The following is a 72,089-nucleotide window of genomic DNA, read 5'->3' on the forward strand; positions in this document are numbered from 1 at the left end:
ACGTAATAGCCTGCTCAATGGCAGTACCTTGGCCTCCTCACACTCTGAACCCGCCCAGCTTGTCCAATTATGCATCTCCTGCTGATTTCCGTCTGAACTATATGGAGACCAGGTCCGCCTCTAATTTGATAGAACCACGTGCCCACTAGTTTCATCTCTAAACTGTGTTCCACAGAATAAAACCAAAGCTTTCCCTCCCGGTATTACATTTCCTTTGATGAATGTCAATGAGAATATTTTCCATTGATTAATTTGCAATTCTGGACTATGGTCCGCATGAGGGTTTTACCTATTCTGGTTTGTTCCCATAGTCTTTTATTTCTTGTATTTGACGAACGGTGAGCTGCTGTGCAAGTGAATATGAATAGATATCGCAACACTTGGGCAGATGAAACGCTCACAAAGGGCAGCCCTGCACGCCTAAATAAACACAGGATTTCACACTGAGCAAATCACATATAGGTTTTGCTCTTCATTCGTCAAATGTATGCTTGAGTTTACATCAACATTAACATCAGACTTGACAGAGATTCACTCAGCAACAAGACGTCACCTTCACCCTTGAGGGATTTAAGGATAGTGGATGAACTGGGGAGCATCACAGAAGCACTTCGGTATCACAATTAGGAGATAAAATCATCTAGCATTTCCTTGAAGCTAAATTCGCCGTGACAGGAGTGTGTTGTGTGTAGTCTGTAGTGTGTAGCAGGCTGGGAAGACGCCGAGGCATGGGCCTTGTGTGTTTAAAGCGGCAATAGTGCTGTGAAGTCAAGTCAGCCTGAAGCATCCCCATTGATTTTCCCCAGTCCCCACACGCCTTCTCTCACAGCCCTGGTGTAGAGGAGCGTTATGCCCCATGACATCTGATGCTTCTCTGCATCAGTATGTTCAGTACAGATTGTGTTCCTATGGCGGCTATTAGTAAAATCAACTGCAGAGCAATTACAACCCTCAGTAGCTTGTGGTGTAGCTTAGATTTACACTGTTTTGTCTAATGCGCTGATCCCCCTTGTTCCTACCGCCATCTAACCTTATTAATTAATATTCATTTCACGAGACAGCAGGGGGAGAGAAGCCCCTTTTTAATTATGCTTAAGCACCTCATTCACAGGCAGAACCTTCATTAGCGAAGTAGCAGGCTGTGGAGACGCCTGTTAATTTGGACTATTCAAAACAATTTGCAGACGTCAACAGTTGTTACTGTTTCACTTTGTGGCATCTCCAGGAAATCACAATAACATACTGGCTATGTCTTTTGAAGTGCCAGCATTCTGTCTCAATAACATGAAACCTATTGGGGCCATACTTGGGAACATTAGAAAAAGTTTTTCTCCGTCTCAAAATGCGCATCAGCCAATAACAAACGTCAGTCATACACACGTGATCTAGTTACTTTGGTTGTCCGAGCATGCTGTTGGACTTAAGGATGCTTTCAGGAAGTGTTGCATCAAGTCCAACGCCGTCAACGATTTTAATTGGCTGATACAGAATTTGAACCCAATATAATCACGGCCAGCTGTGCAGGTTAGCACAGGTCTAAGCCTGTCAGGTTATCTGATGGGAACAGCTAACATATCGCGTTTGTTCACTCACAACTATGTAAATGATTTTACAGTTTTTTTCAAATGCTTACACACGTTTTCAAAACTGTCTCCTTATTTTCATAACTCCACACACAATTCCCAAAACTGCACACACAAAATGCAAAATGCCTCACATCTCCTTCAAAATGTAACACTGCATTCAAAATGCCATAAACACATGTCAGAATGAAGCATTTGCATCAAATGGCAAACACTGCTTTCATAATAGTTCATTTTTGTATATACCATGTAAACACTGTTCTACATCTAAAGCTCTTTGGTCTTTCATAGGCTTATATCTACATGTCAATACACTGTTCTACATCTAAAGCTCTTTGGTCTTTCATAGGCTTATATCTACATGTCAATACAATGTTCTACATCTAAAGCTCTTTGGTCTTTCATAGGCTTATATCTACATGTCAATACACTGTTCTACATCTAAAGCTCTTTGGTCTTTCATAGGCTTATATCTACATGTCAATACACTGTTCTACATCTAAAGCTCTTTGGTCTTTCATAGGCTTATATCTACATGTCAATACACTGTTCTACATCTAAAGCTCTTTGGTCTTTCATAGGCTTATATCTACATGTCAATACACTGTTCTACATCTAAAGCTCTTTGGTCTTTCATAGGCTTATATCTACATGTCAATACACTGTTCTACATCTAAAGCTCTTTGGTCTTTCATAGGCTTATATCTACATGTCAATACAATGTTCTACATCTAAAGCTCTTTGGTCTTTCATAGGCTTATATCTACATTTCAATACAATGTTCTACAGTGAAAGTCATCTGCTGAGAGGGGTAACAAGTACACTGTAAACACCAATGCAATGTAGAAACAGAAAATATTTATTAGGCCAAACATTACTGTTGTATACAGTAGCATACAACAAAACCATAAACATATGTAAACCAAAAGTATATTCTTTAGAATACAGTAAAGAACACAATTGTGTGTGTGGGGTCCTGGGGGGGGCAGTCCAGGAATTGGTAAGGGAGGAGCGGTCACCAGTGCTAAGCTATGCTTCATCTCTTCTCTGGCCTGGGTCTGGACACAATACTTCGTCCACATCACAAGATACGTTTTCTTTTGACAAACATGGAGGGAAGTATCTCCTAGCGTGGCGTATCCAACCTTGGACAGAGGCAACCTCTATGTTCCCACATGCGTCCTCCATTGCCTGGAGAAGCGGCATGCGGGCATAGGGTTAGCAATCATACACTTTCTAGCGCCAGGCTGAGAAGAATTCCTCTATGGTATTTAGAAAAGGTGAATATGGGGGTAGGTACAAAACTACAAATTGTGGATGGGTGGCAAACCAGTTTTGGACCAGAACAGCCCGGTGAAAACTAACATTGTTCCATAAAACCAGAAATCTATCAGGCTCCTGATCTGGATCAGGGACAAGCATTGTGTGAATTGCATCCAGAAAAGTGAGCATATGGCCGGTGTTGTACGGACCCAGTGTGGCATTGTGATGGAGGACCCCGTTTTGAGTGATGGCAGCACACATAGTTATATTACCCCCCACGCTGTCCGGGGACATTGGTAAATGCCCTCTGTCCTATTACATTTCTTCCGTGGCGCTTCCGTCGACAGGCTTACAGCATTGATGTTGTTACTGTAAATATGGTGTCATTATTCAAGATATGCTCTCTTATCTCTCGAATCCTAATTGCATTGTTGGCCAAAACCATATTTATAATTGCAGTCTCTTGTACATCTGTAAACAAGCGTCCTCGTCCTCCATGATGTCTTTGCCTTTCCACTCTGTACAGAATTCAAACACAGTATGTGTTCAGCATAGGAACTGTAAACAATGTACAAAAAAATGTAGTACAGCATGATAACCAACCTAATTCATTCAATGCAGTGCAGTAAATGGATGGCTTAGAGTTACAAATGTTTATGCAATACTATGCAGTCATACGTATTTTACAGTACATTGCTGTAATGCTAAAATAGTCATTAGATAGTTACATACTTGTTCTCATTTCTGAAGGTTCGAATTATGGACGCCACTGTAAATCGACTCAAGTTGGGCTGGACTCTCAGTCCAGCCTCTCTCATGGTCAAACCGTGGTTGATCACATGACTGACAAGTGTTGCCCTAATCTTATCAGAGATGGCTCTCCTTCCTTCTCTTCTTTGCCCTCGTCCTCTTCTTCCTCTTCCTCTCCCTCCTACTCCTCTTGCTCTCTGTCCATTGTTGGCATCCATTGTTAAAAACAGGTAATCTGACCTTTGACCTATTTATAGGCCTATACTACAGTAAAGCAGTGATTGGTTAGTGATCAGTTAAGCTATTAGTGTTTGCACATGTGAGGAGCGTGTGTGTGACCTGGTGAATAAGTATAGGATTTTGATTGGTTGTGTTTGGAAAAGGAAAGCAAGTCACTTCCTGTTAGATTTTTGTGTTTTAGGTAGAGAATTGTGTGTAGTGTTTTGAAAAAAGTGTTTTATGCAATTGACAACTGAGTCAAACGCTGAGAAATAGCTTATGGTTTTGGATATTTGGTGTGTAGTTTTTCACTTTGAGTGAGAGGTTTCAAAAATCGTGTGACATGAAAAGATTTTGTGTGTAAGCAGTTGGAAAAAAAATGTAATTAGCCAATGCGCATTTTGACACAGAGAAAATAGCGTAAAACTTTTTCTAATGTTCGGGAAGTACAGCCCCGGCAGGTTCTTCCTGGTTCACTGAAGAGGGACATTTTTCAGGAGACCTGACTGTGCCTATTATTCATACTAGATTATTTTATTCAATTTATTCAACCAGTTATTCTCAAGGAGTTATTCTCAAATCCCTTGAGAGTAAACATAACTTCACAAGAGAACTGGCAGAAGTAAGTGAACCAAAGTTGCCCTTTCCCCTGTAAATCAGATACAGCTGGAGGACTTGAATCCTTAGGGAGATGATTCTGTTTGTTTCAGTCAAATAGTGATAGGGAAGAAATCACCTCGGAGCGCTCAGAATTCCCTTAGAGTGAGCAAGTTGCTTAAAAAGACCAAAGAGTTCAGAGCTTTATGTGTGTGTGTGTGTGTGTGTGTGTGTGTGTGTGTGTGTGTGTGTGTGTGTGTGTGTGTGTGTGTGTGTGTGTGTGTGTGTGTGTGTGTGTGTGTGTGTGAGAGAGAGAGACAGACAGAGAGAGAGAGAGAGACCTAGAGAAGAGTCCCCTAAGCTAGTCCTGGGGCTCTGTTCACAAACATAAACAGACCCCACAGAGCCTCAGGACAGGAACAGCATCTCAATTAGACCCAACCAAATCATGAAAAACCTAAAAGATATTTACTTGACACGTTGGAAATAATTTACCAAAAAAACTGAGCAAACTGGAATGATATTTGGCCCTAAACTAAGAATACACAGTGGCAGAATACCTGACCATTGTGACTGACCCAAATGTAAGGAAATCTTTGACTATGTTCAGACACAGTGAGCATAGCCTTGCTATTGAGAAAGGCCGCTGTAGGCAGACCTGGCTCTCAAGAGAAAACAAACTATGTGCACACTGCCCACAAAAGTAGGTGGAAAGTGAGCTGCACTTCCTAACCTACTGCCAAATGTATGACCATATTAGAGACACATATTTTCTCAGATTACACAGACCCACAAATTTTGATAAACTCCCATATGTAACACAGTGCGCCATCACAGCAGTACATAGTACTTAGTCATAATATGACATTTGAAAAGTGTCTATTCCTTTGAAACTTTGAGTGTAATATTTACTGTTAATTTTTATAGATAATTAACAAAAGTGAAATAATAAATTTCACTTGCATTGGCAATGTAAACATATGTTTCCCGTGCCAGTAAAGCCCTTTGAATTGAATTTAATTGAGAGATTGAGACAGAGAGAGACAGAGAGAGATAACCTAACCACTTCTGGGAAATTTGGAAAACTCTAAACAAAACAACAACACGAAGAGTTATCTATCCAAAATGATGTGTGGATAATCCACTTCTCCAATCTTTTTGGCTCGATAACAAGAAACAAACAGCAAAAACATATCCATGATCAAATACAAATCTTAGAATCAACTATTAAAGACTAACAGATTAAATTAGCTTTTTACCAAATTACCATATGACAGACCCTGCACACCCTAATTGACAAACACAACAAATCAAAGGTAGAGTCTTCTCATGATAGAGAGAGAGAGAGAGAGAGAGAGAGAGAGAGAGAGAGACGGAGAGAGAGAGATGGAGAGAGAGAGACGGAGAGAGAGAGGCGGAGAGAGAGAGAGAGAGAGAGAGAGAGAGAGAGAGAGAGAGAGAGATGTATATGTACGTATATAAACAAATTACTTTATTTGTTTGGAACTTTTGTGAGTGTAATGTTTACTGTTCATTTTTAAATTGTTTATTTCACATTTGTTATTATCTATTTCAAATCAATTCAAATTGTATTTGTCACATGCGCCGAATACAACAGGTACAGTACCTTGCGAAAGTATTCATCCCCCTTGTCATTTTTCCCCCTTATTTTGTTGCATTACAACCTGTCATTTAAATAGACTTTGATTTGGATTTCATGTAATGGATAAACACAAAATAGTCCACATTGGTGAAGTGAAATATAAAACTAAAAAAATCTTTCACCCCTTTGCTATTAAGCCCCTAAATAAAATCTGGTGCAACCAATTACCTTCAGAAGTCACATAATTAGTTAAATGAAGTTCACCTGTGTGCAATCTAAGTGTCAGATGATCTGTCACATGATTTCAGTATATATACACCTCTTCTGAAAGGACACAGAGTCTGCAACACCACCAAGCAAGCGGCACCATGAAGACCAAAGACCTCTCCAAACAGGTCAAGGACAAAGTTGTGAAGTACAGATCAGGGTTGGGTTATAGAAAAATCTCAGAAACTTTGAACATCCTTCAGAGCACCATTAAATCCATTATTAAAAAATTGAAAGAATATGGCACCACAACAAACCTGCCAAGAGAGGGCTGCCCACAAAAACTCACGGACCAGGCAAGGAGGGCATTAACCAGAGAGGCAACAAAGAGACCAAAGATAACCCTGAAGGAGCTTCAAAGCTTCACAGCGGAGATTGGAGTATCTGTCCATAGGATCACTTTCAACTGTACACTCCACAGAGCTGGGCTTTACGGAAGTGTGGCCAGAAAAAGCCATTGCTTCTAGAAAAAAAAAGCAAACATGTGTGGTGGTCGCCAAAAGGCATGTGGGAGACTCCCCAAACATATGGAAGAAGCTACTCTGGCCAGATGAGACAGAAATTTAGCCTTTTGGCCATCAAGGAAAATGCTGTGTCTGGCGCAAACCCAACACCTCTCATCACCGCGAGAATACCAACCCCACAGTGAAGCATGGTGTTGGCAGCATCAAGATGTGGGGATGTTTTTCATCGGCAGGGACTGGGAAACTGGTCAGAATAGAAGGAATGATGGATGGAGCTACGTAAATACAGGGGAATTCTTGAGGGAAACCTGTTTCAGTCTTCCAGAGATCTGTGACTGGGACAGAGGTTCACCTTCCAGCAGGACAATGACCCTAAGCATACTGCTAAAGCAACACTCAAGTGGTTTTAGGGGAAACATTTAAATGTCTTGGAATGGCTTAGTCAAAGCCCAGACATCAGTCCAATTGAGAATCTGTGGTATGACTTAAAGATTTCTGAAGGAGCTGGAACAGTTTTTCCTTAAAATGGGCAAAATTCCCAGTGGCTAGATGTGCCAAGGTTATAGAGACATACCCCAAGAGACTTGCAGCTGTAATTGCTGCAAAAGGTGGATCTACAAAGTATTGACCTTGGGGGGTGAATAGTTTTTTTTCAAATTGCATATTTGTTTCACAATGAAAAATATTTTGCATCTTCAAAGTGGTAGGCATGTTGTGTAAATCAAATGATACAAACCCCCCCCAAAATCGATTTTAATTCCAGGTTGTAGGGCAACAAAATAGGAAAAATACCAAGGGGCGTAAATACTTTCACAAACCACTGTACAGACCTTACTATGAAATGCTTACTTACAAGCCCTTAACCAACAATGCAGTTCAGGAAATAGAGTTAATAAAATATTTACAAAAAAAATAAAGTGAATAAATAAATAATAATAATAAAATATAAACAAAATCAAAAAGTAACACAAGAAAAACAACTGCATTGGCAATGTAAACATATGTTTCCCATGTCCTTTGAATTGAATTGAGAGAGAGAGAGAAAGAGAGAGAGAGAGAGTAGAGTGTTTTTGAGCACAAGTGTTATGTGACTGTGCACAGTGTGTAATGAAAAAAGCTCTTGACAGACTACGAACAGGTGAGAACGCTCTTATATACACTAATGGAAAGAAAGGTAGGAAATTGTGGGTCAAAGCTATCATGGCTTACAGGTTTCAGTGTGAATATTCCCCACACACCATGCTCTATGTTTAAAGAGAAGAGAGGGCCAGCCATATGATTAAAATGTACCAAAGAGCTGTCAATAGACCGTAATGGAAAAATATGTCGCCCAAGCAGACAAATAAACATCTTAGAAGCACAGGCTGATTTTCACATTGAGGCAAATGTCCTACTGCATATTTCAGTGGAGTAGCTGAGTGACTGAAATGAGAGAGATACTGAATGTTCCAAAACGATCCTCCACTGAGTGACGCTCAAGCTGTGAAGTTAGACGAGGCAGGTGGGACGGGAGCGGGAACTAAACATCCATTAACACCAACACAGCCCTCGGCCGTGATGCTCACATAATGAACAGCCGCTGACATAGCCTCAGCTGGTGTAGCAACACGAGGAAGCAAGGCAAAGATCAAAAGGCTAATGTTCCCATGACAACATAATGCCTGTCATCAAGGAAAGGGATTATGATTTCAAATGCACAGGTGGCTAGCCCCTTGTTGTTGACTGGAGTCCAGATCTTGGTTTTTGGGACTTACCCTGGCTAAGTTACACTGTCCACATAAGAATACCTGCCCAATACATTGCTTCATTCTAAGTAGTGTACTAATGTTGATATGCCTCTCTGCTAGGTGCAAGGCAGTTCATGTGTAGTGAATTCTGAGCTGAGATATAAACAAGTCCTGTCTTTACTTACTAATAAAACAAATTGGTTGATTTTTAATTCAGGATGTTGTTTAACCACAACAGAGTTCCTTGGCAGAGCTTCATATTGGCGCCAAAACAACTTGACGTAAACAACTGCAGCGTTCGCACGATTAACAAATCCCACACAGGTTCCCTCAAAAATCCATTACATCGCTTTTCAGCTCAGGCCTATAATACTCTGTAACTAGAACGTTAATCGGGAGACCTAAGTAGACTAGCTTACGCTAGCTTACAAAGCTAGTGTGTGAGAGCGTTTGTTTCTCGCCAGGATTTCAACTGACAACCCTCGGGTGATGTGCCAAGTTCCTCATCTCCTGCTGCAGACAATTGGCCATTATATTACTGAGGTGAGCTGATGCCATCACTTTCGTGCATTACACAGTAAAGGCTGTGAGGAGATACTTCCCTCCGCTCTGCTGAGACAATGAGAGAGAGGGGCTGAGGGCGAGAGAAAGAGAGAGAGAGAGATGAGTGAGCGGACATAGTGATTCTACAGCATCAGACAGGTGTATGAAGTGGAAGCATCACCCAGGGGCAGATTCAGAGTGACATGGAAAATCTCCCAATGGAATTAGCTAGTTCTTTTATAACTGCTGGAGAGGAAAGTGTTTTCTTGGGGGAAGCCCAACTCTCAGCAGCTCCAAACCAGGCAATATGTGCACTAAGTCGTATGCAACAGGATTTGGTCAATTAGGCATAAAGGGGTGTGAAGATGCTGTTTGATAATCAAGCACAGGCCGGGAAAAAAGCCTCCATCGATCGAAGCAAAAACAATCAATATAAGGACAGCTTCACCTGTATATCACATGGACCTACAAAATCAAGAAACACAGCAACCACATAAGAAATGACCCTAAGTACCAGGGGCTGGTCTAGTGGTCATGCTGCCACCCCTGGACCACATATGCCCCTAGAGGCAACGGCTTCATCCCCCTTTCCACCACTCAATTTCACTCATATTCCTCTCTTATAAATGCCCTGCCAATAACACAAAATCTCCCCCAGTCCCCTGAAAAAAAAAGAAAGCACTCTAAAACAATTAACAAAATTATGAAATGGCTACAACCTTTTTCACACCTGACTAAAACAGACTGTTGTTATTAACTGGGGTTACCATCATTGTCTGTAACAGGCTTAGACACCATTTACCAGAAGTCCCGCTACCATTGCTAATATAATGCGACATAATCACATTCAGAAAGTGCTAATCATATTTCATGCTCCCACAGACTTTAGTGGGTAGTGTCCTCAGCCTGAGAGACCTTTTCCTGCCAGAGCAGGATCAACTGAGAGTATAATCAGCTATGCTTACAGCCACAGTACGCAATTGCCGTGAGCAATTACAGAAGTGGATTCCCTGAGGGGATGTGAAAGTGTGGAACAAACTAAAGGGAAATCATTCGACATTTAGCTCTTATCAAATGGTCTACCAAGGCTTTACATACGCAACACATAAACCTCGGTGACAAAGTTTGATAGATTTCTTCAGGTATTGTTAGTGCATAAGAGTGGACACCAAACACGCTCAACCACTTGGATGTGTGGAGGAATACCCTTCTCAGGCAAATGTGTGCAGCCATGCCCAGGACCAGGAACAGAAACATGCACATTGATGCTTCATGTATGTGACATCAGGAAGTGCTCTACTAGAACCACATCAGAGGAGGCTGGTGTGAGGAGCTATAGGAGGACGGGCTTCAAGCCATTCCAATGAGCTTGTCCTCCTATAGTTCGTCCCACCAGCCTCCTCTGGACCACATATTGTTTTGTGACATGTTGACCTCTTACCATTACAATAACAGGGGAGGTTAGCATATTTGGAGGGAGTATGATATTTCTGCCTCTGTAACCTTCTCACTCATCATTATTTACGATTCATTCAGGACTATCCGTAATCATGGTAGCATCCACATGAATGTAGAAGTGTTTAGAAACATATTCTATTCTTATTTACAATAAAAGTGTCTCCAAAATGACAACATGCATTATTTACCCTTCATTTCTATTGGGCACAAAATAATCTGAAACACAACCAAAACAAACAGCAAATGCATTCAACAAGTTTATAGAGTCACAAGCTTGATGTAGTCATAGCGTGCTGGGAACATGGAATCAAATACTAAACTTTTGACTACTTTAATACACATAAGAGAGTTTGCCCCAATACGTTTGGTCCCCTAAAATGAATGGACTATGTACAAAAAGTGTTGTAACTTCAAAACGGTTCACTTGATCTGGATGAAAATACCCTCAAACTAAAGCCGACAGTATGCACTTTAAATCAAATCCAAAGTGCTGGAGTACAGATCCAAAACAACCCAAAAATATGTCACTCACTGTCCCAATACTTTAGGAGCTTATTATCTGTTTCCACATTCATGCCTGCTTCATGTGCTTACACAGCCATCTTTATGCATCGCCATCTAGCCATGAGCCACCATCATGAATCTCACTGTATGTGGCTAGTGGCTACAGTTTAGACTGCTGTAGACTAACAGTTCAAATTGCAGAGACAGATTAATGATCTAATGTAAGGTGCATGTTTTACAAAAACTTTTCCTAAAACACTTTATGGATGTGACATTGCCCTTCCCAATCACAGCCCCTATGTTGTAAAGCATGTGAATACGCCCTCGATTGGGCCTACATTAACAAAATACTTAATTGCACAGAAACAAATTGTTCATAACCCCATGTTGCTCCTCAGGGTTAGGGGAGGGACACAGTTGAACCACTATCACATTTAATTGAGACAAAAACATTTTACATTTTCATCAAGAGCTTGATAGGGTTGTGGGAAAGTTCATTTGACTACAAATGTCTTCATTGGCTCATTAAACTCTCTGAATTCCTCTCTAATTATCCAAGTCCAAGATCTAGCAGCAGGCAGTATTTACTGTTTGTCAAAGTAATAACTTCAAACATGTTCTCACTGTCTTACTCAGTGTGAAAAGCTGTGGTAGCAAGCATCTAACATGTATTGACTTTAAACTTATTGGTTTCCCTCCTTGTCTACAGGGCTGCCACATTTAAACACATCACCAACAATTTTCTTTGCAAAAGCTACATTCTATCCAGGGCCGGCGCCAGAACATTTCCATAGGCAGGCACGTTGATTTCCATAGGCAGGCACGTTGATTTCCATAGGCAGGCACGTTGATTTCCATAGGCAGGCACGTTGATTTCCATAGGCAGGCACGTTGATTTCCATAGGCAGGCACGTTGATTTCCATGGGCAGGCACGTTGATTTCCATAGGTAGGCACGTTGATTTCCATAGGCAGGCACGTTGATTTCCATGGGCAGGCACGTTGATTTCCATAGGCAGGCACGTTGATTTCCATGGGCAGGCACGCTGATTTCCATAGGCAGGCACGTTGATTTCCATAGGCAGGCACGTATAATTTCCATAGGCAGGCACGTTTGATTTCCATAGGCAGGCACGTTTGATTTCAATAGGCAGGCACGTTTGTCCCGGGACCTCCTATGTGTGCACGTGAACAAGCTTGTGGAGTTTCAAGTTTATCCTACCATTTCTACCCATCTGCATGCCAGTTCTTATTTTTGTGGAACAGTTTAATTTAAGGTTTTTCGCTTCTCAAAATCATTGTCATGTGTCATGCTGGTATAAAGGATTTGGAGAAAGGTGCAGGAATACATAATAGGGGTTTTTAATATATCCATAACACTTATACAAAACACTGGGATGGTACCCAAACAAAAGAGCAAGGATAAACCTCATAGAACAACGCGGGACGAGACCCGTAATGCACAAAAACACGCAGCACTGAAGCTGAAAACTCTCATAGGTCCTCACACGACCAACGGACATGGGAACAATAACCGACAAGGACATTGGGGAACAGAGGGCAAATATATAACATACTAGCAGGGAGGTAAGAGGCGCGACCACCGTGCTGAAACCCCGGACGAACCTCTGAATATAGTTGGCGAACCCCAGGAATCGCTGGATTGCTTAAACAGAATTGGTAATGGGCCATGACCTGACTGCGCTGACGCATTGCTCCTCCATCTCCACTCCCTCCGTGGAGATGAAATAGCCCAAGAAGGACACGGACCACTGGAAAAACAAACATTTCTCCTGTTTAACATATAGACCATGCTCCATCAGTCTTCTCAACACAGACCTGACTAATGAGACATGCTGGATGTGGTCAGCAGAATAGACCAAAATGTTGTCTATGTAGACCACTACGCCCCGTCCCAGCATGTCCCAAAACACTTTGCTGATGAAGGCCTGGAAGACTGAAGGAGCATTAGACAGGCCAAAGGGCATTACGAGATACTCGTAATGACCCGTGGTCGTGGAAAAAGCTGTCTTCCATTCAACGCCTGCACGAATGCACACCAGATTGTAGGCGCTCCTCAAGTCCCGCCTCGTGAAGTACTGCACCCCATGCATTTGTTCGATGATGGTTGGGTACAGGATAGCTGAACTTGTTCAGCCTTGTTCAGTGTTTGATAATCAATGCAGGGGTGCAGTCCCCCATCTTTCCTCTTAACAAATAAGAAGCTTGAGGAGGCTGGAGACTTCGAGGGGCGGATAAAACCCTGCTGGAGACTCTCCTGTACATAGGTCTCCATGGCCTCGGTCTCCGCATAGGAGAGGGGATAGATGTGTCCTCCCAGGAGGACTGCGTCAGACAACAGGTCAATGGCACAGTCCCAGGGGCGATTAGGAGGCAGGCGTGTAGCCTGGGTCTTAGAGAAAACCCGGTGCAGAACCTGGTGCTCCTCCGGTGAATCCACTTGAGGACCACAGTCCGGACTTTCCACCGTAGTGGTGTTGACAGACACTGCGATAAACCTCCCCTGACACTCCTGCGACCAACCCAGCAGTCTCCTTTCGGACCAGTAAACTCAACCAAGGGAGACCTAAAACAACGGGGTGTGTGGGGGTGTCTATAATCAAGAAGGTGATCTGTTCTGAATGAGTGTCCTGGGTCAGCAAAGAAACAGGAACAGCAATGTGATGTACGAACCCTGTCCCTATTGGACAATTATCCAAGGCTTGAACTGAAATGGGTGACTGTAGGGGAACCAAAGGGATGCGTAATGCAGTGGCCATCTAAAATTCCTGGCAGCTCTGGAATCAATCAGATCTAACGGGATTGAAGGGCGGGGGTACACAGGGAATTTAACGGGAAAACACGCTGCTTGATTTGACAGACAAGGAGAGGAGACCTTGCCTCTTACCTGGGTTGGTGCAGGGGATTTCCCTGGCTTGTCACATCCTCGCCTCATAGGGGAAAGAGAGCAGGTCGGGTAGAAATGACCCCTTTCCCCCACAATAGAAGCAGAGGCCCAGATTCCTCCTTCTCCTATGCTCTGCCTCGGGCAAACGTGCCAAGCCTACCTCCATCGGCTCTGGCCATGGAGTAGGTGTAGCCATGGGCTCCGGATTCCACGCAGGTTTACTTCAGGATCACAGGACCAGTTCACCATGCTGATGAGCTGGTCGAGTGACAGGTTGTCATCACGGCAGGTTAACTCCAGCTGTACCTCCTCCTGCAGTCCGCTGAGAGCCAACTCGTTCCGTGGAAGCCGCAATGATCTTGAACTCCAGGGCGAACTCCGAGGTGGTCCTAGCTCCTTGGCGTAGTTGGAGTAGACACTCACCGCCCTCTGCCCTCCACAGGATGATCAATATGATGATAATGAATCCAGTTCAGTGAAGCCTAGAAGGCCGGTGACATCAACCTCCGGTATTGGGGTGATCCGTGACATCATACATAGAAATCATACAAATCTGAAGGAAAATGCTAAAAATCTGAAAGTTAAAATGTATCTATGGCGAGAGCACCAGCCTCTGGACACATTGATACGCTGTGATCCATTGGTGGCTTTGTTGACTTGTGTGAGGTGAAGAAAATATTGACTGAGAAGCTCAGCTTATTAGTGGTGTTTGTGATGAGTGAAGACAATCAGAAATCAGACATTGCCAAATGGGCTCTTCCCTACATACTGTATGCATTCAGGAGAGAGACACACCATATCTTTGCCACACAAAAACTCCCGTTCTTCTTGATGCAACATTTTAAATTATACCCAAGAGACATTATCTTCACATACTTTTAGACACTTTCACTGATTGCCACAACTCAATCAGCTAGACCTATCTTCACTTGCACTTCCCAAATTGAAGGCTTCCCAAATAGGCATAGGCCTACACACAGCTATTTCTTCAAAAGAGCCTAATGATCCTCTGTGGCTGAGTCATCCTCGCAGGTGAAGTATTTTGAATGATTTTATTTAGACAGGTGTAATTATATAATTTTCTCAAAACATTACTCTACTTCAGGGCAATCCAGCATCGTAACAGTGCACTGTGCACCTGCCAACATTCCTTTCCAATCCTGAAACCAGAGATTTGTATATAATAATTAAATGCTCATGTCTCCGTCCTAACAATGGAACTCTTTGTCCCAAAAGCGGGAAGGCAAGCGCATTGGGCTTACGCATTGGACTTATTCTAGACAGATTTTGGTGAGAGTGAGCCCTCTTGCTTCGGCCTCTTCCTCTCTGCTGAAACTATTTCACTGGAGAAAGCATCAGAGCGAGCTAAACAGCGCCCCTCGGTCTAACTATATGTAGCCCATGTATTTGAAGCTGTCTGGACAGAAATACTATGACATGCCATACTCTTTTGGTCCAGACAGCATCTGATACATGGTCAAAACATACAGAGACAGAGGACAGCTGTTTAGCTCGCTCAGCTGCTTTAACTGAGGTTGATGTGTCTTTCTCTCGGTCAAATAAGTGATCAATATTTCAATATTTTATTTGGACTGGCAAGGAGGTACGGTAGGGCGGCCCCATAACGCGGCCCCATCTCCTGCTGTCAGCCATAACTGACCGTGTGGGGAGTTAAGAAAGTGGTCATTACTCTACATTTGAAGTAGAGAAACTCCACAGAGAAATAAATAGATTGCTTCTGTCCCCTGATGTCGTGGGCACTCAGCACCTGTATGCCCTGCTGTAAGACTCCTGTCATTGGCACTCAGAACCTATATGCACTGCAGCAAGAGCATAGCCACCAGGAGATGTTTGGAGTTGGGGGTGCTGCGTCAATAATTGCATTTGCAAAGTGGCATACTGTTGAGCAGACAGGTTTTTAGAATTTCCACAAATGGGGATTTTTTGGTTACAGGATCTGGAAAAAAATTTAGCTTTTTATAAATGGATTTCATGCAATTCTATGTAATTTACATGATAGAAGACGTTAGCAGAATATTTTTTCATACGACACAAATGGCCAAATGCAGCAGGCTACTGTGCAACTCACTATTCAGGTTGGATGCAATTGTGGAACTATATTTCGTTTTTCTTTGGCCAACTTAAGTTCCAACTGTAATGTTGTGTTTGCCTGTGATATAATGTCCTGCTCATATTTTCACTTGATTGGGAACTTCATGAAATGGGTTTCCATGGCCAAGCAGCCGCACACAACCCTAAGATCACCATGTGCAATGCCAAGCGTCGATTGGAGTGGAGTAAAGCTCGGCGCCATTGGACTCTCGAGCAGTGGAAACGCATTCTCTGGAGTGATGAATTACGCTTCACCATCTGGCAGTCCTATGGACGAATCTGGGTTTGGCGGATGCCAGGAGAATGCTACCTGCCTGAATGCATAGTGCCAACTTTAAAGTTTGGTGGAGGATGAATAATGGTCTGGGGCTGTTTTCATGGTTCTGGCTAGGCCCCTTAGTTCCAGTGAAGGGAAATCAATGCTACAGCATACAATGACATTCTACATGATTCTGTGCTTCCAACTTTGTGGCAACAGTTTGGGGGAGGCGCTTTCCTATTTCAGCATGACAATGCCCCCGTTCACAAAGTGAGTTCCATACAGAAATGGTTTATCGAGATCGGTGTGGAAGAACGTGACTGGCCTGCACAGAGCCTTGACCTCAACCCCATCGAACACCTTTGGGATGAATTGGAACACCGACTGCGAGTCAGGTCTAATTGCCCAGTATTAGTGCCCGACTTCACTAATGCTCTTGTGTCTGAATGGAAGTCCCACCAGCAAGGTTCTAACATCTAGTGGAAAGCCTTCCCAGAAGAGTGGAGGCTGTTATAACAGCAAATGGGGGACCAACTCCATATTAATGCCCATGATTTTGGAATAAGATGTTCGACGAGCAGGTGTCCATATACTTTTGGTCATGTAGTGTATGACCCTTCTGTTGTGCATTCCAGTGAAAGTCAACAAAATTGCAAGGTGAAATTGTCTGCTTCGAGAGACGTCTGTGTAATCTTTTGACACTACATGACACAAACAGTGATTTATAGCTTATTAGGGTGGTGCCTTCCTTTTGCGATTTCTCAAACAATGATCTTTAGGTCTGACAGAGTAGGGCCTTCCCTCCTCTTTCAAATATTATATCCATGTGTTTTAAAATGATAACCCTTAACAGCTGATTTTAGCTGGTGGAATCTCCACTTTTGTCGCCTGCCTAAAACCTTCATGTGATTTGAATGTCTCCAAGTGTTGCATGAACTACTTAAGGTACATACCTTGACTGTTGCGCTTCGAAATCACAGTGGATTCTGCAGGCTCAAAGATTGCTCAAAGAAAAGTTACTCAAATAAACTTTTAATGCTCAAAGAAAAGTTGTGCGGTGAAATACTTGGGTGCTGTCTACTAATACTACAACTCTACCTGAAAAGACTTACATTTGTACAGAAATAGAGAAGAAAAAAACCCGTCAGGAAACCTTTAAAAAAAAGGTGTCCATACGAAACATCAACACTAAAAAAAGGTATCCATTCAATTGTCTCGTCTTTGTTTCTCAGCAGTACACAGCACGGGGGATGTCTGTACACAGGCATGCTGATAACTGCTTTATCATTTCTGTGCAGAACACCATGGACTTCACTGTTGGGCCGGAGGGAGGATGTGTAACTGTTTTTTATTTATTTATCTCTAATCCAAATTCTAGCCCAATTCTATTCAATGCCCGCCTACAGCTTGCAACTGTTCAGCGAGTGAGAACTGCAGGCAGCCCCAAACTGCTGTGAGACTTCCTATCCAGCTGGTTCATCTGCTGCTGTCTCACTCCAAGTCCTCTTTCCATTGTGCACAGAACAATTAGTGCAGAGGAAAAAATGCATGAGATTGCTTGACTCCACCTCCATTCTTCCTCCAGAAGGAACAAAACATTCATGCTCCAATAAAAATGGCCCATCGGAAGCCATTAAGTATTCACACATCACACGCACACATAACAGGCACACACACACACACACACTTTCTAGACTCCAGTCTAAAAGATGTGTCAGGCGTAATTAAGTATATAACTAGCACCTTAATTAAGATTTAGCAAATGTCGTGTTGTGGACGGAAACATTCAGCGCACTGGTTCTAGGGAGAGAGAGACACCTAGTAAAGGTCATTAGGGGAGCACAGACCATTAACACAACACAATACACAGCACAGACCATTAACACAAGACAATACACAGCATGGCCCATTAACACAAGACAATACACAGCATAGCCCATAAACACAACACAATACACAGCACAGACCATTAACACAAGACAATACACAGCATGGCCCATAAACACAACACAATACACAGCACAGATCATTAACACAAGACAATACACAGCATAGCCCATAAACACAACACAATACACAGCATGGCCCATAAACACAACACAATACACAGCATGGCCCATAAACACAACACAATACACAGCATAGCCCATAAACACAACACAATACACAGCATAGCCCATAAACACAACACAATACACAGCATAGCCCATAAACACAAGACAATACACAGCATAGCCCATAAACACAAGACAATACACAGCATAGCCCATAAACACAACACAATACACAGCATGGCCCATAAACACAAGACAATACACAGCATAGCCCACAATACACAGCATGGCCCATAAACACAAGACAATACACAGCATAGCCCATAAACACAAGACAATACACAGCATAGCCCATAAACACAACACAATACACAGCATAGCCCATAAACACAACACAATACACAGCATAGCCCATAAACACTACACAATACACAGCATGGCCCATAAACACAACACAATACACAGCATGGCCCATAAACACAACACAATACACAGCATAGCCCATAAACACAACACAATACACAGCATGGCCCATAAACACAAGACAATACACAGCATAGCCCACAATACACAGCATGGCCCATAAACACAAGACAATACACAGCATAACCCATAAACACAAGACAATACACAGCATAGCCCATAAACACAACACAATACACAGCACAGACCATTAACACAAGACAATACACAGCATGGCCCATAAACACAACACAATACACAGCACAGATCATTAACACAAGACAATACACAGCATGGCCCATAAACACAACACAATACACAGCATAGCCCATAAACACAACACAATACACAGCATGGCCCATAAACACAACACAATACACAGCATAGCCCATAAACACAACACAATACACAGCATGGCCCATAAACACAACACAATACACAGCATAGCCCATAAACACAACACAATACACAGCATAGCCCATAAACACAAGACAATACACAGCATAGCCCATAAACACAAGACAATACACAGCATAGCCCATAAACACAAGACAATACACAGCATGGCCCATAAACACAACACAATACACAGCACAGATCATTAACACAAGACAATACACAGCATAGCCCACAATACACAGCATGGCCCATAAACACAAGACAATACACAGCATAGCCCATAAACACAAGACAATACACAGCATAGCCCATAAACACAACACAATACACAGCATAGCCCATAAACACAACACAATACACAGCATAGCCCATAAACACTACACAATACACAGCATGGCCCATAAACACAACACAATACACAGCATGGCCCATAAACACAACACAATACACAGCATAGCCCATAAACACAACACAATACACAGCATGGCCCATAAACACAAGACAATACACAGCATAGCCCACAATACACAGCATGGCCCATAAACACAACACAATACACAGCATAGCCCATAAACACAACACAATACACAGCATGGCCCATAAACACAAGACAATACACAGCATAGCCCACAATACACAGCATGGCCCATAAACACAAGACAATACACAGCATAGCCCATAAACACAACACAATACACAGCATAGCCCATAAACACAAGACAATACACAGCACACTCTGATTTCTCCTGCCTCCTTTCTAAAGACTGGATTGCTCCCTAAAGCCAGTCTGCTAAGTTCTGAGGTGTTAGTTCCCTCATGTTCCCTGTCTCCCTCTGGAGCGAAGGAAGTGGACTGACTGAAAGCGAGTATTAGTTCCATCACGTTCCCCGTCTCCCTCGGGAGCGAAGGAAGTGGACTGACTGAAAGCGAGTATTAGTTCCATCACGTTCCCCGTCTCCCTCGGGAGCGAAGGAAGTGGACTGACTGAAAGCGAGTATTAGTTCCATCACGTTCCCCGTCTCCCTCGGGAGCGAAGGGAGTGGACTGACTGAAAGCGAGTATTAGTTCCATCACGTTCCCCGTCTCCCTCGGGAGCGAAGGAAGTGGACTGACTGAAAGCGAGTATTAGTTCCCTCCCGTTCCCCGTCTCCCTCGGGAGCGAAGGAAGTGGACTGACTGAAAGCGAGTATTAGTTCCATCACATTCCCCGTCTCACTCGGGAGCGAAGGAAGTGGACTGACTGAAAGCGAGTATTAGTTCCATCACGTTCCCCGTCTCCCTCGGGAGCGAAGGAAGTGGACTGACTGAAAGCGAGTATTAGTTCCATCACGTTCCCCGTCTCCCTCGGGAGCGAAGGAACTGAACTGACTGAAAGCGAAGACTCTTAATTTTTTATTTCCACTTTAAACAGAATCCCAGCTTGTGGATGAGGGGTGCAACATGATGCAATTGATCCCCTTATTAACATTTATATGACATTAAGAGGTGATTAATTAGCTTTTCATTCAGACCTCATACTGGTTCAATTAGAGATAAAGTAAAGCCGGGTGGGAAAAACACAATTCTGATCCAAGTGTTTAATGAACTACCTCGAAGAAAAAGAAACGCACACCTATTAAGACGAGGTGCTGGCTAGCGGAGTAGAAACTTGAAAATAAAAGAGAGCCGCAACCTCTAGGAGCTCAGATGCAAAAATGTAATACCAACGTTTCGACAGCCAAGCTGTCTTCATCAGGGTATAAATAATGAACTACCTCACCTCTCCTTTCTTAGAACAGATCATTTAGACAAGTTTGAAAAAGCTGTTTTAAAGCTCAACCACTTGGGACATAAAAAGCTATATTCATATTTGTTATGCTGAAGTCTGCATGGAAACTGTTCTATCACAGGACAACATCACTAACACCTGAACTGTGGATGCTATGGAAGAAGCTTAGTGCAGCTCAACAAGGAATAAAACAAAAACATAATCTGTAGATGAAAGTCAACACCAACCAGAGGTGAAGTATGCCCTATTCGCTGTTTCAGGTCATCAATCATCCCTGTCAGGTTTGACACCCACATGGTTACTGTTTAGGCTGCAGTAGCCTACAATGTCAAATAGTACGTGATACAATTGAGAGATTTAACATATTTATTGGTAACATAGGTTAATAATGTATTATAACCATGGTAATCCAGTTTGACAACCCTATCAGCATACCCTCTATACCCTCCAGTAATGGTATAGTACCGACTAACCTACCGACATCAGCATCAATATACAACTACATATAATCATCACCAGTGACGCAAAAGACAGCGTCGCGAGTTTGTGTCGAGTTCGGCCACTCAAAAGTAGAAGTATGAACAAACCTGTGGGTGAACGCACACGCACAGATCTTTGATGCATCATTTTCTTCAAGGCTGCATGGATACACTTTATCATGAAACTCGTTGAGGTTTTACTAATTTACGCGAGAGCAATGAATCAATCCACCGCGCATCAGCACAGGGGTTGGTAATCCCTCGTCCGAATGGGAGCGTCGACAACTCATACTGTAGACTCTGTGGCATGTACTGTAGCTCGTATTGGTAAATAAAACAGTACGGGACGAAGAGACTGGTGCTATATTTCTCAATTTGGAAAGTGTAGCTTCAGTCGGTTTGTTTGGGGAGTTATTCAAGCCGAGAAGTGTTTTTATTGGAAAGTATTCGTATACTACTTTTTCTGAGGTTTGAAGGGGAAAGATATCGAAATATCTGTCAATGGGTTTCAGTTCGAAAAAGAGGATGCTTCGCTATACATGAACTACAAACATTGGGACCACTCTAAAGTCTTGTAACTATACGTGAACTACAAAACATTGGGACCACTCTAAAGTATTGTGAAACGTAGTATGGACACCTTTGGAAACACCACAACATTTAGATGCCTGCTGTTATCTTTCAGCACAACAAAATCTTTCAATTTTCGAATTGGACGTGCGTAAATGGACATTTCGCGTGTAACTTTGTAGGGATCTGGAGACTCATTTGTTAGATTACCATTCACTGCTCATATGAGGGCGAAAATAGGAAATTATCCTTGTGGCAAAATTGAAAACCATGGTAAGTAGACTATATACAGTTGTGAATGCATTTTCCCTTTTAGGCTATATTGTGCAGCCGTGCGGTCTCCGTTGCCATTGCGCGCTGGTCATTCAATATACACTGGTTCTGAGTACCTAAAATAAGATCTGGTCAGCTACTTGAATTTACACGATAGAGCTTTTCAAGAAATGAAATACTAAGCATGAATTTGCATGAAGTTGTGACAGTTTTGTAAAACCACATCAGTTAGTAGTCAGGGCCATGCAGATGCAGTGTTCCAATTCTGTCTCAAAGAGCAAACAACGCAAAACACATTAAGTTAAATAGGTGCGTTCAATTCAGTCATGTGGAGGTGCAGTGAATTTACCATAGAAACATTTCTCAACAAAATGTGGGTCGTGTAGGTCCGGTGGGCAAGGTGTAGCCGTTTGCGCGAGAGTATGTGGTCGGTTGCGCAGGTTGCGCGTGTGGGGGAACTTGGCCAAGGGCTGTTGTATTTACTCGGCTCACCCAAGGACGAAGTATTATCTAAACTGGACAGTTTCGTTAAATGTGTCTTGGGGATATACAATAGCAAATCCGACAAGATATAAGCAGAATTAGGTTTATAGGGTTAGGGGTTGGCAGTTCAACACCAATTACGGTTCACAACTTCAGATCTGATCTAATGTTGGTCTGGCTGGCGTCAAGAGGTCTTTGTACACAAATTGCTGCCATGGGCTGGGTCCATGAGCAATGTTGACTGTGACCTTCAGGGGCCAGGAAAAGGACAATGGCCACTGTCTGTAAGGAGGGGATTGCTTTAGTGCCTTCATGTCATAAGGGGATTGATGGTGAATGGTGATTTGTTCGGACTCCATTAGTCCATTTGTTTGGACTTCATTAGTGTTTCATACCAGGTCTTAGTGTGGTGGAGGAGCATTTTGTAACCGAGTTACATCACTGATGTAGAGAGCTAGTCAAGGGCAATTCCATGGCAACAGGTCAAATGTATGTCAAACAAAACCAATGATTGCAAAGTTAAACAAACCATACAACTTTATCTACAGCACAAGGACTACCTTTAACAATTTCCACAGAAAATTTGACAAAAACACATTTACTTGAAGAACAGTGCAAATGCAAAGTTTGGTAACAGAATGAAGTTATGTGCTGTTCTTACCATTCTTCTTTTACCAAACTTTGCATCTCCTTTGTTCTTCAAGTAAACGTTTTTTCTTTTTTTTTTCTTTGGAAAAAATATTCCTTGAGCATATAGTTGTATTGTTTGTTTAACTTTGCAATTATTGGTTTTTGTTTGACATACATTTTAAAGTAAAACATCTGAGTCTCAGCATCACTCTGTTAACATGGAATTGCCCCCTCAAATCATCGAGAGTGAAGAGCAGACATCCAATTACTCTCATTAAATATTTTCCAGGGAGCGTGGCATGTCCCCCCCCCCACACACCTCTCTTTCTTGTCTGGTCTTCTTTAATCTCATATATCTCTCTCTCCCACACCATCCTCCGTTCCATGTTCTTTGGTGACTGAAGTGTGTGAAAGCATTAATGGCATCTCAGTGCATTCATAACTATAATACAACTAATAATAGCAATGTGCCATTTTAGCAGATGCCTTTATCCAAAGCGATTTACCATCTTGAGTTCATACCATTGGACCATTGTGATAAAATAACCAATATAATTACCCCTTGATAGTATAGGGCAGCAGGTAGCCAAGCAGTAGGGGTGTTGGGCCAGTAACCAAAAGGTTGCTGGTTTGAATACCTGAGCCGACACGGTGAAACAATCTGTTGATGTGTACTTGAGCAAGGCACTTAACCCTAATTTGCTCCAGGGGTGCCGTACGACTATGGCTGACCCTATAAAACAGCAGATTTCACTGCACCTATCTGGTGTATGTGACAATAAAACATATTTTTTTATATAGTGGTGAAATTAGGAGACGTCTATATTGAAAGCGTTGGATATATTCCTAATGCACGAGGAAACATCTTAGGATGAGCCCCATCATTGGGAAAAGTATCAAATCTTTCTTTGATAATTAGTGTGGGAACAGAGTGTTAATGATTTAGAGGGCACATATCGGGCCAAGACACCTGCCTCTTCCTACTAACAGAACATGTGGAGAGAAATAGAGATCGTTTCCCAGACCCTCATTTGGAGACTTGAATGAATTTAATGACAAAACCTTTCTTCCATATTTCTCTGGAGCTATCATGGCATGTTAAGGTCTGCTGGAGAGCTGTTTTCAGTGTGACAGAAAGACACTGTCCAGCTGAGATGTGCTTCCTTCCTGTTTGTAGGACAGGACAGCTGCGCCACCAGGCAGTAGCAAAGTGACATAAATTGTTTGATATTGTCAGATTAAAGAGATATTGTCAAGTGCATGAGATGTGGGGGATTGTGAATTTGAGGGGAGGAGAGGCAGATCATCCCCCCCCTGCTCTCTTCCACCCATACACACACGTGCCCACACGCACATGCACACCATGGGTGTCTTCACATTGTCTCATGAGATGTGAAATGTTACTGCTCAGTAACAGCAGAAACCTTTTCACCGTGGTCTGTTACTCTGACCCAAGGCTCCTCTCTATACTGGCTGTATAATAGATAACCTGTCTTATACAAGCACTCTGCTGTGGAGAACAAATTCACCAAATGTCATCTTCATTTCAATTCACAGTACAGGCATACATATGAATAATAGGCCTACATTTTGCATGCGAATGTATGTTGAATATAATTAATATTTACTTGAGTCTGTGATGCATGGAAGAATTTGGGTATGACTTGGTCAGATGCAAGACCTGGAAGTAATTGTATTGGAACTAGCTGAAAGTGATGAAATGAGAAACAGATATGGAGATAAATAAGCCACTCATCACCCCAGAAGTGGGCCTATGTAGAATCTTTGCTTAATATACCTGACGTGAGGATAAATTAGCCAAGTCCTCTGTCTCAATACAGTGATGGTAAAAAAACAAACATAAAAATGATTATGACCACCGGGCTAAAATAATTGTAATCTTTAAACACGCCTGAATCAAACAGCCCCTGAAAATGGAGACAAAATCGCTAATCCCATTGGGTCTTAATCCAGGATTTCATTGCCATGACAAACACACAATTTCTCAGTCACAGATTTAACGCTTTCTCCCCTTCTCTCTGTTCATCTCCCTTCATCTCTTTTCTGGTTTTAGTCTCGCTTTCTCTGTTTCCATCTCTCCTTTTTTCGAATCCCCTCATCCTTTTGAATCCCCTGCCATCCATTCCAATTCTTCCTATCTCCGTACCCATATCTCTCAGGACAATTTATCAATCACAGGGGGGGAATGACAAAAAAACATAAGCAGCCATAGTTGCCATATGTTGCAGCAATTCTATAAAACCAATAGTGGTTAATGGTGACTAGAATGCCTGCTGTGCGTTGATAGATTCATCCATTTCTTAAAGTCACTTCCTGGGAGACATCCCATCACTTTTATGAAAACTCCTCCAACCTGTGATTCGACAATCACTGCCTGTCACTGCGGAGGCATCAGGCATCTTGCAATATCGGATAGGTAGCTAAAGGCACTCAACGTGAGTTCCAATAGTTTCAAAGCCATATATCGAACAAACACAAACCTACTTCAAAAGACATTCTGTGGGGCTCCCTCTGCTGCTGTCTGAGCGTCTCGCAGTGACAGACAAGGGAAGACTGGGTCTCAGTCTGTCTGTCTCCTGCTCTCCCAGTGTTAATCAAATGTACAGTTATATCAGTGCGTGATAACCAGAGCTGGGGTGATAAACACAGGAGAAACATACTCTCAGTTATCCTGAGTGTTATTGTAGTCAGATATTATCCTGAGTGTTACTGTAGTCAGATCTCATTGTGAGTGTTACTGTAGTCAAACCTTATCCTGAGTGTTACTGTAGTCAGATATTATCCTGAGTGTTACTGTAGTCAGATCTCATTGTGAGTGTTACTGTAGTCAAACCTTATCCTGAGTGTTACTGTAGTCAGATATTATCCTGAGTGTTACTGTAGGCAGATCTCATTGTGAGTGTTACTGTAGTCAAACCTTATCCTGAGTGTTACTGTAGTCAGATATTATCCTGAGTGTTACTGTAGTCAGATCTCATTGTGAGTGTTACTGTAGTCAAACCTTATCCTGAGTGTTACTGTAGTCAGATCTATTCCTGAGTGTTACTGTAGTCAGATCTAATCCTGAGTGTTACTGTAGTCAGATCTAATCCTGAGTGTTACTGTAGTCAGATATTATCCTGGGTGTTACTGTAGTCAGATCTTATACTGAGTGTTACTGTAGTCAGACCTTATCCTGAGTGTTACTGTAGTCAGATCTAATCCTGAGTGTTACTGTAGTCAGATCTAATCCTGAGTGTTACTGTAGTCAGATATTATCCTGAGTGTTACTGTAGTCAGATCTAATCCTGAGTGTTACTGTCGTCAGATCTAATCCTGAGTGTTACTGTAGTCAGACCTCATCCTGAGTGTTACTGTAGTCAGATCTGATCCTGAGTGTTACTGTAGTCAGATATTATCCTGAGTGTTACTGTAGTCAGATCTAATCCTGAGTGTTACTGTAAACAGATCTAATCCTGAGTGTTACTGTTGTCAGACCTCATCCTGAGTGTTACTGTAGACAGATCTAATCCTGAGTGTTACTGTAGTCAGATCTATTCCTGAGTGTGACTGTAGTCAGACCTCATCCTGAGTGTTACTGTATTCAGATCTATTCCTGAGTGTTACTGTAGTCAGATCTAATCCTGAGTGTTACTGTAGACAGATTTTAAATTTTAGCCATTTAGCAGATGCTCTTAACCAGAGCAACTTACAGGAGTAATTAGGGTTAAGTGCCTTGCCCAAGGGCATGTCGGCAGATGTTTCACCTAGTTGGTTCGAGGATTCTAAACCAGCAACCTTTTGGTTACTGTCCCAACGCTCTTAACCACTAAGCTATCTGCTGCCCTATTATCCTAATTGTTACTGTAGTCAGATGAATTATTGGAGCTTCCACTGTTAGTCTGAAGAGGATAAAATATCTAAACACACTGGCAATCGCAGCCCACTCCTACTCTCACATCCTCTAGTCTACACAATGGTAAAAATAGACCTACTTCAGAGTTATAACTGATTCAATTCCAACTTCCATGATACACTGAGACAGATTACTACGCTGAATAATTTCTTATATAAAAAGAACATAAATAATCGCATATCATGGTGGGCTGGAGAGCCTTTCTTTTGTAGGCCCAGATGGCATCAGATGGAACACCCCATGGCCCCCTCTTCCACCTGGGGCAGTTGTGACTGAGATACAGCCCACATCAGCATACAGTATATCGTCTCCATTCTCTATGGAAGGAACTCAGGTGGCCTAGATTTCTCTGGACTCATCCCAATTTCCCCAGGTAGTGAGCAGCATATTGTACAATAGCAGGGAGAGAATGTGTTTGAATGGTCAGTGTCAGGTTCCAAACAATAGAGTGGACTGGTTTGATTAAGTCGACTGGTTCTACTGTACGTGAATGTTTGAGCCAAGTTCTGGATAAGGACAAGGTTCTGAAGGTGTAGCAGAGGAAAGTGGTCTGAGGGATGACGATAGCAATATAGTGGACATATACTAGGAAGAGACAGATAGATAGCTACAGACAGACTGACGAAGTGAAAAACTATACATATAGTGTCCCAGACAGACAGACAAATTGTCTTCTTGTCTCTTGTGTTCTGTCTCCTCATATCCGCTTACGGACACAGAAGCAGAGATTATTTTCCCCAAACTCTCCGATCTGTCTGGTGGTTTGTGCCCAGAGGTTGGGATTACAGCATTGTCACTGCACCATCTGCACCTCCCACTACTGCAGTCATAATCAACACATGAAGCTTTCTCAGTCCTCCAAGTCCTCCAGCAGCATTGATGGGACAAACTTTCTGTGGTGGCTCAATAGCTGCAGCCCGGCTGTTGAATAGGTAGCTCCCCCACGGAATGTCAAGATATTAGAATGCTATGTAGGGCCTATCCCACAGAGTATAACAACAGCCTATAATCTCCAAAATCCTATTCTCCACCCCCCCTAGCTCTCTCAACATTTCAAGACTCGGTCTATGGACCATTTTCAGGCTTAAACTCTCTACCTTCAAAGTCATGTAATAGAATTTTAATTGACTTAGGAAAGTTGATCTAATCCCCAAAATCTGTATTCCTGCATTTTTTTGCAGCCCTCCCAATTATAGACCATTGATCCACAACCCTAAACTCTGAATGTTCATGTAGTTGCATGAAACTGTTTAGATACAAGGTCAAACTTTGCTGTCTATATTCTTATCTAATATATTATTCACAGTTTTGTTAGCCTATACCGCACACACAGCTACCAGATCAATAATTCATATCTACAGACCTCAAGAGTATGAGATATTTATTGCCCACCAACGTGTGGTGAATCAGAATCAATATCTCTTCTGCGAAGTCAAACATAATGTACTGGTCTTTATTTAATAATGTTGGTGTGTAAGGGTTAAACATTCTTCTTTGTGCACAGAAGAATTCCCTGGAAACCAAGACAAAAATACAGTAGCTATATTTTCAGAACACATTATGTCCAAAGTGAGTGAAGGGTCTATGATGTAGCAGCCTACGATAGTTCAGTGTGTTTGTAATTTTGTATATTTGTATTCTATTATATTTAGTAAATTGTGTGCATGCAGGGCTCCCTTGCGAAAGAGACATTGGCCTCAATGGGACTCCCTGTTAAAATAAAGGTAAAATAATCCTGCTGTTTCCATGGAGGAATGCATCAGTGTAACACACCTGAATTGTGCTATTCCAGACCTCCTTTCCCCCCTTTTTCTGCACATGCACCTGACCTCTGACAGGGTAGGGGGTCATTTCTTCCTGGTACCTCCTATTATGTGCATAGGCTTAAAAAAAAAAAAATTACATATAGAATCCCTATGACTTTAATAGGATCACTATGGGTTTAATAGTAAAGGTTTGTCATTTAACTTTTAAAAGGGGAAAGGGGGATACCTAGTCAGTTGCACAACTGAATGCATTGAACAGAAATGTGTCTTCTGCATAACCCAACCTCTCTGAATCAGAGAGCTGTGGGAGGCTGCCTTAATCGACATCCACGTCATCAGTGCCCGGGAAGCAGTTTTTGTTGGAGGTTAACTGATTTGCTTAATGAGGCATGAACACAACCAGTCATGTTTTCGTCTGATTGTCAAACAATTACGTCAACTAGCTCTCACAGTCTCACATCAGAATTAGATGTCCATGTTCCTCAAATGTCAAATTTCGAAACATCACATTTTGAAGTGCTTAATGGTTAAGTTTAGGCATTAACTCTTAATTTAAGGTTAGGGTTAAGTTCTGGGATAATCTTGAAACAAAAATCTCAAAAACAACTTTCTATTGCCGGATTCGATCTTGAAACCAAAACCTACTTGAAGGTAACAGTGCTCACTGTTGCCCCTAGTGGACATGGATGGACATCAAATATTGACTTGTATAACGGATAACCTGGCTGCATATACAGTAGGCTACCTGAGCCTTGCTCTGTCATGCTGGTATAACGGATTTTGGAGACAGGCGCAGGAATACACAGTAGGGTTTTATAATACACCCAAAACAAACATGTACACAAAAACACTGGGCTGAACCCAAACAAAAGTTCCAGGGTAAACCTCGTTGACCGACACGGGACGATACCCGTAATACACAATATATATAGCATGCAGCATAACAGCTGCACCAACGCAAAGGTACTCACACCACCAACGGACATGGGAACAATCATCGACAGCACCATGGTGAACAAAGGACACATATATACAAATACAATCAGGGGGAATAGGGGCCAGGTGTGTGCAATGAAAGTTCCAGAGGGGTCTGTGACATGCTCACCAGAATGGGGTCATAAATCGATGAAATTATCAATGCATCCACAACAATTTAGTTGACTCCGGGTGAAGTTTTCACTTTCATTTCTACTTCTCTCACGGAGTGAAGAAGTTGAGGGACCAGAGAGATTTCCAAATTACATCAGTTTGATCAGTTTTAAGGAAACTTAAAAATAAAAAAAATAAAAAAAGTTTCTGATAGTATTTCATTTAGTCTTGAATGCATAGTTTATTTGATTGAAGATGAAATACTGTCAGCTTTTATGTCACTGAAAGAAATGGCACATGTAGGATACACAACAGGTCCTTAAGTGCACATTTGCATTCTCTCAAGATGCTCAAAGAAATAAATTATATTTCTCTACTCCTGTCCCAGAGCAAAAAATGTACATTTGTGCTCTCATTTTAATGAGAGGAACACTTAATTCTGCAAGATTTAACCTTTTACTGCAGTGGGCTAAATCAGGGTCACACAGAGTGTTTCTTGGTAGTCTTAAACACATCTACTTTGAAACCAAAGTATACACTTCACGTACATGGTTATGGGCTTAAAAAAAGAAGATACCTGTACCAATGTCAGATAAAGAGTTGAAATGTATTACATTTTGAGTTTGCAACACATTATATACATCACAGAAGACTGAAATATAACAAAACTGTTTGACATAAAAACACCAGATTTTCAGCAGTTTTTAAAAATGTGTTTATTAATTATTGAAAATGTTAAAAACATTCCACCCATGAGGCCACTAGTCATTTGACTGCAGGATAGGGCTAGTATTATAATAGGTTACATGTGAGGCCTACAGTCAGTGTCCAGACTTCAGTTACTATTCCAACCATTAGGCTACTCCACTCTAAAATAATTCTGACATCCTTATGGTACCATTTAATAAGTGCAAATAGACATCACATACAAAACACCAGAAAGGGTTATGAATTACATTCAGTGATGGTCATTTATTAGGCCTACACAAGTCATGTAACCTGAATTGATGTGTACACTGCTGTCCGTGCGCATCTCGTTTTCGGCCACTCATCTCTGCCTTGGCAACATTTCTGTAAAGTTATCATCGAACCACAATGGATTTTGGAGCATATTCCACAATTGTGATGATGATAAATAATGTAATAGCCTACAGTTTACTTGAAATCTACACTGAGTGTATAAAACATTAAGGAAACCTGCTCTTCCCATGACATAGGCTGCAGTCCAAATACGTTAATTTTACCCCTTCAGCACTCACGCTAGCCACTTTCCCCCTGGGGAATCCCCATCGAAATCGAAAGCAGTTTGATTGCCATCTTAAGTGGAGGTCCAATTCCCAAAAGTTGCCCCCTCGGCCCTCGTTCCACTCGAGGGAGCGAGTGAAGAACTTTGATCACCTGTGGGGTTGATGTGACCAACAATTCAATGCAAAGTGTCGTCACGTGTCAAACTCTGGTAGCAGCAAAGTGTAAAATTTAATCAACGCGACTGCATTTTTGACATGTCAGACAAAATTATGACACTAGCATGCTAAAATAAGTATATACAGTACCAGTCAGAAGTTTGGACATACCTACTCACTCAAGGGTTTTTCTTTATTTTTGCTATTTTCTACATTTTAAGACATCAAAACTATGAAAAAACACATATGGAATCATGTAGTAAACAAAAAAGTGTTAAACAAATCAAAATAGATTTTAGATTTTAGATTCTTCAAAGTTGCCACCCTTTGCCTTGATGACAGCTTTGCGCCCACTCTTGGAATTCTCCAAACCAGCTTCACCTGAAATGCTTTTCTAACAGTCTTGAAGGAGTTCCCACACATGCTGAGCACTTGTTGGCTGCTTTTCCTTCACTCTGCGGTCCAACTCATCCCAAACCATCTCAATTGGGTTGAGGTCAGTTGATTGTGGAGGCCAGGTCATCTGATGCAGCACTCCATCACTCTCCTTCTTGTTTAAATAGCCCTTTAGTAGTGGTTTCTTTGCAGCAATTCGACCATGAAAGCCTAATTCACGTAGTCTCCTCTGAACAGTTGATGTTGAGATGTGTCTGTTACTTTAACTCTGTGAAGCATTTATTTGGGTTGCAATTTCTGATTTCATTTCCAATGAACTTATGCTCTGCATCAAAGGTAACTCTGGGTCTTCCTTTCCTGTGGCGGTCCTCATGAGAGCCAGTTTCATCATAGCGCTTGATGGTTTTTGCAAGTACACTTTAAGACATTTTCCAGATTGACTGACCTTCATGTCTTAAAGTCATAATGAACTGTCATCTGTCTTTGCTTATTTGAGCTGTTCTTGCCATAATATGGACTTGGTCTTTTATCAAAGGGCTATCTTCTGTATACCACCCCTACCTTGTCACAACACAACTGATTGGCTCAAACTCATTAAGAAGGAAAGAAATTCCACAAATTAACTTTTAACAAGGCACTTTTAAATGCATTCCAGGTTACTACCTCATGAAGAAGCTGGTTGAGAGAATGCCAAGAGTATGCAAAGCTGTCATCAAGGCAAAGGGTGGCTACTTTGAAGAATCTCAAATGTAAAATATATTTTGACGTGTTAAACACTTTTTTGATTACTACATGATTTCATGTGTTCTGTAATAGTTTTGATGTCTTCACTATTGTTCTACAATGCAGAAAATAGTCAAAATAAAGAAAAACCCTTGAATGAGTAGGTGTGTCCAAACTTTTGACTGGTTTCTGTAGCGTTGGCAAATAGGAATGATGCTTAAAGTGGCTTAGTCTCGTAGTGAGGAGTCTATAAAACGTAGCTAGCTTCATAAACATACTTTTGGGTAATTCTGAAATGCATTGGAATAAATGACCAAACTATAAAACTAGCAAGCCAGTTATGGTTAACTGTACCCGGATACCTGACATGAGTGCTAGCATGCTACGTTAGCTTGCTAGCTACATTAATAGTTTTAGGTTGGTTGTTTTTAAGCTCAACTTCAAGATTTCCACCAAGGACGTTGTTTCTCAGGTCACCACTCTCCCTCACTTGGGCAAGGGACATTTAAGGCACACCCGGATGTGACAATGGAAAACGCAATTCAAGGGCTGAGGGCTGTCTACTTTGCATTTGGACTGCAGCCACAGACAAACCAGGTGAATCCAGGTGAAAGCTATCATTCCATATTGATGTCACTTGTTAAATCCAAGAGATAGGTTAAAGAAGGATTTTTAAGCCTTGAGACAATTGAGACAATGGATTGAATCCAGAGTAAGAACCATGCCGTTTTTTCACTCCTCCATCCCCTAATTAGGATGCCACACTGTGGAGTTGACTCAGCGTACACGCCTGGCTGTCAGAGTTCATCTCACAAATGCTGTGGAGTTGACTCAGCGTACACGCCTGGCTGTCAGAGTTCATCTCACAAATGCTGTGGAATCGAACAAACATCTGCAGAGCCCAGACATGTCAGGGGGGCAGGCGACTCAAATGACATCAAAGAGACACGGCAGACCCCCTCAGCACAGTTAACAAGCAGCATACCTTAAGCTGTTTCTCCCCAGAATAGGCTACGTTACATATATCGGAAGTGACAGGTAGAGAAGCAAAATGGTGTTGGAACTTCGTAATTAAGCTCCAAGGGAGAACCCCCCCCCCCAAAAAACACAGGATAGAATGTAGCTACAGATAGTTAGCGGCCGTCAAGTTGAACAATGAAAACTGCATTGCTACTGTTTGAGTTATGCTGTTTTGGTGATAAGCTCTTATTTTAGTCTCAGTCATTTTAGACATTCATATGGTGTTGTTGAGTTAGATTTGTTAAGGGTTCCCTTCAGAGGATAAGTTACACACAATTACTCCTTTTATCTCTCTCTCGCTCTCTCTCTCTCTCTGTCTTTCTCTCTCTCTCTCTCGGTTCTCTGTCTCTCTCTCTCTCGGTTCTCTGTCTCTCTCTCTCTCGGTCTCTCTCTCTCTCTCTCTCTCTCTCTGTCTCTGTCTCTGTCTCTGTCTCTGTCTCTGTCTCTCTCTCTTCTATAGTATAATATATTGTAGTATATTGTATTCTAACAGGCTATACTGTGGTAAGTTATACTGTAGTAGGCTAAACTACACTGTAATAGATTATACTGTAGTAGACTATACTGTAGTAGACTATACTGTAATAGGCTTCACTATTGTATATTATACTATAGTAGGCTATAATGTAGTAGACTGTACTGTAGTAGGCTATGCTGTGGTTAGCTAAACTGTAGTAGACTATACTGTAGTAGGCTATACAGTACTATACGTACCGTGGTAGATTATACTGAAGCAGGCTATTCTATAGTAGGCTATACTATACTGTAGTATATTATACTTTATCGGGCTATTCTGTAGTAAGCTATACTGTAGGAGACTAAACTGTCGTAGACTATACTGTAGTAGACTATACTGTAGTAGACTATACTGTAGTAGACTATACTGTAGTAAACCATACTGTAGTGGACTATCCTGTAGGAGACTAAACTGTCGTAGACTATACTGTAGTAGACTATACTGTAGTAAACCATACTGTAGTAGACTATACTGTAGTTGGCTAAACTATACTGTAGCAGATTATACCATAGTAAATTATAGTGGAGTATACTATACTGTAGTATAGTATTCTGTGGTAGGCTATACTGTAGTAAACTATACTGTAGTAGGCTATGCTGTAGTAGACTCTACTGTAGACTATACTAGACTATAGTGGACTAAACAACTCTTCGGTAGACTATACTGTAGTAGGCTAAAATGTAGTAGGCTATACCATACTGTAGTAGATTATACTATCATTTACTATAGTGTGTTAGACTATAGTGTAGTCGACAATACAATACTATAGTAGACTATACTGTAGCAAACTGTAATGAATTAAATTACAATGTAGTAGACTATACTGTAGTTGAATATACTGTCGTATTCTATACTGCAGAAGACTATGCTGTCATAGACTATACAGTAGTAGACCATACTATATCAGTAGACTATACTGTAGTAGAATATACTGTGGTAGAAGATACAATACTGTACAATAGTAGGCTAGATAGTAGACTATACTGTAGTAGGCTTTACTTTAGTAGGCTATACTATAGTAGACTTACTATACTAGTAGATTATACTTTAATAGGCTTCACTATAGTATATCATACTATAGCAGTAATAACGTAATGACGTAGTAGACTGTACTGTACTTTAATAGGCTATACTGTAGTATGCTATACTGTAGTAGGCAATACTGTAGTAGACTATACTTCACTAGACTATACTATAGTAGTCTATATCGTTGTAGACTTTACTGTACTGTGGTGTATTATGCTACAGTAGACTATAGTGTGTTAGACTATAGTGTTGTAGACTATTCCAAACTAGTAAATAGTAGTAGATTATACTGTAGTCGACTATACCGTAGTAGACTTTACCATACTGTAGTAGATTACACTATACTGTAGTATATTACACTGTACTGTAGTAGATTATACTGTAGTAGACCATACTGTAGTAGATTACACTATACTGTAGTATATTACACTGTACTGTAGTAGATTATACTGTAGTAGACCATACTGTAGTAGACCATACTTTAGTAGACTATACTGTAGTAGACCATACTGTAGTAGATTACACTATACTGTAGTATATTACACTGTACTGTAGTAGATTATACTGTAGTAGACCATACTGTAGTAGATTACACTATACTGTAGTATATTACACTGTACTGTAGTAGATTATACTGTAGTAGACCATACTGTAGTAGATTACACTATACTGTAGTATATTACACTGTACTGTAGTAGATTATACTGTAGTAGACCATACTGTAGTAGATTACACTATACTGTAGTATATTACACTGTACTGTAGTAGATTATACTGTAGTAGACTATACTGTAGTAGACCATACTTTAGTAGACTATACTGTAAAAGATTATACTGCAGTAGACTATACTGTAGTAGACCATACTTTAGTAGACTATACTGTAAAAGATTATACTGTAGTAGACTATACTGGGGAAGTATATACGGTAGTGTGGTATAATGAAGAAATTCGGCTTGTCACCAAAAGCACTCACAAACTTCTACAGATGCACAATCGAGAGCATCCTGGCGGGCTGTATCACCGCCTGGTATGGCAACTGCACCGCCCTCAACCGTAAGGCTCTCCAGAGGGTAGTGAGGTCTGCACAACGCATCACCGGGGGCAAACTACCTGCCCTCCAGGACACCTACACCACCCGATGCTACAGGAAGGCCATAAAGATCATCAAGGACATCAACCACCCGAGCCACTGCCTGTTCACCCCGCTGCCATCCAGAAGGCGAGGTCAGTACAGGTGCATCAAAGCTGGGACCGAGAGACTGAAAAACAGCTTCTATCTCAAGGCCATCAGACTGTTAAACAGCCACCACTAACATTGAGTGGCTACTGCCAACACACTGTCAATGACACTGACTCTACTCCAGCCACTTTAATCATGGGAATCGATGGGAAATGATGTAAATATATCACTAGCCAATTTAAACAATGCTACCTTATATAATGTTACTTACCCTACATTGTTCATCTCATATGCATACGTTGATACTGTACTCTATATCATCGACTGCATCCTTATGTAATACATGTATCACTAGCCACTTTAACTATGCCACTTGGTTTACATACTTATCTCATATGTATATACTGTACTCGATATCATCTACTGTATCTTGCCTATGCTGCTCTGTACCATCACTCATTCATATATCCTTATGTACATATTCTTTATCCCCTTACACTGTGTATGACAGTAGTTTTTTTTGGAATTGTTAGTTAGATTACTTGCTCGTTATTACTGCATTGTCGGAACTAGAAGCACAAGCATTTCGCTACACTCGCATTAACATCTGCTAACCATGTGTATGTGACAAATAAAATTTGATTTGATTTGATTTGATTTGATTTGTAGTAGGCTGTACTGTAGTAGACTATACCATGCTGTAGTAGATTATGATACAGCAGACTATACTGTAGTAGACTACCATACTGTAGTAGACTATGATATAGCAGACTACACTGTAGTATGCTATACTGTAGTAGACTATGCCATGCTGTAGTAGATTATACTATAGTAGACTATACTGTAGTAGAATATAAGATACTCTGGTAGATTATACTGTAGTAGGCTAAACTATAATACAGTACATTATACTATACTGTAGTATGTTATTCTGTAGCAGGCTATACTATAGTAAGCTATAATGTAGTAGACTAAACTGTCATACACTATACTGTAGTAGACTATACTGTAGTAGACCATACTGTAGTAGACTATACTGTAGTTGTCTAAACTATACTGTAGTAGACCATACTGTAGTAGACTATACTGTAGTTGTCTAAACTATACTGTAGTAGTTTTTTCTATAGTAGGCTATAGTAGACATTACTATACTGTAGTATGGTATTCTGTAGAAGGCTATACTGTAGTAGGCTATATTGCAATAGACTATACTGCTGCAGACTACTGTAGTTAAATATATTATCTTATTCTATACTACAGTAGACTGTGCTGTAGTAGACTATACAGTGGTAGAAGATATCATACTGCAGTATATTAGTAGTTCCATAGTGTAGTATATTGTACTATAGCAGGCTATAATGTACTAGACAATGCTGTAGTAGGCTATTCTGTAGAAGGCTATATTGTAGTAGTCTATACTGTAGTGGACTATACTATACTTTGGTAGACTATACTGTAGTAAGCTAAAATGTAGTTGACGATACCATACTGTAGTAGATTATACTATCGTAGACTATAGTGTATTAGACTGTAGTGTAGTAGATTATACCGTACTATAGTATATTATACTGTTGTAGACTATACTGTTGTAGACGGTAGTGTATTCAATTACAATGTAGTAGACTATACTGTTGGTGACTATACTGTAGTTTAAAATACTATAGTATTCTATACTGCAGTAGACTTTTCTGTAGTAGACTATACAGTAGTAGACTATACTATAATTCAGTAGACTATACTGTAGTAGAATATACTGTGGTAGAAGACACCATACAGTAGTAAATTGTACAATAGTCGGCTATGCTGTGGTAAACTATACTGTAGCAGACTATTTTACTGTTGTAAACTATACTGTGGTAGGCTATAATGTAGAAGGCTAAACTGTTGTGGACTAAACTGTTGTAGGCTATACTGTAGTAGAATATACTGTCGTAGACTATACTGTGGTAGACTATAGTGTAGTAGGCCATTCTGTAGTAGGCTATACTATAGTAGACTTACTACACTTTAGCTGATTATACTGTAGTAGGCTATACTGTAGTATGCTGTACTGTAGTAAACTATACTATACAGTGGTATATTATACCATAATAGGCTATATTGTAGTATATTATACTGTAGTAGGTTATGATGTAGTAGTTCTTCAATGCAGTATACTTAAATGTAGTAGCCTATTCTGAAATGAATATACTGTCTTAGACTATAGTAGTATACTGTAGTGGACTATACCATAGTATACTATACTAAAGTAGGCTATAATGTGGTAGACTGTACTGTAGTAGGCTATACTGTAGTATACTATACTGTAGTAGGTTATACTGTGTTAGACTATACTTCCGTAGACTATACTGTAGCAGTCTATATTGTAGTGGACTATACCATACTGTGGTTGATTATACTATAGTAGACTGTAGTGTAATAGACTATAATGTAGTAGATTGTTTGTAGATTTTACTGTACTTTTGTGTACTATACTATGTTGTAGTAGATCATGCTGTAGTAGACTATACTATAGTAGACAATACTATTCTGTAGTATAGTTTACTGTTGTAAACTATACTGTGGTAGGCTGTAATTTAGAAGACTAAACTGTCGTAGACTATACTGTAGTAGAATATACTGCCGTAGACTATACTGGTAGACTCTACTGTAATAGGCTATACTGTAGCAGACTTTATTGTTGTAGATTATACTGTAGTAGACTATACTGTCGTAGACTATTTTGTAGTAGACTTTACTGCAGTAGACTATTCTGTAGTAGGCTATTCTGTAGTATGCTATACTATGTAGACTTACTACACTTTAGCTGATTATACTGTAGTAGAATATACTGTCGTAGACTATACTGTGGTAGACTATAGGGCCATTCTGTAGTAGGCTATACTATGTAGACTTACTACACTTTAGCTGATTATACTGTAGTAGGCTATACTGTAGTATGCTGTACTATAGTAGACTATATACAGTGGTATATTATACCGTAATAGGCTATACTGTAGTATATTATACTGTAGTGGGCTATAATCTAGTAGGCTACACTGTAGTATACTTAACTGTAGTAGCCTATATTGTAATGAATATAGACTATACTGTAGTAGACTATACTGTAGTAGGCTATACCATAGTATATTATACTATAGTAAGCTATAATGTAGTAGACTGTACTGTAGTAGGCTATACTGTAGTATACTATACTCTAGTAGGTTATACTGTTTTAGACTATACTTCTGTAGACTATACTGTAGCAGTCTATATTGTAGTGGACTATACCATACTGTGGTGGATTATACTATCGTACACTGTAGTGTAATAGCCTATAATGTAGTAGACTGTTAGTAGATTATACTGTACTAGACTATACCTTTGCAGACTATATTGTATAAGATTATACTGTAGTAGATGATACTGTAGTACACTATACTGTATTTGAATATGCTGTAGTAGGCTATACTGCAGTAGACTATATAGTAGTATAATATCCTATTATTCAGTAGGCTAAACTGTAGTTTGATTATATTTTTAACTATTTTAAACAATACTGCAGTAGACTATACTATACTGTAGTAGATTATACTGTAGTAGACTATAATGCAGTAGTGTATTCTGTAGTAGATTATACTCTAGTAGGCTGTACTATACTGTAGTGTATTATACTGTATTAGGCTATACTGTAGTGTGCTGTACTGTAGTAGATTATTCTGTTTTAGGATATACTGTAGTATGCAATCATGTGGTATACTTAACTGTAGTAGGCTATACTGTGGTAAAATATGCTGTAGTAGACTATACTGTAGTAGGCTATACTATATTATATTATACTATATTAGGTTATGCTGTAGTAAACTCTACTGTAGTAGACTATACTATTCTTCAGTAGACCATACTGTAATAGGCTATACTGATGAAGACAATACCATACTGTAGTAGATTATACTGTACTGTAGTATATTATACTGTAGTAGACTATACTGTAGTTGTCCATACTGTAGTAGACTATACTGTAGTAGATTATATCGTAGTAGGCTATACTGTAGTATGCTAAACTGTTGTAGTCTATATTAAAGTAGAATATACTGTAGCAAACTATTCTATGGTAGACTATACTGTAGTAGGTTATACTATGGAGTTTTATACTATACAGTAGTAGGCTATACTGTAGTATACTATACTGTGGTAGGTTATACTGTAGTAGACTATACTTCCGTAGAATACTGTAGTAGGCTATATTGTCATAGACTATACCATACTGTGGTGGATTATTCTATAGTAGGCTATGGTGTATTAGACTATAGTAGAGTAGACTTTACCATGCTATAGTAGATTATACTGTAGTAGACTATACCGTATTAGACTATGGTGTATTAGATTTTACTGTAGCAGTCTATACTGTAGTATACTATACTGTGGTAGACTATACTGTGGTAGACTGTACAGTAGTAGAATATACTATACTGTAGTAGATTATACTATAGTAGACAATACTGTACTGTAGTAAACTATACTATTCTGTAGCCGATTATACTGTCGTAGACTATACTGTTGTAGGCTATACTGTAGTAGACTATACCATACTGTAGTAGATTACACTATACTATATTAGACTATACTGTAGTAGACTATGGTGTAGTAGAATATATTGTAGTAGACTAAACTCTAGTAGGCTATAATGCGGTAGACTATACAGGAGTAGACTATACTATACTGTAGTAGACTATAGTTTATTAGATTATACTACTGTAGACTATACTGTAGTAGACTATAATATACTGTCGTAGAGTTTCTGTAGTAGGCTATACTGAAGTAGGCTATACTATACTGAGGTATATTATACTGTAATAGGGTATACTGTAGAATGCTATATTGTCGTAGACTAAGCTGTAGTAGGCTATATTGTTGTAGAATATTCTGTGCTGGGCCGTACGCACTACCCTCTGTAGTGCCTTGCGGTCAGAGGCCAAACAATTGCCGTACCATGCAGTGATGCAACCAGTCAGGATGCTCTCCATGTTGCAGCTGCAGAACCTTTTGAGGATCTCAGGACCCATGCCAAATCTTTTTAGTTTCCTGAGGGGAAATAGGCTTTGTCATGCCCTCTTCAGTGTCTTGGTTTGTTTGGACAATTCTAGTTTGTTGTTGATGTGGACACCAAGGAACTTGAAGCTCTCAACCTGCTCCACTATAGCCCCTTCGATGAGAATGGCACCACCCGGCCAGGTCTCTGACCTCCTCCCTATAGGCTGTCTCGTTTTCGGTGATCAGGCCTACCACTGTTGTGTCGTCTGCAAACTTAATGATGGTGTTGGAGTCGCGCCTGGCCATGCAGTCGTGGATGAACAGGGAGTACAGGAGGGGACTGAGCATGCACCCCTGGGGGGCTCCAGTGTTGAGGATCAGCGAGGCAGATGTGTTGCTACCCTCATCATATTGTAGTAGAATATACTATAGTAGACTAATCTGTCATCTACTATACTATGCTGTAATAGATTATACTGTAGTAGGCTATACTGTAGTAGAATATACTGTAGTAGACTATACTGTAGTAGACCATACTGTAGTAGAATATACTGTAGTAGGCTGTACTATACTGTTGTAGATTATACTATAGTAGGCTATTGTAGTCTATACTATACTACAGTATTTAATACTGTAGTAGACTATACTGTAGTATACTATAGTGTATTAGACTATAGTGTAGTGGACTATACCATACTATAGTAGATTATACTGTGGTAGACTATACTAAACTGTATTGGACTATACTGTGGTAGACTATACTATACTTCAGTAGACTATACTGCAGTAGGCTATACTGTAGTAGAATATACTGTAGTAAACTATACTGTAGTAGGCTAGTTTATGGTAGACTATTCTGTGGTAGGCCATACCGTATTAGACTATACTATAGTAGACTTTTCTGTAGTAGACTGTACTATAGTAGATTATACTGTAGAAGGATATACTGCAGTATACTATACTGTTGTAGATTATACTGCAGTAGACTATACTGCAGTAGACTATACTGTAGTAAATTATACTGTAGTAGGCCATACTGTAGTAGACTATACTGTAGTAGATTATACTGTAGTAGGCTATGCTGCTGTAGACTATACTGTAGTAGACTATACTGCAGTAGAATATACTGTAGTAGACTACACTGTAGCAAACTATTCTGCAGTAGGCTAGACTACAGTGGACTATACTGCTGTAGACGATACTGTAGACCTGACAAGACTAAAGGACGGAGCTACCATCTTTAGTTGTAACCAATCACAGCTCAGAAGTCAGTGTTTTTATAGGTGACCGGCTAGGTAGGGATTTAAGTCTTTTGCAACATCATGACGCTTAATAATATCATAATTGTTTTCTCTGCAAAGCTCCTGTGAATCATGCTAATAACTTTATTCCATTATTTAAACTCCTCACAATCAAGGCAAAATGTAGGTTACCTAACTCATTGCACATCATGGCAACAGTGGGATGATAGCTTTGTAAGTGCTAGGTTTAAGCCTCACCCACACAACTGAACCAAATTAAAACCTTGTACCTTTAGACCTGAGCCCTATTCTCCACATGGAAATTCTCTGCCCTCTAAATCCTTTAAATCCCTCTCAGTCACCGTTAATATTGGTTATTGCGGTCTGTCTGGCCCCTAAAGCTCTCCGCTAAATGAATTACAGTGGAATCTCATCTCTCCAGATAAACTGTGCCCTGCCTTTGCTTCTGTTAGACGGGGCTTTATTTAGTTTGCCGGAGTAATTGAAAAGAGCAGAAAGCAACGTCCCTCCTAGATGTATCATAAGGCACTACACCACGAAGACTGTCTCTATCTCACTCTGGCACAATGGAATCTTTGGCAGCGCCAGAGTCTCCATTTTTCCTCTGCCTTGTCTCGTGGTGACTGAGAATTTATACGTCCAGCTCAATTGGTAGTAAATTGAGTTTAGACACCTTGAGAATTGATTGTATCTCTGATACAGGACATTTTCTTGTTGTTCTTTCACCCTCTGTACATAATCAAACAATATATATTTATATTTACAATATATCAATATTTACAATATATAAAAGTATAAAGCAAATACCCTCTAAAGCAAAAGATATTATATGCCTCGTTGTAATTACTTAAAACTCTTCCGTGTCTATTTTGTCTGTGAAATGTCACATCACTTTGCATATGGGGAAAGACACCCATAGTTCAAAGTGTAACATAGCGTTTTTTTGGAGCGTGCATTGATTTGAATCAGATCTCCATCTACACGTCCTCTCTGAAGTACAGCAGCCAACTTCCTCCTCAGACTCATTGGCATCTCCATCTACACGTCCTGTCACGCCCTGACCAGTTTTTCTATGGTATAGTAGGTCAGGGCGTGACTGGGAGGTATTCTAGTTATTATTTTCTATTTGGGGTTCTAGACCCTTCCTTGGCGACAGACGGAAGGAGATAATGGAGGACAGCGATGACGACAGGGTTCGCCCAAGGACAACCCCAAGTTTTTTTTGTGGGGGGGGGGGGCACATGGAGCTAGCGGCTGAGCAGAGGGAAGAGCCAGAGACTGTCAGGGAGGCAATGCCGAAGTTGGGAGAGAGTGAGATGAGAGAGATGTTGTGCAAGTGTGTTCTGCTCAACATCCGACCAGAGGATCCGGTTAGCAGTCTGGTGCAACCTGTGCCGGTTCCACGCTTCTGGCCTCAAGTGCGCCTCTCCAGTCCGGTACGTCATGTGTCTCCTCCTCGCACTCTCCCTGAAGTGCGTGTCCCCAGTCCGGTACGTCCAGTGCCTGCTCCTCGCACTCTCCCTCAAGTGCACCTTCCCAGTCAGGTATGTCCTGTGCCTGTGCCCCGCACTCGCCCTGAAGTGCGTGTCACCAGTCTGGCACCACCTGTGCCGGCTCCACGCACTAGGCCTCCAGTGCGCCTTCCCAGTCCGGTGCGTCCTGTGCCTGCTCCTCGCACTCGCCCTGAGGTGCGTGTCACCAGTCCGGTGCCACCTGTGCCAGCCCCACGCATCAGCTGGAGCCTTCCCCTGCGCCGATGCCCAGTCTAAGCACGGCGTCCTGTACAGCTCCAAGGCCAGAGTCTTCTTCTGCGTTGGTGCCCAGTCCAGGCACAGCGTCCAGTCCTGCTCCATGGCAGGAGCCTTCCTCTGCACTGATGTCCAGTCCAGATCTGGTGTCCAGTCCCGCGCCATGGCAGGAGCCTTCCTTGACAACGAGGACCAGTCCAGTCCAGGCACTGTGTTCAGCCCGGGTCTATGGCTAGATCCATGAGCTGAGCGGGTTCTTCGTCCAGCACCAGAGCCGCCCCCGGTGCTGGTGGATCCACGCAATGAGCGGTTTCTTTGTCCCGCACCAGAGCCGCCACCGATACTAATCACGCCCCCCTACCCTCCCCATTTGGTTTCAGGCTTTGCGCACCTTTGGGGGCAGGCGGGGTACTGTCACGCCCTGACCATAGAGAGCCTTTGTTTTTCAATTGTATAGTAGGTCAGGGCGTGACTGGGGGGTATTCTAGTTATTCTTTTCTATGTGGGGTTCTAGTTTAGTTTTTCTATGTTCTAGGTGTTTGGTATGATTCTCAATTAGAGGCAGCTGGCTATTGTTGTCTCTAATTGGGGATCATATTTAAGTAGCATTTTTTCCACCTGTGTTTTATGGGATATTGTTTTGAGTTAGTGTATGTTACACCTCTTTGTTACAGTTCGTTGTTTGTTTCATTCTATCTTTGTTGTTTTGCGCGTTCGAATAAATAATATGTGAAAAACATATCGCGCTGCAGCTTGGTCCGATAATTATTACGACGAACGTGACACGTCCTCTCTGAAGTACGGCAGGCAACTTCCTCCTCAGACTCATTGTTATCTCCATCTACACGTTCTCTCTGAAGTACGGCAGCCAACTTCTCTGACTTGCTAGAAATGTATGCTAAGACTATTTATTCCCACACACCTACGCTTCTGGCAAACAGCAAAAGGCAAAGGATCTCTGCAAATGAATCCAAAATGCTTGTTATTTTGTCACACTATTATAAAACCGTAATCTCCTCTACTGGCTACTTGTCAATCACCACTATTCTGCAAATGGAGGTGACTTACTGTGTCATATCAGGATGAAACATGCACAGTTCAATCTCCCTGGGCTGTCATTTGGTACTGTGCAGGGATGTGCAACTGTGAAACGACAGGAGTAGACATACCCTAGCACTCATTCAGCACTCTAATTAAACAATCTGTCAGTGCCAAATCTCAACCACCTCATCAGTGAAGTTCCGTTCCTTATTTTCAGCCACGTTTCAAAGCTTGTGGGGTCACAGAAACATGAAATTCTTTCTGGAAATAAACAACATGAAAAACTATAACCTTTGAGTTATCACACGTGACTTGTTAATCCTAGCCTGTGACATTCATTTGATATTTCAAATCCCTCTCGTTCTTGTGATGAATGACTTTTGTTTTGTAGCCATATTGTTTTCTTTCAAAACCCACCAAATTAGAAGTATCCATTTTGCAGCTGTGTTATTTCAGGCATATTTGTATTTGTATTTATTAAGGATCCCCATTGGCAGCAGCTACTCTTCTTGGGGTCCAGCAACATTAAGACAGTTATATACAGTTTAAAATATTACATGACATTAAATTTCACAACACTTTACCCAGTAGATTTAGTGTGTTCCCTCAGGCCACTACTCCACTATCACATATTTACAATACAACTTCCATGTCTACGTGTGTAGAGTGTGTGTCTTATCATGTGTGCCTCTTTACAGTCCCTGAGGTTCCATAAGGTGTTTTTTAATCTGTTTTTTAAAATGCGATTCTACTGCTTGCATCAGTTACCTGATGTGGAAAGAGTTTGATGTAGACATGGCTCTATGTAGTATACTGTGTGCCTCCAATAGTCTTTTCTTGACTTGAGGATTGAGAGGAGACCTTTGGTGGCATGTCTTGTGGGGTACATATGGGTGTCTGAGCTTAGTGCTAGTAGTAAAACAGACACCTCGGTGCATTAAGCATGTCAACACATTTTACAAAAACAAGTAATGAGGAAGTTTATCTCTCCTCAACTTTGAGCCATGAGAGATGTACATGCATATTATTAATGTTAGCTCTCCGTGTACATTTAAGGGGCAGCCATGCTGCCCTGTTCTGAGCCAATTGTAATTTTCTGAGGTTCCTCTTTGTGGCACTTGACCACAAGACTGAACAGTAGTCCAGGTGCGACAAAACAAGAGCCTGTACAACCTGCCTTGTTGATAGTGTTGTAAAAAGGCAGAGCAGCACTTTATTATGGACAGACTTCTCCCCATCTTAGCTACTGCTGTATCAACATGTTTTGATCATGACAGTTTACAATGTTACTCCAAGCATTTTAGTCACCTCAACTTGCTCAATTTCCACATTATTAATTATCAGATTTAGTAGAGGTTTATGGTTTAGTGAATGATTTGACCCAAATACAATGCTTTTGGTTTTTGAAATATTTAGGACTAAGTTATTCCTTGCCACCCATTCTGAAACTAACTGCAGCTCTTTGTTAAGTGTTGCAGTGATTTAATTTGTGGTAGTAGTTGACATGTATAGTGTTGAGTCATCCGCATACATAGCCACACTGGCTTTACTGAAGGCCAGTGGCATGTCATTAGTAAAGATTGAAAAAAGTAAGGGGCCTAGACAGTTGCCCTGAGGAATTCCAGATTCTACCTGGATTATGTTGGAGCTGCTTCCATTAAAGAACACCCTCTGGGGTCTGTTAGACAGAACCCAGAGGGTGTTCTTTAATGGAAGTCTCTCCAACATAATCCACAATATAGCAGTGGGTGTAAAGCCATAATACATACGTTTTTCCATCAGCAGAATATGATCAATAATGTCAAAAGTCGCATTGAAGTCTGTAAATCATACATTTCTCTCAGCCAATCATCAGTCATTTGTGTAAGTGCTGTGCTTGTTGATTGTCCTCCCCTATAAGCATGCTGAAAGTCTGTTGTTAATTTGTTTACAGTAAAATAGCATTGTATCTGTTAAAACAATTTTTTTCCCAAAAGTTTACTTAAGGTTGGTAACAGGCTGATTGGTCGGCGATTTGAGCCAGTAAAGGGGGTTTACTATTCTTGGATAGCGGAATTACTTTTGCTTCCCTCCAGGCCTGAGGGCACACACTTTCTAGTGGGCTTAGATTGAAGATATGGCAAACAGGAGTGGCAATATCGTCCGCTATTATCCTTAGTAGTTTTCCATCCAAGTTGTCAAATCCCGGGGGCTTGTCATTTTGATAGACAACAATCATTTTTCCACTTCTTCCACACTCACTTTACGGAATTAATTTGATCACTTGTACTTGGATGTGTAGTGTCAGCGTTTGTTGCTGGCATGTCATGCCTAAATTTGCTAATCTTTCCATTTAAAAAATCATTAAAGTAATTGGGAATATAAGTGGGTTTTATGATGAATGAGCCATCTGATTCAATGAATGATGGAGCTGAGTTAGCCTTTTTGCACAAAATTTAATTTAAGGTGCTCCAAAGCTTTTTACTATCATTCTTTATCTCATTTATCTTTGCTTCATAGCGTAGTTTCTTATTATTTTTATTCTGTTTAGTCACATGATTTCTCAATATGCAGTACGTTTGCCAATCGTTTGTGCAGCCAGACTTATTTGACGTTCCTTTTGCCTCATCCCTCTAAACTAAAGAATTTCTCAATTCCTCATCAATCCACGGGGATTTAACAGTTTTTACAGTAATATTCTTAATGGGTGCATGCTTATTAGTAATTGGAATAAGGAATTTCATAAATGTGCCAAGTACAGCGTCTGGTTGCTCCTCATTACCCACCACAGACCAACAAATATTCTTTACATCAACAACATAGTAATCACTACAAAATGTATTGTATGACCTCACCATGTTTTCAATGATCAGCATGTATAGGGTCTGACGGGTTGTGTTCACCTGAGAGACCCGGATTAAATGGTGTCATGTCATCAACCTGTCAGTTCTAATCCCTCATGCTTCCTAGTGGTTTCCTCTATTGGAGCCTTTATGAGACAGGCACTTAGTGGCATGTTGCCCTGTGTCAGCGGCAGTGGCTATTTCATTTATATTACATTTTAAAATTTGAATCAAATAATCCATGTATTAAAATGCTCTTGGATATGCAAAACAATCTAAGGACTTGGCATATCTGTTGTTAAATGTCAAAATGATATCCAGATGTAAACAAATCCTATATTTTCCCCCCATGGATTACCACAGCAGGGGGATTTTGTGTCCTGCTGAGTGCTTTCTCCTTCTGGGGTTCCCTCATTCAAAGCAAAGATTGTTGAGGGAGTGAGGAGTCTTAATATTTTTTTTCTGTCATTTGTGGTTCCCTCAGCCAATGTCTTGACATATAGATCCTCATTACAGAGAATAATGGATTAACCTTGTGACTTTATGTGTGCCAATAATTACGTTTCGCAATGTAAGGTACAGGTGTACTGAGAGTAGTATGATATTTGCTGCTCCTCCCCCTCAATAACTCATTTTCTAATAACTGGTAGTTGTGGACTTGGCCGGCACATTACCATTACCTTAGGTACGATGCCTGTGATGCCCCAGTATTGAGCAGAGTGATCATCGTTGTGCTGTAGGCGGTATACTACTGTATAGGTGTAGTGCGTTCCACGTATCATATCATGTATACCATAACCTGTCCCCATCCTGTGCCTGTAAGAGCAATCAGTGGTTCTTTTGAAACGATAATCAGAAATGTGCTACAGGTCCATCAATTTGCATTTCATTATGATATAGGCATATACGAGATGCCCTTCACATTACAGCCCCGTTCCAAAGAAATTAGGGTATAGGGATGTAGGTGGTAGAAATATGTCTCATGGCATGAGATTGCAGAGATGTCGAGGTCACGTATTGTTAATTCATACGTGTATCACTGCATGTAGGATACTTTTCGTAGGTGGGATTGTTGGCGGTTTGAAAAGGTGACTCGTATGTATTTCTAATGCACACAATTTCTGTCTCTCTCTTTCCTCTTCTTAGGTTGTCATGCTGTTATAGAAGCCTGGAATAAGCTGTGCAGTACTATTCCCCTCTGGACCTCAAACCTGAATGCTTAACTGACCAACAAAGCTTTGACAGGAAAAAAGTTAACACACACTGGAAATCAATACAACACATGCTGTGCTTCGTCTCACTGGGAGTCTGCAAACGCCTTGGCCTTTATCTCATTGAGTTGCGAATTTCTAAGGCAGAGACAAAAACATATGGCATGAAGAAGGGATATTGACTTGTTGTCCATGACTGGACCGGTTGAAAAGGACTCCCCACCTGATGTGGATCATGTTAACATTCTAGCTCACGCTCAACATCAACATGGCTTGACCGCCCAGGCTTTGACTCTGAAACCAAATTAAATAACCCCTGGTTCAGCTTTAAACTAGGACTGAGCGAGCCATCCCTGTGTATTACTATCATCTCTGAGTGTGGACTCACTGAGGGTTATTGAAGAGGATGAGACCATGAAAGCAGCAGTTGATAGGGAGCCGTGGTCTGGGGTGTTGTGCTCGGCCTGGCTGGAGTGGAGATAAGAGCTTGGGCGAGCGAGAAAGCAGAGGTTTGATGAGACCAGAGCAGAATACAAATCAGCGTCTGCCGTCCCTCCGCCGGACTTCAGCGTCAAACCAATATTAGTGTGTCTACTGAATTAATAATACCAACAGTTGTGCATTGAAAGGTACGAGTATAACCAAAATCTATAATATGAAACTAAATAGCAATCATCACTTTTGAGACGATCAAAACGGAGATAAGCAAATAACCCAGTGTGTCTTCAAGACTGAAATAAGGGATAAAGGATCCATCACGTCCCATGGATACGTGTGACAACCAAAAGTGACATCCATCGATGCAGGCCTCTTTACCATGCGGAGAAGACAACGTGAAGCGTAGGCTCTGATCGATTGAGGTGATGTGCCTCATCTAGACCTGGAACAAAGGGTTACAGGGGAACGGCGAGATGGATCAGGATAATAGCTCCGTTGATTCAATCTTCACCAATGCCACAGAGAGCCCCAAAACTTCAGAGGCACACTGGGACGAGGCCATTCTCCTAGGTCTGCAGATCTCCCTGTCGGCCATCCTGGCCATCATCACCCTGGCCACCGTACTGTCCAACGCCTTTGTTATTGCCACCATCTTCCTGACCCGGAAGCTGCACACGCCAGCCAATTTTCTGATCGGTTCGCTAGCCGTGACAGACCTGCTGGTGTCCATCCTGGTCATGCCTATCAGCATCGTGTACACTGTGAGTAAGACCTGGTCCCTGGGGCAGATCGTCTGCGACATCTGGCTGTCATCAGATATCACCTTTTGCACCGCCTCCATCCTGCACCTGTGTGTCATCGCGCTGGACCGCTACTGGGCCATCACTGATGCCCTGGAGTACTCCAAGCGTCGGACGATGCGTCGAGCGGGCCTGATGATAGCGGTGGTGTGGGTGATCTCCATCTCTATCTCCATACCGCCGCTCTTCTGGAGGCAGGCCAAGGCCAACGAGGAAGTGATGGAGTGCCTGGTAAACACGGACCAGATCTCCTACACGCTCTACTCCACCTTTGGGGCCTTCTACGTGCCCACCGTGCTGCTGATCATCCTCTATGGCCGGATCTACGTGGCCGCCCGCTCGCGCATCTTCAAGACTCCGGTGTCGTCCGGCAAGCGTTTCACTACGGCCCATCTCATCCAGACGTCAGCCGGCTCCTCCCTCTGCTCCATCAATTCTTCCGCCTCCAACCAGGAAAGCCACCTGCAAGCTGGAGGGGGAACCAGCGTGGGTGGAGGAGGAGGCAGAGGTGGGTCGCCTCTCTTCAATAGCGTGAAGGTGAAGCTGGCAGACAGTGTGCTGGAGAGGAAGCGTCTGTGCGCCGCCCGGGAGAAGAAGGCCACCAAGACGCTGGGCATCATCCTGGGAGCCTTCATCGTGTGCTGGCTGCCTTTCTTTGTGGGTACCCTGGTACTGGCCATCTGCAAAGAATGCTGGTTCCACCCAGTGCTCTTCGATGTGTTCACCTGGCTTGGCTACCTGAACTCGCTCATCAATCCCGTCATCTACACCGCCTTCAATGACGAGTTCAAACTGGCCTTCCACAAACTCATCAAGTTCAAGAGATGCTACTGAGGGAATGCGAGGATTGAACATTCAAAATTTAAATCCATAACCTATTCTCTTGCCTTACTTAGTAAATACCGGTATGATAATATAGGGCCTATTCATAGAAACACTGTACTGTTGCATTAGTTCATGTTGTAAACACACATGCTCATTGTGTTTGGTCTCTGTACATTTTTCTGTACATTGGAACTTCATTGACCGGCTTATGAGGTGCCACAGCTCTTTCAGATATTTCCTTAATACAGATGTTTGCATGAATTTCTAAAAGAAGAGAGAGTAAAACATATTCAGACTACAAAACTAATTATAAATGAGGGTTTGGGTTTGTATATTACATACCTCAAAAGAACAGACTTATCATACAATGAGACAAATGAATGAGACTACGCAGTATGAGACTGGGATCTCCTTTGGATGGTAGACATGAGGGGATTGATCCATGGATTATAACTGAGAAGCGGATTATAAACCCCCATCGTACTGGAAAAGCCATAGCATGTTGTCACAGAAATGTCACATTACAGAGGCTCATCGTCCATAACACGTCTGTGGTACAGTACAATAGAGAAATATATAAAGATGAAGTCTGATGCTCTTTATGTGTATGCGTTTGTTTCTGTGTGGAGGAGTTGTCACTTTGCTCTAGGTGTGAGGGTGTGTGCGTGTGGGGGGGAGGGTTGGGGTCCGTATTGAGTGTGTCAAGAACTGTAATGATGCTGGGTTTTTCACGCTCAACAGTTTCCTGTGTGTAACAAGAATAGTCCACCAACCAAAGGATATCCAGCCAACTTGACACAAATGTGGGAAACGTTGGAGTCAACATGTGGCAGCATCCCTATGGAATGCCTTGCAGATTCCATGCCCCAACGAATAGAGGCTGTTTTGAAGGCAATAGGGGGTGCAACTCAATATTAGGAAGGTGTTCCTAATGTTTTGTACACATAGTGTACATTTTTTAAATAATACTATCTTTGAGAACTAACAATCTAACTAACACAAGCGAGACAGTCACAGAGAATCAAACATTCCCAAAACCAATCATTCAGTACACAGACCCATTGTTTCAGTTATAATGTTTGAGCATAGGAACACCGCATTAGCGATGACAAAATGCATAGAATTGCAGGAAATTCGCTTTAAACTCCAAGATGGTCTCTCAGCTTCATGCCAAACTGTGTGTAGAACTAGAAAATATATTCAAACTGCAATATTTTCTCTCAGCTCAATGGAAAAATAGCCCAAAACTGCTTTACAACTGCAAAATTGTCTCTCCAACTGTGGGAAGGTCAAAATTATGAAACGGTCTACAAAATGTATTAATTTTAAAATGTTGATTACTTCTACTTGCCATTATCAACTAACCTGATGATAAGATGATATATTTTTTTGCTAAGATATGATGAGGGAGTCCCTGGGCAAGAAAAGTACAACAAAAAAACCTGCTCTAAGAGGCTGACTTCTCTGTGTAGAACACAGCATTTACCTTCGGATTGAACCTAAAAATGAATTATGGCCTCTTTCCAGTCAACATATTAATCTGCATGAGCTATTGTGAAGTTGTCATAAGGAATCATTGATTCAACATGCAGGCTGTCTAGAACACATTTGTCAAATGCCTTAGTGAAGAGGATTACAAATATGACATAGGATTGTTTCCATTGAGGCTTGGTCATGTGTACAGCTACTGTTTCTGTGGTGTTAAAAACATCAGTGAGGGAAAGAGTTTATCATCATTCCTCCAATTTGTCTCCTACAAAAAAATAGGCCTAAGCAATTCAAATATTGAACTGTCCTTCCCCATAAGAGAAAATGGTACTACTAGTATAGTACATGGGGTAACTGGTGACAGCTTAGGTCAAGTGACCTTTGTCAGCCTTGCCGTATCTTTCACATCTTTTCCTGACACCCTGGTTTGTGTTTATTATGACTGAAACTTGCCAGTAAACAACACTGTCAGAGTCATGACATGCTCACGTGGGGTGGAAAAGGTCAGAAACGAGGTGATAAAGCGAACCGTGTCAGAAAGTTAGAATCATACTGAGAAGTGTCACATAGAGAGTGGAATTCAATCTTATTTGTCAGGTGGCAAAATGTTCAATTAGATTGTGAGCAAGAAAGAAAACCCTAGAAGCTCTGTTGCTAGAGATTGGCACTTGCAACACCAGGGTTGTGGGTTCAATTCCCATGGTGGACCGGTACAAAAATGTATGCACTCATTGCTCTGGATAAGAGCATCTGCTAAATGACAAACATTTAAGACTGTGCTGCAAATGGTATGGTTACACAATATTATGTGTTCCTAACTTTGCTGTGAGAATCTCTGTGTGCTCATTTTGGGAAAGTACATGGTGTGCAGATATGTTGTTTGGAAGCACCTTTAGATAAAGCACTTTAGCTGCTACAGCCCTGCACACGCATCCGAGCAGAGCCTACTGTAGTCAGACCTAATGCACCTCCATCTGTGCCTGCCATCAATTCTTCATGCTTTCCCGCCAAGTTTCTTTCCCAAAAAATGTACCTTGCTTCATGATACCTATGTGCTTCTTACATGGTTTGACCACGAGTGTCACAAGTGTCAAAAGGGGATACTCAGACCATCATGACTGACCAAGACCCAACCATGAGGAAGACTGGACCAGATGTGGGTAACCACTTACTGACAATTCATTATTTACGTTCAATTTATTTTTGTCAATGTTGGCGAATGACACAACTGCTGCATGTCTGGCTATTTATGTTGACCTGCTATAAAAAAAAGAAGTAAATTGATGGAATTAAACCTGCCAACAGCAAAACTACAAAGCCAATAAACCAATTGTATATCGATTAGCATAAAATAATGAATTACCAAGGTAATTATCTGACCTTGAGAGGGTCACACTAATTGTGTTGTTCGAGTCCAGTTAGAACAGCCGCTTGATTACCTCCTTGCAGCCCAGAGCTAAATGAAGGTTGCTGCAGGATGTCAAGGTGGTTCACGTGTCTCAGAGTGAAGACAAATGAATGGAACTCAATCACAAAACCCACAGCATTAAACATGCCCTGATTAGCTGTCCAGCAATTGATTTCCCCCTCCGGCAATCACAAGGGGTTCCAAACCTGTCCCAGTTAATTAAAGGGGATGTGGAAAGATAACTAAGAAGGCCAAATACGTTGCCACCTTCTATTCTGAGACGAGGGTGATGGTTTCGAATAGCATTGGTGCTTCTCTGACATAAAACCAAAAGGTCCCTGGGTGGAGGATGTTACTTCATGGCTCGTGTTAACAGACTGCGAGGTGGGAGAGGGAACAACCCTGACAGCCCCACAAACAAGCAAAATTAGCCTCAGGAGAAAGTTTGGCCTGGAGAATATCAGCTCATATGAATAGCGTTGTCTTAAAGCAACTTAAATATTCCATCAAGAAGATATCTCAAACATGCAAGTCACAAATGCCATGAATGAGAGAGAAAATCTGTATCTTGTCTTTTTAACGTGAATTACTGGATATGCCATTCTTAATGTTATAGATTTGAGTCTATAAATGTCAGAATAGTTTAAATGACATACATAATTCACTCTTCATAGGAAACATCATATCAACATCATAGTTCATATGATATCCATCTTTAAGGAAACTGCAGAGAGACTTATGCTAGGTGATACGTTACAGATGTCACATTCTCAATGCCTTTCCATGGGTTTATCACTAATGTGGAGGATATGTCAAAGAAAATCAAAAACAAGAGTGAAGAAAAGGTTACGAGAGCTCACAGACACAGTGGAACTACTAGAACAGACCTCAATAGTTGTGCTACAATAACTGCCTACGTGAACAATGTTCATGAAATGTTTCAGTGGCATTCATGTTTGGGGGTAGAGGTGCTTTGATTTTTTTCTCTGACGGGTGGGTGGGGGGGCTGAGAATGTTTCCCCGAAGCTACAGATGGCTATATCGGTCAGCTAATACAAGACTAATAAAGGCCCAGTTCACTATTTTTGTTAAGACAATATATTTTTTAAATTAATATTTCATTTTTTTATTATGATTTTTCATGGGATTCTGCAGCACCCACATCTAGGGTGGCATTGTACCAAATGTTTATCAATAGTTTCTCAAGAAGAAGAAGGCGCCGGAGAAGATGGCTTCCGTTTTATGGGCTCTTAACCAACTGTGCTATTTTTTAATATATTTTTTGCATTGTTTGTAGCTTATTTTGTCCATAATGTTGCTGCTACCATTGCTTATGACCGAAAAGAGCTTATAGATCTCAGGACAGTGATTACTCACCTTGAACTGGACAAAGTTTTTCTCTTTAATGAGTAGGACGTTAGGGATTTACTCTAGACACCCAAACAGGCCCTCATCCCAGTCATTTACAGGAGAAAGAGATGGAAAAGATATTGCAGAAGGAGATTGAGGTGCCTTGTGAGGATTGTAGCTGTCTACATACCACCATAGACAATGCTGGCACTAAGAACGCACTCAATGAGCTGTATAGAGCCATAAGCAAACAGGAAAGCGCACATCCAGAGGCGGCGCTCCTATTGGCCGAGGATATTAATGCAGGGAAACTTAAATCCATTTTACCTAATTTCTACCAGCACGTTTAATGTACAACCAGAAGAAAAAAACTCTAGACCACCTTTACTCCACACACAAAGACACGTACAAAGCTCTCCCTCACACTCCATTTAGCAAAGCTGGCCATAATTCTATCCTCCTGATTCCTTCTTACAAGCAAAAACTAAAGCAGGAAGCACCAGTGACTTGGTCAATAGAAAATTGGTCAGATGTAGCAGATGCTAAGCTACAGGACTGTTTTGCTAGAACAGACTGGAATATGTTCTGAGATTCTTCCAATGGCATTGAGGAGTACACCACATCAGTCACTGGCTTCATCAATAAGTGCATCGATGATGTCGTCTCCACAGTGACTGTACGTACAGGTCCCAACCAGAAGCCATGGATTTCAGGCAACATCCACACTGACCTAAAGGGTAGAGCTGCCGCTTTCAAGGAGCGGGACTCTTACCCGGAAGCTTATAAGAAATCCCGCTATGCCCTCCAACGAGCCATCAAACAGACAAAGCGTCAATACAGGACTAAGATTGAATCGTACTACACCGGCTCCGATGCTCGTCGGATGTGGCAGGGCTTGCAAACTATTACAGAATACAAAGTTAAGCACAGCCAAGAGTTGCCCAGTGACACGAGCCTACCAGACGAGCTAAATAACTTCTATGGTCTCTTCGAGGTTAGTATAACACTGAAACATGCATGAGAGTATCAGCTGTTCCGGATGACTGTGTGATCACGCTCTTCGCAGGACAACAACTTACTCCGTGAGTAAGACCTTTAAACAGGTCAACATTTATTTTTAAATGTTTTATTTCACCTTTATTTAACCGGGTAGGCCAGTTGAGAACAAGTGCTCAACATTCACAAGGCCGCAGGGCCAGACGGATTACCAGGACGTGTACTCCTAGCATGCACTGACCAACTGGCAAGTGTCTTCACTGACATTTTCAACCTCTCCCTGTCTGAGTCTGTAATACCAACATGTTTTAAGCAGACCACCATAGTCCCTGTGCCCAAGAACACTAAGATGACCTGCCTAAATGACTACCGACCCGTAGCACTCACATCTGTAGCCATGAAATGCTTTGAAAGGCTGGTCATGGCTCACATCAACACCATTATCCCAGAAACCGTAGACCCACTCCAATTTGCATACCGCCCCAACAGATCCACAGATGATGCAATCTCTATTGCACTCTACACTGCCCTTTCCCACCTGGACAAAAGGAACACTTATGTGAGAATGCTATTCATTGACTACAGATCAGTGTTCAATACCATAGTGCTCTCAAAGCTCATCACTAAGCTAAGGACCGTGGGACTAAACACCTCCCTCTGCAACTGGATCCTGGACTTCCTGATGGGCTGCCCCCAGGTGGTAAGGGTAGGTAACAACACATCCACCACGCTGATCCTCAACACGGGGGCCCCATAGTCCCCTCCTGTACTCCATGGTCACTCATGACTGCACGGCCAGGCACGACTCCAACACCATCATTAAGTTTACCAATGACACAACAATGGTAGGACTGATCACCAACAATGACAAGACAGCATAAAGGGAGGAGGTCAGAGACCTGGCCGTGTAGTGCCAGGACAACAACCTCTCCCTCAACATGATCAAGACAAAGGAGAGGATTGTGGACTACAGGAAAAGGAGTCCCGAGCACACCCCCATTCTCATCAACAGGGCTGTAGTGGAGCAGGTTGAGAGCTTCAAGTTCCTTGGTGTCCACATCACCAACAAGAGGCTTCTAAACAGCTTCTACCACCAAGCCATAAGACTACTGAACATCTAATCAAATGGCTAACCAGACTATTTGCATTGCTCCCCCCCCCCTTTTACGCTGCTGCTACTCTCTGTTATTATCTGCACATAAGTCACTTTAATAACTATACCTACATGTATATATTACCTCAATTACCTCGACTAACCCGTGCCCCTGCACATTGACTCTGTAACGTTACCCCCTGTATATAGCCTCGCTATTGTTATTTTTAGTTATGTTTTTAGGTATTTTTCTTAAATCTGCATTGTTGGTTAAGGGCTTGATAGTAAGCATTTCACTGTAAGGTCTACTACACCTGTTGTATTCAGAGCATGTGACAAATAAAATGTGATTTGATTTGAGAAATTACAATTGTCTTCTACGAATCAAAGTCTATTTCTGGGTGATCTTAAGTGTGTCCTTGCCATCTGCCTACACACATTTCCTGATGATGTTAGGATGAAATTCCTCACTGTAAACTTGAACCCAGAGATCACATTAAAGCTAATCTACCTGGCATCCATGCTGCCTACGAGTGGAATGCCGCTCTCGAACATGGTCTGCATCCCCTGCCGTGGTTTGTCAGTGTTCACGGGAGTCAAGATGGCGGCTTTGCTTTTCAAGTCCATGTACTAGCCTATAACTTTGCCTTAGAGCGGGAGGGCAGAAAGCTCATTATCAAAACTGGCCCGGTTCTTGAGCTCAGAAATGAGTTTGGTATGAAGAGCTCATGGTTTATCACAATGGCTGTTAAACCTGTCTAAAATCCCAATTAGCAACAGTGCTTTAAGGGGGGCTCCGTTATCAAATTCCTCAGGCGAACACACGTGGAGATAAGACTGTCTAATGCTCCTTGGTGTCCAAAAGGAGGTTGCAAGTGTCAGAGGAAATAAGAATTATGCAATCACTCGAAACAGAGTGCATATTACTGTCACATACAAATACACAGTTTGTTCTTTCAGTCGGAGAGTAACTTGGTCTTACCTGAGATTATTTCATTACCTTTATTTAGCAAGGCAAGTCAGTTAAAAACAAATTCTTATTTACAATGATGGCCTAGGAACAATGGGTTAACTGCCTTGTTCAGGGGCAGAATGACAGATTTTTTACCTTGTTAGCTTGGGGATTCAATCTAGCAACCTTTCAATTATTGCCCCAGCGCTCTAACCACTAGGCTACATGCCGCCCCTATTAGCAGTCAACAGTCAAATTAGATTGAGATACCCAAAATCCAGGTGTATTGTGTAAGACCCAAATGTCAATGAATAAGTAACGTTCTGTTTTTTTTTTGTTCTTTGTTCCTTTTTCTACACACATCAGTGTGTATACAGTACATAGCCAAAAGGTTTTCTCATCTTGGCCAAACCATCATATATTGTGTTTGGAGCCATGGGAAGAAGATTCCATGAAGACGTTTGTTTAAAACATATATGAGCCTAAGACACATGTACTTGTCACTGTTTGTTTGCATATTTTTTTTTAAAGTGTCAGTTTATATTTCAGTATCTATGATTTGAACGGACAAGTCGAAAGTCATAAAGTGGGTATTTTTAGCTCAGATTCACCACCTAGTCTAAGCAAAAGTACCCAAAAACATTCATCCGGAATTGTAACAACTTACTTCGGATAGGGTTTCTACGGCAATGGGAAGAGAATACTGGCAGACAGACAGGCAGGCAGGCACAGGAAGGCAGACAGACATACAGACCTGTTCTCTGTTTATTTATAAATGATCTGACCTACTGTATAATCCACATCTATAATCCAGATCTGCCCATCTGTACACAATCCCTGAAATAAAAGCCACCGGTTGTGAACAGAAACGTCCCATAACCTCACTGTTGAATATGTGACACCGATGGTCATGGGAGATGGCCACCAAGACACCGATGGCCATGGGAGAAGTTCAACAGAATAATTTAAAACACATCCAAAAGTGGTCAATGGTCCCTGCTCGTATAAATTCTTGTAAAAGTCACAAAACATGTGCTGAAAATGTCCTATCCTGATCCCATTCAGTCAGTAGACAATCCCTATAATGATAGACTTACTGTATCTGCTGAGGATCTCCCCACTCTGTAATTCATCACTCCAGAGAACGCGTTTCCACTGCTCCAGAGTCCGACGGCGGCGAGCTTTACATCACTCCAGCCGACGCTTGGCATTGTGCATGGTGATCTTAGGCTTGTGTGCCGCTGCTCAGCCATGGAAACCCATTTCATGAAGCTCCCAACAAACAGAGGCTGTTTGAAACTCGCCGGTGAGGGTTGCAACTGAGGACAGAGAGATAATTTTTATGCGCTTCAGCACTTGGCAGTCCAGTTCTGTGCGCTTGTGTGGCCTACCACTTTGCAACTGAGCCAATGTTGCTCCTAGACATTTACACTTCACAATAGTTGCACTTACAGTTGACCGGGGCAGCAATAGCAGGGCAGAAAGTGAAAGACACTGAGCAGTTCAGTAAAACCATTCTACTGCCAATGTTTGTCTATGTTGATCGTATGGCTGTGTGCTCGATTTTTATACACCTGTCAGCAACGGATGTGGCTGAAATAACCGAATCCACTAATTTGAAGGGGTGTCCAAACACTTTTGAACTGGTTTCTCTTAAAGATTTCGGAACAGAAAGCACCATTCGATTCTGTCAAATGCATTTTGTGCATCCATGACAACAATTATTGGTGTGTTATGCGAGCAATTTGAACGAGATGAAACAAAGGGACACATTGATTTCTATGTGCCCATGTGAATTTATTAGAAAACGTTTCAAGCATTTCAAAATTCACACGGGAGCATAGAATGCAGTTTGAAGAGTCCCTTTTCCCTTGTTATTGACATGTTTTATACCCAGCACCTGTTCTTCTGTCACGTTCTGACCTTTATTTCCTTTGTTTTGTCATTATTTAGTATGGTCAGGGCGTGAGTTGGGGTGGGCAGTCTATGTTTGTTTTTCTATGATTTGGGTATTTCTATGTTTCGGCCTAGTATGGTTCTCAATCAGAGGCAGGTGTCATTAGTTGTCTCTGATTGAGAATCATATCTAGGTAGCCTGGGTTGCACTGTTTGTTTGTGGGTGATTGTCTATGTTGATTGCTTGTTTCAGCGCAGTTCGCATTAGCTTCACGGTTGTTATTTCGTTTAGTGTTTTTGTATAGTGTTTCAGTGTTCAGTGTTTTCTTTATTAAAATTCATGATGAGCACATACCACGCCACATTTTGGTCCTCCGATCCTTCTCGCCTCTCCTCTTCAGATGAAGAGGAGGACGACCGTGACATCTTCTAAAGCAATAGATGTACGTATGCAATATATTTTCTATTTAGCATTTTGAAATTGACAGTGGGATCTGATAACCTCGTCACATTACGTCTACCATTAATTTCCCAATGGGACATTGCCTGAAAGTCATATTTTCAGTGATGAGACATGCACTTTGAATCTAAATAAAAACACACAGTTGTGTTGTCTCTTGCTTGGAATGAGCACTAGCAATATTTCTTAGAGAGAGCTTCTTCCCAGCAATAGCATTGTTTTGACATGGTAAGACTAAAGAACCAAGGTAGACTTCAACAATGGTTGCCCATTTGTTCAACTTTTTTGGTTGATTTGCACCCATTTTCCATGCTCACAGCCAAGCCATTATTCTTTCAAAATCATTCCCTATAAGCACATCTTTATTCATCAGACGTTACGGAGAAAGTTTTCCATCTCTCTTTCTTTTACTTTGTCATTACTATGATTACAACTGACACTTACCACAGCCAAAGGGAAGGGCCTTATAATGAAGGAGATATGAATTATGTATAATTTAATGAAAAGAGAAAGAGAGAAAGAGAGAGAGAAAGAAAGAAAGAGGGTGAGAGAGAGAGAGAAACAGAGAGCGAGAGCACGGGAGAGAGAGAGAGAGAGAAAAAAAAGAGAGAGAGAGAGAAAAGAGAGAGCGAGAGCACGGGAGAAAGAGAGAGGAGGATATTGAGGTGGAGGTGGAGAGATAAAGATATAAAAAATAAAATCCCCAAATCCCAAAGTCTCAACGGTCTGTGTGAGCTTTGGCAGAGTTGTCAGCATAGCAGGGTGTTCTGCCCTCATTCAGGTGAAGACCAGAACCATTAAATCTTCCGAGACACAGCCTCACAATGGTAACGTTTTAGGTGGATGTAGCGTTTTGGCCTTTACAGTTCAATTAAAAAAAACGCTGGTTTATTTCTTTGCAGCCGCACAACTGCTGTCCCCATTGCAGAGACTCTTAGCCGCTAACCTTCTTAACTATCTAGCTGCTTACACAAAGACCAGAGCCAACGGCAAGGGAGTAGAGGGAAGGGATTAATGCTAAGCAACGATGAACGTGGAAAATCATTAAAGACTCCAGCCACCTAAGCCATAGACTGTTCTCTCTGCTTCCGCATGACAAGTGGTACTGGTGCATCAAGTCTGACACCAACAGGCTCCTGAACAACTTCTATCCCCAAGCAATAAGACTACTAAATAGCTTAGAAATGGCTACACTCACAATGCACACCCTACTCTATGCACACCCTATACACTCACGCACACTGACACTTCAACACACACAAACACTCACTCCATTATTTGCTCACACACACATAATATGCACATACATTTATACTGACTCTATACACACTTACACCCACTCACACACAATCATATATGCTGCTGCTACTCTGCTTATTATATAACTTGATGCCTAGTCACCTTACCCCAATACATTTCTATCTCTGTCACTCCAGTATCCCTGCATATTATAATGATGGTACTAGAACTGACTCTGTATATAGTATCCTTACTTACTTTATCGTGTTCTTATTATTTCAGATTTGTTTATGCTTTTGTTCTAACTTGTTATTTTTTAGTATTACATTGTTATTGATTACTGTGTTGTTGGGTTTAGAGCTTGCAAGAAAGACATTTCACTGTACATGTGTACGTAACATTAAAACTTAATCTATCACTCAACGTACACTTCTGACTAAATTAAGTCTAACCCACATGAAAAAATACTATAGTTTAAATAAGTGAATAAAGCATGAGGCATTAATGACCAAATTACAGTCTAAATCATGAAGAATAAATGACAATATGATTCCCAATACAGACAGGCTGTCAAAATGATGGTCAACGGCTAAGTTCCATTTCACGGATGAGGGAACATGTAATTAAAGGCAATGATGTGGCAAATAATGGATTTATATGAAAAAGCATAGGCTGGTCATAGATTGGTCATAGACTGGTCATAGTCTGGTCATAGGCTGGTCATAGACTGATCATAGGCTGATCATAGGCTTTATCATAGGCTGACCATAGGCTGACCATAGGCTTTATCATAGGCTTTATCATAGGCTGACCATAGGCTGGTCATAGCCTGTCATAGGCTTTATCATAGGCTTTAACATAGGCTGATCATAGGCTTTATCATAGGCTTTATCATAGGCTGATCATAGGCTGGTCATAGCCTGTCATAGGCTTTATCATAGGCTTTATCATAGGCTGATCATAGGCTTTATCATAGGCTGATCATAGGCTTTATCATAGGCTTTATCATAGGCTGATCATAGGCTGGTCATAGCCTGTCATAGGCTTTATCATAGGCTTTATCATAGGCTGATCATAGGCTTTATCATAGGCTGATCATAGGCTTTATCATAGGCTTTATCATAGGCTGATCATAGGCTGATCATAGGCTTTATCATAGGCTTTATCATAGGCTTTATCATAGGCTTTATCATAGGCAGATCATAGGCTTTATCATAGGCAGATCATAGGCTTTATCATAGGCTGATCATAGGCTTTATCATAGGCTTTATCATAGGCTGATCATAGGCAGATTATAGGCTTTATCAAAGCTGCAATCACTCCCTTTTGCTGAACTTTTCCCCAAACATTTGTATTTTTCCTCTTGCCAGGCACTTTCATATTCATTTTCATTTTGTTCTTCACATGCCTTGTAAAAAACAGGTGTGGAATTAGCAGCAGGAAGTAGAGGTGCTGCAGGAAGCAGCAGGAAGTAGAGGTGCTGCAGGAAGCAACAGGAAGTAGAGGTGCTGCAGGAAGTAGAGGTGCTGCAGGAAGCAGCAGGAAGTAGAGGTGCTGAGGGTGCTGTCGCAAACCCTAAAAACATTGACATTTTAAACACAGTACCAGTCCACACATTTGGACACATTCCAGGGTTATCAGTGCGCTAATGCAGGACTAGTGTAATGCGAGGCTACTGGCGGCAGAGAAGTCAGGCGCAGGAGAGTGGAAACTGATTTACAACGGTTTAGTTTAATAACGATAAACCACCTTAAACCGAGTCAATACAAAAAACGGGTCAAACAAACCCAGTACACACCAGCAATAACGTGCACAAGCATTACAACAAACAATTACGGGCAAGGACATGGGGGGGGGGGACAGAGGGTTAAATACACAACATGTAATTGATGGAATTGGAACCAGGTGTGATGGAAGACAAGACAAAACCAATGGGAAATTAAAAGTGGATTGGCAATGGCTAGAAGGTCGGTGACGTCGACCGCTGTCCAAACAAGGACAGAGACCGACTTCGGCGGAAGTCGTGACAACTAGTAAAGGCCCAGTGCACTACTTCAGTGAACATTTTATTTTTCATTTGTTTTATTTTGCATTACTATAAACAGTATATATTAATTAAAAATAAAAATAAATAATTGCCAACATTTTTTTTGTTCACTGAAGAAGTGCACTGGGCCTTGACTATTCCTGTATTAGCGGACTGATATAGCTGTCTGTAGCGCAGACCCATAACAAAATTCCCCGGCCAAACAGTTTCAAATCAAATCAAATCAAATCAATTTTTATTTGTCACACACACATGATTAGAAGATGTTAATGCGAGTGTAGCGAAATGCTTGTGCTTCTAGTTCCGACAATGCAGTAATAACCAACAAGTAATCTAACTAACAATTCCAAAACTACTGTCTTATACACAGTGTAAGGGGATAAAGAATATGTACATAAGGATATATGAATGAGTGATGGTACAGAGCAGCATAGGCAAGATACAGTAGATGGTATCGAGTACAGTATATACATATGAGATAAGTATGTAAACAAAGTGGCATAGTTAAACTGGCTAGTGATACATGTATTACATAAGGATACAGTCGATGATATAGAGTACAGTATATACGTATGCATATGAGATGAATAATGTAGGGTAAGTAACATTATATAAGGTAGCATTGTTTAAAGTGGCTAGTGATATATTTACATCATTTCCCATCAATTCCCATTATTAAAGTGGCTGGAGTTGAGTCAGTGTCAGTGTGTTGGCAGCAGCCACTCAATGTTAGTGGTGGCTGTTTAACAGTCTGATGGCCTTGAGATAGAAGCTGTTCTTCAGTCTCTCGGTCCCAGCTTTGATGCACCTGTACTGACCTCGCCTTCTGGATGATAGCGGGGTGAACAGGCAGTGGCTCGGGTGGTTGATGTCCTTGATGATCTTTATGGCCTTCCTGTAACATCGGGTGGTGTAGGTGTCCTGGAGGGCAGGTAGTTTGCCCCAGGTGATGCGTTGTGCAGACCTCACTACCCTCTGGAGAGCCTTACGGTTGAGGGCGGAGCAGTTGCCGTACCAGGCGGTGATACAGCCCGCCAGGATGCTCTCGATTGTGCATCTGTAGAAGTTTGTGAGTGCTTTTGGTGACAAGCCGAATTTCTTCAGCCTCCTGAGGTTGAAGAGGCGCTGCTGCGCCTTCTTCACGATGCTGTCTGTGTGAGTGGACCAATTCAGTTTGTCTGTGATGTGTATGCCGAGGAACTTAAAACTTGCTACCCTCTCCACTACTGTTCCATCGATGTGGATAGGGGGGTGTTCCCTCTGCTGTTTCCTGAAGTCCACAATCATCTCCTTAGTTTTGACGTTGAGTGTGAGGTTATTTTCCTGACACCACACTCCAAGGGCCCTCACTTCCTCCCTGTAGGCCGTCTCGTCGTTGTTGGTAATCTAGCCTACCACTGTTGTGTCGTCCGCAAACTTGATGATTGAGTTGGAGGCGTGCGTGGCCACACAGTCGTGGGTGAACAGGGAGTACAGGAGAGGGCTCAGAACGCACCCTTGTGGGGCCCCAGTGTTGAGGATCAGCGGGGATTAGATGTTGTTGCCTACCCTCACCACCTGGGGGCGGCCCGTCAGGAAGTCCAGTACCCAGTTGCACAGGGCGGGGTCGAGACCCAGGGTCTCGAGCTTGATGACGAGCTTGGAGGGTACTATGGTGTTGAATGCCGAGCTGTAGTCAATGAACAGCCTTCTCACATAGGTATTCCTCTTGTCCAGATGGGTGAGGGCAGTGTGCAGTGTGGTAGAGATTGCATCGTCTGTGGACCTATTTGGGCGGTAAGCAAATTGGAGTGGGTCTAGGGTGTCAGGTAGGGTGGAGGTGATATGGTCCTTGACTAGTCTCTCAAAGCACTTCATGATGACGGAAGTGAGTGCTACGGGGCGGTAGTCGTTTAGCTCAGTTACCTTAGCTTTCTTGGGAACAGGAACAATGGTGGCCCTCTTGAAGCATGTGGGAACAGCAGACTGGTATAGGGATTGATTGAATATGTCCGTAAACACACCGGCCAGCTGGTCTGCGCATGCTCTGAGGGCGCGGCTGGGGATGCCGTCTGGGCCTGCAGCCTTGCGAGGGTTAACACGTTTAAATGTCTTACTCACCTCGGCTGCAGTGAAGGAGAGACCGCATGTTTTCGTTGCAGGCCGTGTCTGTGGCACTGTATTGTCCTCAAAGCGGGCAAAAAGTTATTTAGTCTGCCTGGGAGCAAAACATCCTGGTCCGTGACTGGGCTGGATTTCTTCCTGTAGTCCGTGATTGACTGTAGACCCTGCCACATGCCTCTTGTGTCTGAGCCGTTGAATTGAGATTCTACTTTGTCTCTGTACTGACGCTTAGCTTGTTTGATAGCCTTGCGGAGGGAATAGCTGCACTGTTTGTATTCGGTCATGTTACCAGACACCTTGCCCTGATTAAAAGCAGTGGTTCGCGCTTTCAGTTTCACGCGAATGCTGCCATCAATCCACGGTTTCTGGTTAGGGAATGTTTTAATCGTTGCTATGGGAACGACATCTTCAACTCACGTTCTAATGAACTCGCACACCGAATCAGCGTATTCGTCAATATTGTTATCTGACGCAATACGAAACATATCCCAGTCCACGTGATGGAAGCAGTCTTGGAGTGTGGAGTCAGCTTGGTCGGACCAGCGTTGGACAGACCTCAGCGTGGGAGCCTCTTGTTTTAGTTTCTGTCTGAAGGCAGGGATCAACAAAATGGAGTCGTGGTCAGCTTTTCCGAAAGGGGGGCGGGGCAGGGCCTTATATGCGTCGCGGAAGTTAGAGTAACAATGATCCAAGGTCTTTCCACCCCTGGTTGCGCAATCGATATGCTGATAAAATTTAGGGAGTCTTGTTTTCAGATTAGCCTTGTTAAAATCCCCAGCTACAATGAGTGCAGCCTCCGGATAAATGGTTTCCAGTTTGCAAAGAGTTAAATAAAGTTCGTTCAGAGCCATCGATGTGTCTGCTTGGGGGGATATATACGGCTGTGATTATAATCGAAGAGAATTCTCTTGGTAGATAATGCGGTCTACATTTGATTGTGAGGAATTCTAAATCAGGTGAACAGAAGGATTTGAGTTCCTGTATGTTTCTTTCATCACACCATGTCACGTTAGCCATAAGGCATACGCCACCGCCCCTCTTCTTACCAGAAAGATGTTTGTTTCTGTCGGCGCGATGCGTGGAGAAACCCGTTGGCTGCACCGCCTCGGATAGCGTCTCTCCAGTGAGCCATGTTTCCGTGAAGCAAAGAACGTTACAGTCTCTGATGTCCCTCTGGAATGTTACCCTTGCTCGGATTTCATCAACCTTGTTGTCAAGAGACTGGACATTGGCAAGAAGAATGCTAGGGAGTGGTGCACGGTATGCCCGTCTCCGGAGTCTGACCAGAAGACCGCTTCGTTTCCCTCTTTTTCGGAGTCGTTTTTTTGGGTCGCTGCATGGGATCCACTCCGTTGTCCTGTTTGTAAGGCAGAACACAGGATCCGCGTCGCGAAAAACATATTCTTGGTCGTACTGATGGTGAGTTGACGCTGATCTTATATTCAGTAGTTCTTCTCGACTGTATGTAATGAAACCTAAGATGACCTGGGGTACTAATGTAAGAAATAACACGTAAAAAAAACAAAAAACTGCATAGTTTCCTAGGAACGCGAAGCGAGGCGGCCATCTCTGTCGGCGCCGGAAGTGAGTTTGGGAACCACTGAGATACACAATGAGTAATGATCTATGTACCAGGGACACCAGTAGAGAGTCAATGTGCAGTGAAACAAGGTAATTGAGGTAGATATGTACATAGAACTAGAAATAAAGTGACAGATAGTAAACAGTAACAGTTCGCAGCCTATTCCCATCGTATTCCTGGGGTATGTGAGTCAAAAAAGTTAGTAGAAAAGGATCCAATAGTTAGCCAAATAGCTACCTTGAATAACTATTTAGTAGTCTTGTGGCTTGGGGGTAGAAGCCGTTCAGGGTCCTGTTGATTCCATACTTCCTCTGACACTGCCTGGTATAGAGGTCCTGGGTGGCAGGGAGGTCGGCCCCAGTGTTGTACTGGGCCGTCAGCACTACCCTCTGTAGCGGTCGGATACCAAGCAGTTGCCATACCAAGAGGTCAGTCAAGATGCTCTCAATGGTGCAGCTGTAGAACTTTCTGCAAAATCTTTTCAGTTCTCTGAGGGGGAAGATGCATTGTTGTGCCCTTTTCACGAATGTGTTGGTGTGTTATGACAACGATAGATCCTTAGTGATGTGGACACCAAGGAACTGGATGCTCCCGACCCACTCCACTATAGCCCCATCGATGGGGGTGTGCTCGGCCCTCCGTTTCCTGTAGTCCACAATCAGCTCCTTTGTTTTGCTGATGTAGAGGGAAAGGTTGTTGTTCTGGCCAGGTCTCTGAACTCCTGCCTATAGACTGTCTCATCGTGGTCGGTGATCAGGTTTACCACCGTTGTGTCGTCAGTGGACTTAATGATGGTGTTGGAGTCGTGTGCGGGCACTATGGTGTTGAACGCTGAGCTGTAGTCAATGAACAGCATTCTTATGTAGGTGTTCCATTTGTCCAAGTGGAAAAAGGCAGTGTGTGGTGCAATAGAGATTGCGTCATCTGTGGATCTGTTGGGGCGGTATGTGAATTGGTGTGGCACCAGGGTGTCTGGGATGATGGTGTTGATGTGAGCCATGACCAGCCTTTCAAAACATTTCATGGTTATAGCTTACCCGACGCTGCCGTTCTGTCCTGCCGATGCATAAAAAAAACAGTCAAGTTTCCGAGAAATATAGGTTATTACAGTTCTTCAGGTCCCATTGGTGGGATAGTCTCGAACAGAGCTAATCCAGTTTGTTCTCCAGTGATTGTACATTCGCCAATAGAACAGAGGGTAGAGGCAAAGGATTTACTCGCTGCCGTAGTTTCATCAGGGTACCCGCACGTCGGCCTCTATATCGGTGTTGTCTTTCTCTTCCCGAGTGTCGGGGATTAGGGCCTGGTCTGGGGTGAGCAGCATGTCCTGTGCCACTGATTGAAGTAGAAATCCTAATCCAAATTGAGATTAGTAGTCGCGGTTCTGATGTCCAGAAGCTTTTATTGCTCATAGGAAACGATGATGGAAACATTATGTCCAAAAAAGTAAAGATCCGCGCAAAAAAACACACACAATAGCAGAATTGTTCAGGAGCCCGTAAAACGTCAGCAATACATTCCAGCACCATTCTTCAAAGACATATGCACTCTTATCCTGTAATAAAAGCTGATTTAAATTATATTAAATTAGAAAATCAGATAATAATTCTAAGCCATATACAACTTTCTACTGAAAATGAGTCATTCTCTTGGAAAAGATTCTACCTCGATCTGAGTAATACAGCATACTCATTACACAGGTGCACCTTGTGCTGGGGACAACAAGGGCCACTCTAAAATGTGCAGTTTTGTCACACAAGACAATGCCACAGATGTCTCAAGTTTTGAGGGAGTGTGCATTTGGCATGCTGACTGCAGGATTGTCCACCAGAGCTGTTGCCAGATAATTGAATGTTCATTTCTCTATATAAGCTAAGCTCTACAATGTAATTTTAGAGAATTTGGCAGTACGTCCCACCGGCCTTAAAACCCTTTAAGGATCTGACCCTTTTTTAAAATTTTCGCTTCAAATGACATACCCAGATCTAACTGCCTGTAGCTCAGGACCTGAAGCAAGGATATGCATATTCGTGATAGCATTTGAAAGGAAACACTTTGAAGTTTGTGGAAATATAGGAGAATATAACACATTAGATCTGGTAAAACATAATACAAAGAATTTTTGTTTTGTTTGTTTGTACCATCATCTTTGAAATCCAAGAGAAAGGCCATAATGTATTATTCCAGCACAGGCATAATTTAGCCACTTGATGGAAGCAGTGTATGTGCAAAGTTTTAGACTGATCCAATGAACCATTGCATATCTGTTCAAAATGTTGTATCCAGACTGCCCAAATGTGACTAATTGGTTATTAATACATTTTCAAGATCATAATTGTGCACTCTCCTCAAACAATAGCATGGTATTCTTTCACTGTACTAGCTACTGTAAATTGGGTGGCAGGTAGCCTAGTGGTTAGAGTGTTGGACTAGTAAAATCCCCGCGCTGACAAGGTAGAAATCTGTCATTATGCCCCTGAGCAAGGCAGTTAACCCACTGTCCCAAAGCCATCATTGAAAATAAGAATTTGTTCTTAACTGACTTGCCTAGTGAAATAAAGGTAAAACATAATAATAACAATTGGACAGTGCAGTTAGATTAACTAGAATTGAAGGAAATGCTTTTGTTACTTACAACCTCACCTCATGCTAATCATATTAGCCTACTTTAGCTCAAGCGTCCCGCAGGGGGGACACACGCACGCACACACACACACACACACACACACACACACACACACACACACACACACACACACACACACACACACACGACATACGACATACACTGGTCCAGTAGGGGTTGTGTGTAACCATGTGTAACCATTCTATCCCAGGGTCTCCATATCCGGCTTCTTCACCTGCGGGATCTTCTGAGACCAGCCACCCGGACAGCTGATGAAACTGAGGAGTATTTCTGTCTGTAATAAAGCCCTTTTGCAGGGAAAAAAATTATCCTGATTGGCTGGGCCTGGCTCACCACTGGGTGCCCTCCCAGGCCTAAACATGTGTGCGCCCTTGCCCAGTCATGTGAAATCCATAGATTAGGGCCTAATTAATTAATTAATTTATTTATTTCAATTGACTAATTTCCATCTATGAACTGTGACTCAGTAAAATCATTGAAATTGTTGCATTTTGTGTTGATATTCTTGTTCAGTATTTAAACAGAACTAGTCAAAAGGTTGGACACATCTACTCATTCAACGATTTTTCTTTATTTTTACTATTTTCTACATTGTAGAATAATAGTGAAGACATCAAAACTATGAAATAACACATGGAATTATTTAGTAATCAACAAAAAAAATGTTAAAAATAAAGAAAAACTCTTGAATGAGTAGGTGTGTCCAAACGTTTGACTGGTACTGTATATATTCACAGTGTCTGCAAAGCCTAATCTGACTTTGCACCGTTGATCTTATGTTGAATACGGTGCCCTTCTCTTTGGACTCCTTAGAAGTTATCCCAATGTTGTACATCTCCGCGTCAGCACTGCTGGAGCTATTGAGTCATACTTTGTGACTCTCTCATAGTTCCATTAATTAAATGATGGAATGTTAAAGCCGGAACAGGAAGAAAATGGATCGAATCCAAACTCACTTCCAGTTCCAGCTCACGTAGTGAAGGGATTATGCAATGTCTGTGGAGAAGGGAGTTGGGTTGGGGCTACACCATGACAGAGGAGGAAGATGATGAATAGTAGAAGTAGGTTGGGGAGCAGGGACTAGATGGCCAGTGACTCTAAGCCTGCTGGGTAGATAGATTCCCACCTGCCTGAACCCATGACCCCTGACCAGTGCCAACAGAGCTACTGAATGCTTTATAACTCCAGGTGCCCTCTCTTCTCTATTGGTTAGGACGTCTCTATGGATCTTTTTTCACAGATGGCTTTAAGGTTTAA

At 41.8% G+C, this 72,089-nt stretch overlaps 1 protein-coding gene across 1 annotated transcript; it reads left to right on the top strand.

Moving 5' to 3' along the window:
• The first annotated feature begins 21,555 nt into the window (after positions 1-21,555).
• On the top strand, positions 21,556-52,110 carry htr1d (5-hydroxytryptamine (serotonin) receptor 1D, G protein-coupled). Its single transcript, XM_024438016.1, has 2 exons — positions 21,556-22,261; positions 49,444-52,110. The coding sequence occupies exon 2, from the start codon at positions 50,420-50,422 to the stop codon at positions 51,578-51,580; it is 1,161 nt and encodes a 386-aa protein (XP_024293784.1). The 5' UTR covers positions 21,556-22,261; positions 49,444-50,419; the 3' UTR covers positions 51,581-52,110.
• Positions 52,111-72,089: the final 19,979 nt, after the last annotated feature.

Source organism: Oncorhynchus tshawytscha, linkage group LG11, assembly GCF_018296145.1.
Source record: "Oncorhynchus tshawytscha isolate Ot180627B linkage group LG11, Otsh_v2.0, whole genome shotgun sequence".
NCBI lineage: Eukaryota > Metazoa > Chordata > Actinopteri > Salmoniformes > Salmonidae > Oncorhynchus > Oncorhynchus tshawytscha.

Coding starts and splice junctions, on each gene's coding strand:
- htr1d (XM_024438016.1), top strand. CDS start 50,420: ATGGATCAGGATAATAGCTCCGTTGATTCAATCTTCACCAATGCCACA.